Source organism: Poecilia formosa, unplaced genomic scaffold (genome assembly GCF_000485575.1).
Source record: "Poecilia formosa unplaced genomic scaffold, Poecilia_formosa-5.1.2 Scaffold11, whole genome shotgun sequence".
Taxonomy (NCBI): domain Eukaryota; kingdom Metazoa; phylum Chordata; class Actinopteri; order Cyprinodontiformes; family Poeciliidae; genus Poecilia; species Poecilia formosa.
In genome coordinates this window covers 820,355-883,502 of record NW_006799950.1, presented here as the reverse complement: position 1 = coordinate 883,502, position 63,148 = coordinate 820,355, and the positions used below count along the sequence as shown (strand labels likewise).

Sequence of the window (63,148 nt, the reverse complement as noted above, 5' to 3'; positions counted from 1 at the left end):
AATAGGCATTAGATTAGTCAAACCTTTCAGACACTTGCAGATCAGCCTCTTGCATGTTTCCACACGTGTTTTGACTATTTATCTTCAGTGACGCGCTCCAGGCCATTAAGGCCTCCTCGTCGTCACTCTAACCTTCAGCTTCCTTCATAATTTGTCTTTCACATTCAAGTTGGGACACTGTCTGGAAACATGTTTGTAAAAGTAAAAGACAACTTTAAGCCTAAATTCGACGGGGTTATGGATAACTTGTGGTTCTCTACTAACCATTACAAAAAATATATCAATTGAAAATCATCTTCTATTATCGTCAGCAAAAATATGTTCACCTCTTGGAAAACAAAAATATGAAAACTGACAACATTTTTTTAAAGGGAATTAAGAATTAAGATGCTGACAGGCAGTCTCTCAAATCCACCTCTTATTCACATTTAGACTTAAACAGGCATTTTTCTTTGGACATTATCGTCGTTCACACAAAGCCATGTTGTCTTTTCTATGTGTAGTCAATGAACATTCCCTATTGGATAAGGCTCTCCCATTGTCAATGTACAAGGTATAAACAAAAGGGGAACCAGTGACTATTACAAACGTTTAAGTGTGAAATTAGGCCACAACAATAAATATCATGGTGTTTAATAGATCTTTACCAGGGGTAAAGATCTATTAAATCGGTATGTTTCAGACAGCACAGTTAGGTCATGGACTCTGCTACTTCAAGACGTAGTTTGTCTCTTTGAGTGACTCAGTAGTCGCTGCCACCAGCTGACAAGAGCCTTATGCCATATCAGCAGCACGCTGGAAGATAAACACCGCTTATGATGTCCATGTGGGTGGTCAAAGGTTGTCTCTTGGGTTTCTGGCAATAACAGGAAGTTAATCCGAGCTCTCTGGTTGACACAGTTGAAGTCGTTTCCCGCAGTTTGGTGTAATAAACGAGGACGCACTCACTGATCCTGTGAAAGAAAAGGAAACCAGATGAAGAAAGCGTCACACACACGTCACAGACACAGCAGAGGAACGCATCCGGTAATGATTTTGAAGCACTAAAAAGGGGAGGAAAAGTGCAGATTATAAATCAAGTGTTTTATTGGCTAAAGCGACAAAAATGAAGGTTAGGACTGACATAGATATTTCTTTTCTAGATTATATTTTTGCATTCACAAAGTTATTTGGGGGAGAAAAAAAACCCCTAAAGGGTTCACAGAAACTTTGCTTCCAGAAGAATCAGTGTTTGAAAAGGATTGTCTTTTGGCCTTAAAAATATTAACTTGACTTGTAAAATCTGCTTTGCACAGATTTGCTTTTGTTTCATAATCTTGGTTCCAAGCTTGTCTACAATATGTTTTATTAAGTTTTATTTACATGCAGTTAATTCAAAATAGTACCTATATTTTCCACATTAGTACTTTCTGCATTTAATAAATGACATAGTTGTCATTCAGTTATTAAATTCTTCAAATGAATTATATTGAATTCATTTAATATATTCATTCCGCTTTTAAATCTAAATAGCCATGTATATTTTTATTTGCTCACATTTGATTGCATTGTGGCACTTCAGACACTCTTTTGCATTCAGTTCAATGTGAAAACAAACGTATACTGTTGTGAAGTTACTTGCGTTTCAACGGTTTAACCTCTTGCCCTAAAAACAGAATCACACTATTAATAGCAACATCTGATCATTTAGATAAAAAGAGCAACATATTTCACACTGAAATCTTACATAAGATACAGATGCCAGAACCCAAAATAGATTTCTGCGGCTGTTGGATTTCAACTGATGCCTTAGATTTCTCCTTTTTTTTTTTTTCAGTTGATAAAGTGATGACACATTTCCTTGCAGCTTTGCCTAAGTCTGGAACTGAGAGAGAGAGAGAGAGAGGGAGAAAAAATAAAGATGGAAAGTGTAAAATTTCTAAATCTCTAACCACGCGAAGCCGTAGCTTTGACATGCATAAAGAAGGCCAAGCATGTAAATGCAGAGATTAAACAACGGTGCATTTATTTCCTCTTCATGAGATCACATCATATCCATGTGCAGTGGGGCCTCAAATCCCCTGCAGCGGCTCGGCTGCAAATTGAAAAGTGCACAAACTTATCCCGGGTTTTCTGCGTTGCGCATGAGTATCAATGCCAGGGGAGATTAATTGCTGTCACAGTGCGTCGCTTGATTTCCCCTTCGATACCTCAAAAGTGCCTCAGAGTGGGGCGCATCAAACTCTGGGCTCGTGAAAGACACAGACTTCATTTGTATTTTAGGGGCAACTTCTGCTCAAAGCTGATAAGAGTAGAATTTTCCTCTTAACACGTTGCCCCTTAGGATTAGTCTTTGTAATCTGCTATTCACTGATCCTCGAAATCATACTGTCTGCTCTAAAATCAGCTTACAGTGACAGTAGATGTTGACTGAGTGGTTTTATCATTGTGGTCGTGCGTCTTTACATCTGCGGTGATGAATGATGGGGTTGTACGGGGAAGGGGGGGGGGTTGTTTGGGGATAGCTGTTGCCTCCAATCTGCACAGAGGACATGTCACCTACTGTTGTGACAACACGCTATATGCATCTCTTTATTTTGCTCACGCAATCCTTCGCATTTCCACTAATACCCGACAGAGTAAAGCCGTTTCTCACACATATCCTGACAGATGCCTGGCATTTGATTATTTACGGCAGGAAAACATCAGCCGAGCTCCCCTGTCACTTGTGGGTTTTCTTTTTTTTGTTGTTTCTGTTGCATGCATGTTTGTAAAGTGGAGTCAGAGCTGAAATCAGATATTCACAGTATAAAAAGACATTATTTTCTCCCTCTATGAGATCAAATCAAACGAAACATTTCTTGTTTTAGGTTTGCCTCCCAAATCTGACAGGGCAGATTTGCTAATTTTTCGAAAAAAAAAAAAAAAATGCCCACATTTCACCAACCTAGTGGATAATCTGGTCATGACATTGAAAGATGTGAACATAGCTTTCAGTTTTTACCAATCAATTTGGCCAAATATCTCAATCTGTGTGTCCTCTGACCATGACTTTTCTCCACAAGGCATTTTAGTTTTTCTGGTGTCGATGTATATTTGGGATCATTCTGTCCAAGCTGTGACCCAAACTGTGACCTCGGATGAAAGGAAAATGGTTCAGGATATAAGGGGACAATCCAGAAACTCTCACCAATATAACGTGCAGGATGCAAAGTTTCAGCAGACAAATTTAACATTGGAAGGAGTGAAGGCAAGCTTTCAAATCTAAGGATTTGAGGAAAAGCAGCAAAAACAATTGTATATATTTTTTCTAAACTCTTTGGAATAGTTGTATTTTCAGTCCAGTTTGTGGGGGAGGGGGATGGTTTGAATGCATCAATAAATGCTCAAATTTTATTGTCGAGTTGAACGTAAACGTCTGATCAGCACTGTAGCTTTCTAGTGCTGTGAGGGAAAAACGCAAAAATTGTGAAGGACTGTGAAGAATCCTGAAAGGATTTCAGTCAGCCAGCTCTCAGTCTTTATAGTTTCATTACAAAGGCGCCTTGGGCGGTCACTGGGTGCAAAATACCAGATGGTCAGCGGGTCGGGATGAAACTATGGAAACGTCTTACACAATCAGTCAAAATCAGATGCATGGTCGTCATTGGAAACAGTCAGCTGGGCTCCTGGGATTGACTTCCATTACTGGGAACACGGATCCTCATCACGCAGGGATGGAAATTCCTTGGAAACAGTCAGAGGTATAATCCCCGAAGAGCCTCCCACATCTGACAGGACAGATTCTGAACAAACCCTGGGTGTCAACTCATCAGGCAAACAAACGGGTTTTTTCGGCGAGCATTGGATATTCTGCTATAATTTATTTTTCTGAAAAAAATTCTACACATTTAATCTCAAGCTATGGACAAAGCAGATGCATACATGTACAGGCATAATTTTAACAGCAGCTTTAACCCCCGTCTGATGCAGCAAATACACAGAGAACAAATTAGTCTAATCACTCTACATGTCAAAGGTAAGAACAGGTATAATACAGATGTGGAATTAGCAAAAATGTTTCACAGAGTCTCGTTTCCGTACAGAGAAGAACCATTCCTCATAAATAAGTTGAAAATAACTCGACACGTAATATTCGCAGGAATTCGCAGTCAGCGACCCTTTTCTGTTGCTCCTCTTATTAAAAGTAACAAGTCTAGACAGAGACACACAGACATTAAAAGGGTTGGCTTCTTTGAAAAAAAAAATAATAATAATAAAGAAACATAGGAAATGTTAATGGATCCTGGTAGCTGATGGTCATATTCCTTTTTTTTTTTATTTTGTGCCTTAACAAGATGTCTATGCAGAGCTGGAAACAGCCAGTTTCTTTAAATGGTCCATGAAGACCTGCAGGCTGACATCATCAGTCAGGATTGGCGCTCCCGTCTCCTACAGATACAGAAAAACAAAACATAATTAACATTCACTGTTTATTTACAAATAGATTTTTTCATAACATAACTGATCCAATGATATGCTTGCAGCACTCAGAGCTCAATCTGTCGATAATCCTACACTGTGCGTTTTCGGCAGTTTCAGCAACTTACTTCCTCTTCATGCAGGAAGTAAGGAGTTTAATGCCGATTATAGATTTTAATCTTCCAAGTCTCAAATAAAAGGTTAGATAATCCAAGACCTGTGTTGGAGACTTCTGAAGTAGTAGGCCTGCATTTTAGACAGGAAATCTGGGGGATTTTTGGTTGATTTGTTTCATTTAAGTCTTGCAGAAGATTTCATCTGCGACTGCAGCGGCTCTGCAGGACGGTGGAATAATCTCAATCCGGACTACGGCACCGCACAATGGTGTCCGTGATTTAAATGCATTTTAATGAGGATTTTATATGGGAAAAGAAACCCCATGCAGATGAAGAAGCTGTCAACAGGGCAACTACAAATCTGCCCTCTATGGAAAAGTGGCAGAAAAAGAAAACCTACAGTTTAAGTACTATGAATGAGAAAGCGTGTACCTGTCCCCAGGCATAGAGGTTGTTGTGCGTTTGCGACGGGTTGACTTTGGACAGCAGGAATCGCGCCTGTGAGCCTCCGTGTTCAGTGTCGATGTAGCGAGGCATGGGGAAGCGTGTCTGCAGGATCTCCTGAGCGTCATCCAGAGGAGCCTGAAGCAGCTGCTTGAAGTTCTCATACTCTGGCATTTCCTGGTAGCCTGCCTTTCTCCACTGAGCAATAGTCTGAAATCACATTGGAAAAGAAAATGAATCACATATGCTTTTATTTATCCAGATTAAAAAATAAATAAATAAATAAATAAAATAAAAAATTCTGAATGAAGCACTCTGATGCAGACAAACTAGATTTCTGCTGCGTGCTGCCTCACCTCTCCGTGGTAGATAACCAGCTGGAAGAAGGTGTCCATCAGCAGGATTCGATCCGGCAGGATGCTGCTGCTGTCCAGGAGCACAGGCTGAGAAAAAAAACAAACCAAACTGAGCTTTACAACGCTTGGCCGTGAAGACACTTTGACGCCAGCTGAACAGACGGTATGAAACGATGACAGCATGAAGGGAGTGAGGCTGACCTCTGGTGGCCCGTGGAAGGAGTAGGAGTAGAGGATGGGCTGGATCATAATCAGGGACTGGGTCAGGTCCTGCCTGACAAAGTGGTGCCTGTAGTAGGACGACTCATCGGGGCTGTTGTTGAACACCTGGAGGAACGGTGACCTCCGGAGGTGGAACATGAACTGTAAGAGCAACAAGGGAGGAAAAAAACGTAAGTGAGTGAAATATTACCGTAAAATAACCTTTAATAAAAGAATGCATTTTATTTAAAAATTCATAAATACTAATTGAAGGCCTTTTACATTGTTTTCTAAATATAGGGATAGTCAACAGGGTTTCTGCAGGCTTCACATTTAAGACGTGAAAAAGCTAGGATATATAAAATATTAAAAAAAAGAATCTATGAGATTAAATAGTTCTTCCAAGTCCTGGAAACAGCATTAAAAGCCAAAGTTACTTTAGTGAATTTAAGAATGAAGGACTCTCTGGTCTTATCTGAAGAATCTGTTTTTGTGTTATATGAAGTTCAGTAAATAGTTCTTAGTATCTTAATTTAACGTTCGCACTGATTAGTTGGCCATATTAGTTTTGAGACGAGGCTCAAGCAAAGTTCTGTAGCCGTTAACAGAAATGCTTTTTATTAACCTTGAACCTGTTGTCATGTTTATTTTGATTAGTTGTTTACAGACAGGTCAAGGGTTTTTTGTTTTTTTTTGCCAAAGAAATGCGAGGAAACTGGAGGCATTTCGAATCAGAGTCAAAGAAAGAAAAAAAAGAAAATCAATCTTTTATATCACGTAGTAACTCTGGCCACAATAATCTTCCTTTTGCAATACATGTTTCACACAGAAAGATCGTGACTAGTGCACCTTATCCTCCCTCTGTCTAAACAGACGCCCAAAGCAAACCTGACGCTGGTCTAAAGGTTCATAAAATGGTGCTTGCGTAAACCTCTATAAGGCTTTGGTGAGTTCAGTTGTTTAAAAGTAGCTAACAGACTGTTTAATGTCTTGATCCCTCTCAGACTAGCTGCTAGCTAAATGAGTGACACCAAGGACGTCATCAGAGTATGACCTTTTTTGTGAAAATGATGAACAGTGGCTTCATCATTTTCACAGTGATGAAGCTGCAGTTTTGTGTTGCATTTCCACTGTGTGGCAGGTTTACCTGTGGGTAGAGGGACAGGGACTCGGACAGTCTGAAGGACGTTGGATCATCCTTGTTGAACTGGCCAAACTTCTGACACTGAAAACAAGGCAGGAAGCAAAGCGTTTAATTATGAATCGCATCATGTGATTTGTAATAAATTATTTCTAACATCACTTCCACTCCTCTAAAGTCAAAAAGACTTGTCTGGTAAAATCCACATTTTCAGAGGTGTTTTTTTGTTTTCCCTACTTAATTGAAATATTTCACATAAACAATATTCCAAAAACAAAAAGAAAATCAAAGTGTTCCTGAATTTGTTTCCAACTCACCAGGCGGATAAGCTGCCTGTCGAGCCACCTGAGAACGTCTGGGCCCTCCTCTGACTCGGCCCTGAAGACGCCCAGGCGAGCCATGAGCACGGCGGCCGCCTCTTGGTCGAACGAGGACTCGATGTGCTGAATCTGAGACTGGGCGTCCGCCCAACTGCAACAGTTCACGAAGAAAGAAAAAGAGGGAGGATCCATGGTAGAGGAAGAATGCAGGACAAAAAGAAAAGGACAGGTGAGTGTGGGCGCGACGTGATGACGCACATAGTTTACATGTTTTCACGGACGAACTAAACAGCAAGCATGCAAAACATCTCTAGTGAGGACTACCTTCATTCTAGTGTGCATTCCTTTATTTAATTAATTCCTTGTTAACATTTTTTCCAGTGAGAGAAACTGGTTTGTCAGGAACATATCAAACTGAGAATAAAGTCCAGATTTAGGACAGAACTTGAACAGCAAAATAAGAGTCTTACTTCCTGGCGATGGTGGTGACCCGTATCCTCCTCTGCGTGTTGGAGTGCTGGTACTGGGTTACGAACTGGATCGCCCCTCGACCGCCCTGTGGCACCGGTGCATTGTGCTACACAAACACAGAACACAATCAGTCCTCTTGTGCACGAGTCGTTTCACAGCAAGGAAAACAACAAGCCACTGTCTGCAAACTTAAACAAGAAAAGCCATTATCCTGGATCACAGATGCTCTCTTATTTTCAAGTGATTGCTATGCATTCCAATCCAGGAAAGCTAAAAAGCTAAAACAAACAAAATATATATATATTTTTTTTACCTGATTCACAACTTCAAAGTAAACACCCAAAGTGGTGGAGGGGTCGAGACTGCACAGCTTCCACTGGTTTGTGCCTCCAATGCCCATCTCCTGGTAAACAGAAAACACGCTGTGGTGAATTCCAGCACACGGAGAGTCTCAGATTACCTACGCCGAGGCTAAGGAATCCGAGTCCCACAGTTCAATCTGGGGCGGCGACTCACATTCTCCGAAACAGAAGGACCCTTTGAGTGCAGTGAAACACACGGCCCGATGGCCCCGCAGACCTTCAGCTCTCTGGATGTCTACAGAGACGAACAACAGGACAGATTTCAACGTCTGGAACATGAAATTGTACGAGTAATATTTGTCGGATTTTAAGTGAACCGATTTACCTTGACCTCCAGGTTTCCTCCGAACGCCATCCGGAAATCTCCGTTGTAGTCTTTGCTGAAGACTCTCTGGAAGGTTTGCTTAAACAGGGACGTATTGAAGGAGTCCCCCATCACAATGTGACCCCTGAAATACATAAAAACTGGTTACAAAAAATTCTACTAAATCATTGATGGAAAATTATTTACTTGTTGCAGATTTCTTTTTGCTGTTTAGTCATTTTGGCTTTAAATTTGTCATTTTTGTGATGCCCATCTTTCCCTCTTACTATATCTCTGATTAATGTCAGGTAGCGTGGATGTGTGCTATTTTAACAGCAACACATCAACAAAGGAAACTGAACTATAATGGGAAAAAAAAGGACTGACCAAACTAATCCTGGACCCTCAAACGAAACCACACAGTCAGTTCAGACGTACCCCGTGAGATTAGATAAGCACTTCATCTCCAGAAGGCCCGTCTGGTCCAGAGCGCACGCGTAGATGTCGACACTGTGTCCGTTCACAGCCGAGCGGTTGGCCAAAGCTTCATAGTACTGTGGGAACAAAGTGACATAAGATAAGTAAATAAATAATCATTTTAATTCACTTTTCCTGAACATATCAGAGGTTTCCTAAATGCATCACCTTGGTTGCTTTCTTCAGATGCCGTGCGTTGTCTTTCTGGATGTCGTGCCAGGAGCGGATGGGGGTTTTCAGTTCGTCTCCCACCACCATGCCGGGTCCCTGGGTGGGCGGCCCCCCGATGAAAAGCATCACACGAGCCCCTGTGTTTGGGAAAGCCCCCTGAGAGAAAGACAAAGAAGCAGTTGGGCTTCACTTGAGTTGCATTTCATCTCAGGTTTTACAAACACAAAATTAAACAATTTTTCTTTTTCAGCCTTGTTTCTTTTTTTTTTACTTATGTATTTGCTATTTAGCAAAAAAAAAAAAAAAACATGTTAAAAACTCAAAACTTTCCACTGAAAGAGCCGTGTCTAATGGAGAGAGTTGTCAGGAATAAGATATGCACGCCACATAAAAACTCCACATAAAATCTTAGGGTGTGAATCTACATTAGCAAAGACCGAACTTGACAACCATCAGACAAATCCAAAGTGCAAAGTCCGGGGACGTCCACAGCATTATGAAACGTTTGGAAAAGAGCCATGTAGACACAAATATAGCAACAAAAACCTACTTTGATAAAACCTAAATTACATGGTGATTCAATTACAGAAAGACATTCAGTCCTTAGCTACACAAAACATTTACATGGTGTTCTGTGGCTCTGCTTTGTACAGACAGCTTAGTTCTCTAGTCTGATCAGAGCATCTAAAATGATTAAAAGCACCAAAATTCTCCCACTGGGTGGGGAAAGGTGCAGTGGGGTGAACGATCTCTTGTACTAGTAGTTACATAACAGCACAGATTATTAGAAGGAGAAAAGAGAGGATAATATCGGTGGAGGGAAAGGGCAAAACGCTGAGAGGGAGCAGCCAACGAGCTGCAATGCAAACATGCTGCTGCTGCTGTAGAGAGTAAATATGCAGGAAGACGTGATGTGGCTTTCTCAGAGAGGCTCACTGCGCACCATGCCTAAAGCATCGACATTCGTGGAACCCGTTATTGTACTATAGTGGTTTGGGTTTTTTTTTTACCTCAAGGAGGCCGACAGCAACAGACAGCGCGACGCCGGTGGAACGCAGCGGCCGTTTCCCCTGAGGGACGGGCCAGGGGTCCCTCTGGAGTTCTCCCAGCAAGTCGGTCAGGTTCATGTCGACTCGGTGGACTGGCTGCAGGAACCTAGACGAGAAAAAGAAAAGGCTCTTAGAACCAAATCAAAACAACAAACAGCCAGGTGTGGTAGAAGGCAGCTGACAGTGATTAATAACAGAGAACCGGTGTTGTCCTTCGTACCTGCATGAGGCAGCAGCCTCCTGAGGAGCCACGGGGCGACCTTGCTGTCCCGGTGCTGCTGGCTTCGTCAGCCCAAGCATCTCCTGAAATTAAAACCGCACATTACCAAACCAATCTGAGAGATCATGTCAGGATGAATGGCCGCTATTTTAGAGAAAAATAGATACATCCTTTGTTCGTTAAAGTATTCTGAACCTACCTGGATCTGTTTAGAGGAGAGGTCTTTGGTGCCCCTAAAGACGTAGCTCTTGGCAATTCCCTCGCATGTCAGCTCATGCACCTGGACCATGCGGCCGAAAGTGATGAGGCCCACCAGGGCATTTGGGGGCAGCAGACTAAGGGACATCTGGAGGGACTCCTTCAGGGCCTGGAGGTCCTCTTCTTCCAAGCATGTGTCCACGACATACAGAAAGATGAGCGGGGCCGTGGGTCCGCGCTGTGAGGGAGACGGAAAGTAGAAAGGTTAAACACCAGTCTGACTAAAGAGGACGGAAACAGAACAAGAAGTAACACCACTTACATTCTACTGTATACCATAACACAGTAAATGTGATGAAACCTCTGTCAATAATTCATGATTACAGTTTAATTTATGATGTTGCAGCCAGCTATTAAAGTATTGGATTCTCATTCCACCTAGCGATGTGTCAGAACAAAGATGTCCTGGAGTGAAAGACCAAACCCAGGAACTTTTATGCATCGCCATTATCTCTCTTTTGCACGGCAGGCCTGCAGAACTGGGCGAGGTCAGAGTGCATACACGTATTAAGAATTTACCTGAACTATGTACTCGATGGTGGAGAACTGTGGCATGAGCTCGGCTGGCTGGTTCACCTCTGATATGCCTGCGTAGGAGGGAGGGAACTGCAAACACACAAAGAGGCAGAAATAGTCAGCTTGACCAGCCTAATGCAGGAATGTGGAAAAGCGACATTAAGCTACAGAGCTCATGCATGCCGTGACACAAGGTCGGCGTATCAAATAAAAAGCATCAGAGTTGAAATATGTTGCACATGTTTGGTACTCACAGGGTTCCTCTGGAAACAGAAGTTGCATGCCCAGATTTTGGCTTTGAAGTCGACTTGACTGCAAGAGAAAAATAAATTGTTTCTGTAGTCTTGTGACAAAATGTGGCTGTCCATGAAAGAAACAAGACGAGAGTTGAGATTTTTACACGTCACACCTGGTATTTATACAATGTGAGCTGAGAATTTGGAAATTAAAATACTTTCCCCCTTTTAAATTCACTACATGAATAAAAGTGGAGAACAAGCAGATCTGCCACCGGGCTTAAACAATTTCAAACAACCAACTTGCCAAATTAAAAGACAACATTCCTCTAGATTAATGTGATTAATAACATTTTGTACCAAATATTATGAAAAAAAACTCTAATTTTATCTTATTTATCCATTTACTTTTGTCTTCCTTACATATTTCTTCTTGTTAGTTTCTTTGTTGCCAAACATTTTCAGCTTTTGTAAAGTGCTATCCTCATTGTGCATGCAAACAGCTCTATAAATAAAGCCCAGCTGACAACATATACATAAAGCATGCCTGTAGTAGGAATAAACAGACTACAAAACTGCACTGATTTGAAACTGATTTGCGTGAAACTTACCACAGCGGGTTGAGGACAGCTTTGCAGTTGGCCCGGCTGCACATGACCGGCTCGTACTGGACGGGCGGCAGGTTGGGCCGCTCTTTGAGAGGCGTGAAGAGGCAGGAGACAGGGACCACCAGCCTGGTGGCCTCCAGACGACTGGAGGGCCAGAGGTTCCAGCTGAATCGCACCCCATCTCTATCCTCGTTTTGTTGAATGAACTCCTGGTAGGTCGACATCTCCGAGCTACAGCAGAAAAAAAAGATGTCGAATTACGCCAAGCCGAACAGATCAGTCCAGCAAAAAGGGCCTAGTACGCTCCAAGTATCTCAGGTCGGTCAAAAACTCCGTTGCTGCAAACGTGGTTCTGTGTGACCAACTCCAGGGAAGGTCTGCTTTAAATACAGGTGAGCCGTCCCCGTCTGGGGCTAAAATAAGACACGGAACCTCGAAAGCGTGACGCACAAAGCGCCTTTGGCGAACCTGCTTGACTGGTTTTGATGACGGGGAGAGAGAAGAGAGCAGAAGAATCCTAGCGTAAATGAACAGGCGTGTCCAAACTTTTGATTACCATTTGTATACGCTTTGCTTTTGTTGGTACGCGGTAGCGAAATATGAGTGACGCCTTTAGCAAAGCATCCCTTGGTTACAGATGGATATCCTCCCTCAGAGTTACTAGAGGTCAAATTCTTCCTTTGCAGCGAAAGATTAGAAACGTAATCAGGAAGGACTAAAAACAGATTAAGAGCAAAAGATATTTTCTTTGATATGCTAAAAATATTGTGACTGTACAAACAAAAAAAAGCAATGAACAACAGAATACAAACGTGTTTTCATGTAGCATTTGCCCGAGTGTTTAAATGTCTAATAATACAAACAACATCTAATAACATTAAATTAGTGTTCATGAAAACGTGAGCTTGGTAATGTCTCACACCAGACATTTTTCAAACAAATAAGACAATTTACTCATGTGACTCAGATTTGAATTCAATTGAAGGTATTATACTTGTAACAGTTGCATATTTTACACTACATTAAACATAGTAGATACAAAACCGTTAGTCAAAGTTTCTAAAGAGGGCGAATACAAAAAAGAAACATTTTAAGATTTTTTTTTCCAAAAACATTTATTACATCATGGTAATAAATGTTTTGCTCAGATAAATATACTGAACCACCTTCACGTAGTGAGCCCAATATTAGTCACTCGCTTTGTATTGCAGGTCTGCCTTCTGCCTGGGTTTTTATTTTGGTGATCCCCAACGGCCCCTCAGTTGGCCCTCTTTAAAAACTTCCTGGATACAGCCCTGCTCAGCAGCCATTTAATACCCAACATTAATACCTTTGGATGTTTTGGATATGACAAAGCACGTCTAAGGATTAAACAAAGTGGGTCCGACGCACATTAATAAATATCGCTCTTAATTACTTTTGTTTGTTCTGCCACAGAAAACTTTCTCCATAGGAGAGGTCCATAAACCTGCTCTGTGAGTCACCGTGGTGCGCAGGGCTCTGAGAGACTTACTGTGATCAGAACCAGTTTGGTTTTTCCGCTAGAGCTCTGAAATATGTTAACCCGTATTTTATTATGTGGTGGTTTGTTCTGCCTCACGTCCACCTCTTGTGCCACAATCTGCTCAGCTTGGATGCGACGTGATGCCAGTTCACTCAGCTGATAGAAATACAGAGAGCTGCTGAGGAGAGCTCCACCATGGAAGTGCGTTTAAATGCTAAATGATTCAGTTCTCATCTGTCACCTAATGCCTCTGCTCCGAGACGTACACCACTACTGAAGACTTTGGTCACAAGGTTGTCGGACATGTGCAACATCAGCACAATGTGACAGTTTCTTTCACAGTAAATGCAACATATTTGACAGACTGAACAGAAACATATCTGCAAGATTAGAGGAGAAGCACCTCGGTCAAAATGCCCAACCATTTTTGTCAGACTAAATAAATTTACGTCAGTAATGTCTGACATGCTTTCACCAACATAAATTAAATTAACTTTTAATTTGTGTTACCTCTTGGTTTTATTTTTTTGTTTTTGACTTTAATGAACTTTTTTTCCACCCCATCATGTTATTTTTGCAGTTATTCATCCATTTCCTTCTATTTTAATTCAGAATGTTAATCAAACTACAACTACAGGTGCATGACGTTACTCTTTCCTTCGAAATAAGTTTTTCTCCATTCTTCAGTAATTTCCCCATGGACTAATAATAGTTTCCTTCTCACCATCTGATATTTGATCAGGTGGTTTACATTGGACTTGTTTCGATAAAGTAGGACTTTGTCAGACTCCCTAACTCATCTGTCATATTTGAGCATGTCTATGTTTGTTGGATCTTTTGTCTTTTAATTGCCTGACTATTACTAAAAAGAAAAAGCACGGGAGTGTATGGATAAATCAAAATCACATTGTTTTAAAAGATTTAAAGTAAGATTGTAAAACTTAATACTGTTATGATTGTTTTATTTGGAATATGTTAAAGAAATTGAAACAAAACACCACCAATAATAATTTATTTTCTTTACGTAGCGAAATGATTGTGGCACTGTGATAACATCAGAAACTTTGTTCTGTGAAATCCTAGATTACACGTCAGCTGGGCAAAAGCCGTAGATGACATCTTTTTGCAATTTGTTCCATCCGTTCAAAAGTTCAGAGTCCACACATAACTATTCAAATACAAAGAAAACCCCCCCCCCAGAAAAAGACAATTTGATTTTGGTAACATTAAGAAACATGAGATGTGTCTGGCATATGCATTGATTAAAACTATTGAACTCTCCATAAACACCCTATTTTAATTTTTTGTAGGAACTTTTCTCTAGTGTTCAATGGACTAAGGAACTAGACATTAAAATTATTCTCGATTTGTCAGTAAACATAAATGTTTGTCAAAACAATCAAAACTGAAAGCAACATTAAAGTCGTGGATTAAAGATTTTGTTTCTTAAATGATGATTTTCACTAACAGGTGAAAGAGGTGTCCCTGGTGTAACTATTCATACATGGTGTAAATATTGAAATAACACCAAATCAGTAAACCAAACTAGTAGCCACGTATCATTATTAATGAAGACACGAGTTACATAGTCAGATATGCCAAAACTACCATGTATCTACCAACACGAAATACATTGAATAAAACTACTAATATTCGGAATGTACTGTCCACATTTAGCTAAACAGTGTATTTTTAATCACGGTTTTACATTCAAACCTCGTCCTCGCTGCTGTAAAACTCAAACATCTTACACAGCAGCACGAATATGCTAACTGAATGTAGCATTTTCCCCACTTCCTGTCACTTAAATGGAAGCTAAAAAATGGACGACTTACTCCATATCGAAATTAAGCGGAGCTCCTACCTTTATATATCAAGTTAACTTCAGGGCAAGACAGCGAAGACACAGAATGCTGTATTGAAGTCAACTTAGAGCGTCTGGAGGTGGAAACAGACGGAAGAAGTGGACAGAAAGACGTCGGCGGTGGGATCACTCCCTGTCAACCCGGCTTCTGCACTTTACTAGAATGACGTGTTACTCCGAATTCGACATTCTTCTATTGGTTCTTTTTCTGTGACGTCGAGTCAGCGTAGCATGCGGAAGTGGGGTACTCTGGGAAATGAAGTCTATTGTGTTTTTGAACGTTTGCATCTTCTCTTGAAGACAGCGGCAAACAGGAAGCAAAGTCACATTCTGTTCTGTGACATTTGAAGAATATACTGTTGCGTATCCATATAGCCGTAAAACTATTATGTATAAAGCCTTCAGTGTTTTTGTCATTAAAGGCATTAATGTTCATATTAATGCCTTTATGTATATATAGTAGCGAAATTTTGACCTATTAAACATGATACATAATTGTCATGCACTCAACTTGACTGGAGCGTCAGAGTGATTACAACATCAGTATTGGTGAAAAGGTGAAAAGAGTTGAGTCTTTCTCACTAATAGGTTAATATCTAAACATGACAGACCATAAACTCTGTTTTTCTTCTTACATAGTACAGCTGCTTTGAAACCGTTGCCTCTGCATTTTTTTTCATTAAGACTTTTTCTACCAAACTTTAGAGATCAAACTTCTTTCCTTCTTTTGTAAAACATAAATACAGTTTTAGGTATGCTAATCAAAAATAAACTTAATCTCTGTAAAGCCATTGATTTCAGGGAGAGAGTAATGTTTAGTCAGTTTGATAATTCCCTGATGTTGGATTGAGACTGTTCTGTTATGAATGGTGAACAGATACAGTGACTTATAAAAATATCCACAACCCCTTTTCATTTTTTATCGTAATCCAGCCTGAAACATCAATGATATTTATTGTTTTTATGTTATGGACTAACACATATAGAAACTGTGAAGTGGAAGGAAAATGATACATGACTTTCAAGTGTTTTGTGGATAAATATAACTGTATAAGACTAAAAGTGGTCAATGGTGCCACCAAGAGGCGTATAGTAACACTGAATATATTTCCAAATTTTACTGATTTTGGTACGTTACATTGTTGTGCTGTATTCTATATGTTTAAATTGAGGAATAGCACTGAAAGATAGAACCTTTTTCTTCCAAGCAAAACATTTTCAAGGAAACTTTTTTTTTTTTTTGTGGTCTGATGCGCATGTGTCAATCTCGAGGTATGGGAACCAAGTCCATAGTGCGGGGTAATATAAGCCACCCTTCTAGGCTGAAGACTGAACAATACTGGAAAGGTATTTGGAAGAAAGAGGCATCACATAGCAATGATGCACAGTGGCTAATGCAAACCACACTAATCTCCCTGAACAAAGTCAGATGAACATCACAATGGCAGATATCCTCTCAAGTATGAAGAACTGGGCAGCTCTAAAGCCAGATATGATCCATACTCATTGGCTAATGACAGTCCAGAGCCTGTCATTAGGCTCTGGACTTCTCTCCAGAGCATAATGACACAAATGAACAAACTGCTGCAAAATGGTACCCACTCTGAATGGCTGACCAAGGGCCCAATAGCCCTGATAATGAAAGTCATCCAGAAGGGAATAATCCCATCCAACTATTGGCCAAAAACCTGTAAGGTATAGTGGCTAAGATAAGGCACATGGCTCAATACATGACAGAGGCACAGAAAGGCATTGGTAAAAATACTAAACACCAACTGTCGGTTCACAGAACAGTAGCCAGACAAACAAACCTGCCTGGATCGATTACAAGAAAGTCAACAACTCAATGCCACACACGCCAATCCTGGAATGCCGTAAGCTGCATAAGATCAACAAAACTCAGCCTTGGTTGCAAACTCCATGAATTGTGGAAACTGGCCCTTCATGGGGCCAATTTCAAGTCAATTGTGCAAATCTCTATCAAATGGCTAATACAAACCACAGGAAATGCTCTGTTCTCACTAATGATGGGTTTAAAATCGAAAGGTTACATGGAAAAGTCATATTCAAATTTGCACAATAAACTCGACAGATATTATTTGGTTAAATATTTATTTTGCCTGATTTTGTTATGTTGTTATGATGGTATATATGGATTATTTTAATTCTATTCTTTAAAGAACTAACATTTTCACATTTCTTTGTACTTTTCTCCATCTGATGTAATTTTTTTAAACTTTAAATGGTTGAAGTTTGGATCAGTTAGTGAGTATTCAAACAAAATACTTCTTTACTCTTACTTGAGTAATTTCTTGCATGGCTACTTTTTATTTTTTCTTGAATAAAATTATGTTGAAGTATCACCACTCTTACTTGAGTGCAGTTTTTGGGTACTCCACTCACCTTCGAGCTTTATGTTTTATAAAGTAGCTTCTCAAGTAAAAAAATAAAAAATAAATAAAGTAGCACACCCTTTAATTTAAGACAACTGACATTTTTATTTTTAAATGATTTAATATAACACCTAACAGGTATATTGTTCATATTTGAATAGGACTGCTCCATGTAGCCTTTTGATACGAAACCCATCACTAGGTGGCGCCGTAGGAAAGCTGTGTTTTCACAGAGTCGCAAACCTCTGGGGGGGATGAGAGAGCTTCAGGAGGGAAAGGCAGAGAGGAGGAGAGAAGGAGAGAGCTTTTTCCTCTCCCTTTCTCTGCTTTGCACAGATGACTCCCTCCTCTGCCTCTGACCGCTTTCACATCCAGGTAAACCTTCTTCCACTTTCATCCCCTTCCGGACCGGGATCACGCCGTGCATCCGCTGCATAGAGTCGGATGATGCAGCGATAAGGAGTCCACAGCATCCTCTCCGCCGTGCTGCACTCAGCCCGGCATCGTCAGCTGTTGCTCTATGAGAGAGTGGGAGAGTGGAGGGCAGCACAGAGGCCGAACTATGCCGCTGATTACCAAACGGTAACCCGCTTCCTCAACCTCTGCAGGTCGGATTGGAAGCGAGCGGAGCTGCTTGACGAACCCGCGAGTGTTTTCTGCCCTTTGTCGGTGCCGGAGGAGCTGTGCCAATGGAGAAGGCAACTCCGCCGCTCCAGCCCCAGCCCCAGCCCCAGCTCCAGCTGTCCATAGCGAAGAGTGAAAGTCCGGCCGAAGACATCTCAGGTCTGACGGACGAGGAGCTGCTCAGGTGGACCAAAGAGGAGCTGGTGCGCCGGCTGAGGCGGTCTGAGGCCGATAAGATGAGCGTGATTTTGGACCACGGGAATCTCATCCGAGAGGTCAACCGCAGCCTCCAGCTGCACCTAAACGAGATTAGGGGGCTGAAGGTGAGGAAGAGGAGGAGGAGGAGGAAAAGAAGGAGGTTGGAGGGCCGCGCATTTGCAAAGGATGAGATCATAGGTTTGAGGCGCACCTGAGAGCGCGCATAACGTGAGGAATATTCAGCTCTTTATCAAGCAATCAGCAACCATGATGCCAGATAAGATAACACTGAAAGTTCGCTGTCTCTTTCCGTGGGCCTGCGTTGTGGATGTGCATGCCCACGCTAAACTTGCAGGCTTAGGAAGTCCAATCAGATTCGGTTTCATAGCCTATAGGTTGAGTTACTGTGCTTTTGAGCAGAATCAGTGACATTATGGGCTTGGCACCCAGAGCTGTCTCTCTCCTGAAATTCCTGCACATCCAGTGCATTTGAAAAAGTATTCACCATGAACTGGACTTTTCCGTTTTTTGTCACGTCACAACGGGAGACTTCAATGTGCTTGACTGGGATTTTATGTGACATATGAACTAAAAAGTTCTCATTTTTAGGTTGAAATTACACGGTGGAGTCAAATTTCAAAAGATCTGAAAAGTGTGGTGTGCAATTAAATTAAATTCTCCTGACATAATTAGATGGCGCTCAGATTAGATGAACTGTGTCTTGCCACTTAAATGGATTTGGACTTTTACTGGGACATTTAAGACTTGAATAGGTTTTGATCTAAACCATTGGATCGTAGCTTTGGTGGATGTTTATGGTTGTTTTGCTGGAAATCTACCACATTCTCAAAACTTTGGCAGCCTCTAACAGGATTTCTTCTAGCAATGTTCTGTAATTAGCTCCCTCCATCTTCTGACTTGCTGGAGATGGTGTGGTCTGGGGGATGTAAAGTATTAGTTTTCTGCCACACATAGTATTTTGCTTATAAGCAAAAGGGTAACTTTAGCTTCATATGACGAGATTACTTTCTTACATATGTTTGCTGTGTGTGTGTAGGCGTGGCTTGTGGCAAAATGCAATTGCTTTTTGTTTGTAACTGTACCTCAAAGGCCAAATTTGTAGAGTGCACAGATGGTTCCGCTCGAGCTGTAGATCATTACAACTCCTCCAGAGGTACCACAGGCCTCTTTTCTCCTTCTCTGAATACTTTCCTTCTCTGTCAGTTTAGGTGTGTGACTACATATCGGTATTGTTTCTAGTCGTGTTTCAATCTTCAGGTGATGAATTAACCTGTACTTTTGATTTTATTTGGGATATCAGCGTAAACGGAATAGCGGGTGTCACACCCTTCAGCTTTTTACTTGGGGGCCGGGGGGATGTTTTTACACAAGATGTTTTTTTTTTTTTAATTATTTTATTTGGTTATTTTTTGTTAGCATAAACCACAACAACCACGCTCTGAAATGAGTGATTGTTGTAGCCTATAACCAGAAGACGTGAATACCTTCGCAAAAACGCTGCAGATTTACACAAGATGTAATGAACCTGAAGATTCACCAAGCCTTTCTCACCAACACTAATCTTAGTCACTACCTCTTCTAATAAGGGTAATGTGGCACTATGTCCACAGTGTTTACAATTAAAGTTGAGACTTGCCTGAGGTAGCCTCAGCAGCACACAGGGATCGTTTGCCTCTCCCAGGGACCTTGTCACCTCTGCCCATCCAAGCGGCCTAATTACACTGGAAAGAGCTGGAGGCTCTGACAGGAGGAGAGGGAGAGGGAGGATCTAGGTGAGAGTTAAATTGTCACAGGCGAAGGGGAGGGAGGTCTTTTGGAGGTGACAAAGGAGTGCTCTAATGTTGCTTTTAATGCAAAATGTTCTGTGCGGTGTCGTTTCTGCTCCTGAACCCGGCCTTCCTCGTTATATGTATCTCACTGACTGCATGCAGTTACTGTTTATTCAAGGGGAAATCAGAGAGGATTAAGGTTTCATTTCATTACGATTGCACGCGGTGACGGGGTGATATCTAAAAGAGTGGGGAATATAAATCAAATCATGTAATGGATGCAGCTTTTTTAGCGTGATGAATAGGAGATTCACCACTTGAAATTGGACGATTTTTCTCTCGATCGTTTCTGAGCGGTGATTGGCAGGTCAAGCACTAATTAATGAAAAACAGACTCGACTTTTGTTTTTTTTCTAAATCATTAAATGCATAAAGGCTATGAACTTCCATTTTTTGTTCTCTGAAGGCATCGGCCAACAGCTTTGTATTCTGGTGCACATCCTTTGGGTCTGAGGATAATCCTGTAATTCCTTTATTTGCTGCTGGATTCAAAATTAACTCAACCAATGAAGCCTGCTGCACATTGTTCCACCCACCCCCCGCTTTCATGCTATGGTGCTTAAAATAATAATAATAAAAAAAAACATCAGTCAGGAAAAGTCTGCTCAGAGTATCTCTACTGTTAGCCAATTTTTAAGCTTTTTTTTAGGTTATGAAATTAAAAATAAGCATTTTCATAATTAATGGAGATATTGGATTTAAATAATTAAGGTTCAAAAACAATTTAAAAGTAACTTGGTGCAACTTTGTGATTTATTCTAAAGCATGTGGGTTATTGACGTGCTTTGGTTCCTGATGATTTACAAATCATTAACAAGAAATCAGGCTGCTCAAGTTTTTACTCCACTGAGACGCATGCATGAAATATGATGCATTTGATCTATGTTAAATCAATAATTCTATCTTGATTGGCTCTGATCAGAGATCAGATTTGATTTTTTTTTGTATAGCCTTTTGATGCAATCCATCAAATTTCCCTCTAATTTTACTCTGCAAATGCATCAACAAGCACCATGCTGTTTCTTTGAACGTAAAAATCCCCCTGAGGAATATATGTCAGAGAAAGGTTAGAGAAAAATGCTTTGAAGCATAGATAGTAATGAATAAAAAGCACAGATCTTGTATTTTCCTGTGGATTCAAAGTCACTACCACTATCAACAAACTTGCAGCACAATGTTTTTTCTATACATTATGACCCACAGAAGAAAATGGAATCAGTAAAATACTAAATCAGAAAGTCATATCTTGAAGAAAACCAGACTTTGTTTAGAATACTGCTTTTACTTGATCTATAAGCTAACTTGATAATATTATCAAGTTACAGCTCATGCAACTTAAAAAAAAATAGTAATGGAAAGGTTTTAAAGTCTTAAATAAAACTTAAGCTGCGATTCATTCAAGAATAGGATTTACTGATTGATTTACTGACTGTTTACCGTAAAGAGACTTCTCTGAAACTTGAAATACTGACTGAGCTGCATGGAGGAAATATTGTATAATCAGTATATACTGCTGATCTCTGATGCACCAATCAAACAGCTAGCAATCCGACTCGTCTGATTTTCTTTAAATAAAATCTGATCGTTATCGGCAGATTAATTACTGGAAAACGTAACCTTTGTTTTTTATTATTAAATGCTCCCATCATTTTTTTTTTTTTTGTCTTGTAAGTGGATCAACAAACTGCACGTACTTTGAAAAATCAGATGGGACATACTGTATCTTTGATATTCATATTCTATTGTATTCAAAACTATCAGAGACTCTGCTGCATTTTCTTCTCTAGTTGTATTTCTCAAAGTCAAAGAGAATCAGAAATCGATATAAAACCTGACTAGAATAAAAATAATAGCAAGAATGCACTGGTAGCCATTTAAAATGTTAATTATATTCCGACTGCAGTCAAGTTTCCCATATTTCTTTTTTTCTGCATGTTTTTCTTCTCCTTTCACCAGGACATCAACCAGAAGCTGCAAGAGGACAATCGTGAGCTGCGGGACTTGTGCTGTTTCTTAGATGATGACCGTCAGAAAGGGAAGCGCGTGTCCAGGGAGTGGCAGCGTCTCGGACGGTACAGCGCCAGCATCATGCGCAAGGAAGTGACCCTGTACCTGCAGAAGCTCAAGGAGCTGGAGGTCAGACAGGAGGAGGTGATCCGGGAGAATCTGGAGCTGAAGGAGCTCTGCCTGTTGCTGGATGACGAGAAGGGAGTTTCGGGTGGAGGAGGGGGTGTGGTAGGGGGAGGCGGAGGCGGAGGGGGCGTGGGGATGGGAGGATGCCGCAACTCAATAGACAGCCAGAACAGCCTGCTGCTGGTGCCAGGCCAGGGGCTTCTCATGAGGGACGTGGGAGATGGGAGCAGCACCTCGAGTGCAGGCAGCGCCGACAGCTCGGACCACCCTCACCACAAGCAGACTCACCTCTCTGCAGGTGTGGGCAGCATTGGGAGCAGCGGGGAGAAAGGCAGCCCTGAACTTTTGCACAAACCCAGGTGTAGCAGCATCAGCGGGATAGGTGGAGCGGACAGGGAGGTGTCCAGCCCAGAGCTCCCGGCTGGGCGGCACCGGAGCACGAGCCTGGAGTATCCGTACACCCTGCCCCAGCTCTGCCGGCCCCGCTGTGGCTCCATATCCGTGCCCGACCACAGCCGGGTCATGCGGGGCCTGAGCCCGGAGAAGTACGGGCGCAACATAGGCCACCGGAGCCCGGAGCAGCACCCCAAGCACCACAGCTCGGATCTCCTACTGGGCCAAAGGCAGCACTTCCTGGGCCAGGGAGGCAGCGGGGAGCTCTATCAGAAGTACAAGCGGAGCAGTATTAGCACCACAGGCTGCGGGAGTCCCGAGCCCCGGCATGCACATTTGGGGGTCGGCGAGCACCACGAAAAGGGCTGCATGATCCACGGCGGCAGCCCTGAAACTCACAGGCACCAGTACAGTGTGAGCCCGGACCACGCAAAGTTTGGCAGTCCCGTGAGGGAGGGGCAGAGGAGGCCAGCTGGTGACGAGCTGTCACCGCACCACCGGAGCATCTACAACGGCATGAACGGTAGGTGTGTGTCTGCATCCACCGCTCCAGTTCTCTGTTGGTGTTCTACAGGTACATCTCTCCAAATTGGGATATCATACACACATATTTGAGCATTTTCATTATATAATTAGGGATGGGCATTTATCATATCGCTCATCATTTATCGTGATACATTTCTTATCATTTATCGTCATGATAAATTTCAAATTTTGACATTTAAAGATCCCCCAGACTGTCCATGTTGTTGGAATGTTATTTTTTTACTCTTTTGTCCACTTTTTGTTCAATCAAACCACCAATAAATACATGTATATTTGAAAATATGATTCAATGCAGTTACTGTGTGCAGTTTACTTTACAAATCACACTTCTTTAAGTGACTGATGCCCAAAAGAAGCATATTATACATGTTTTTTTTCTTCAAGACGAGCATTTGTGGGTTCTGTGCCATTCAGTCAGAGCCATACAGTTCCCTAAAAAAGAATACATAAACAGTTCTTATTGTCACTTTTACTTTTATCACTATAGTACCACAAAATGTTGTGATAAAACTTCAAGTCCCAAGGTTTCCCCCGGAAAACTTGCCAAGCCCAGTGATTGGGGCGCTTGACAGTTATTGGAAGATTAATATCTGAACACCAACTATAATGTCTTAAAAAATGCAAACATTAAAAGAAAAAAAAAACTTAAATAAATAAGCAATGCTAAGCCTGGTGGGGGCACAAGCACAGCCTGGAGAGCCGGCAAGTTTATAATACACTGGAGGAAACCCTGAGTCCATACTGTCCACCCTTACAAGAAAGTAAAAGTTATGAGTCATTACACTCAGAGATATTTTTTAAAGCTTTGGTTTCTGATGACTTTTGATGATTGTGGCTTACAGCTAACCTCAGATTCAGTTTCTCATGTTACTAGAATATTATTGATCAATAAAAAAGGTATGTCCATGCAATGTACAGTATCTGCACTCAATACTGCCTTTAGCTACTTTTGCAGTGTGGTAGGATGTGATGAGCCTGTGGTTCTGCTGAGGTGTTAAGGTTGATAGTGGCTTTCAACTCATCAAGATTAGTGTCTCTTATCTTCCTCTTGACAATACTCTTGATGGGGTGTAGGTCTGGCCAATTTGCTGTCCAGCAAACAGGGTAAAACTATTGTGATTAAGTGGGATTAATATATTTGACAGGATTGGCAGAGGACTGGTGCTGTTGGAAAATTAACATCCTGGTGGAATATGAAATCACACATCTCCATTAAGCCTGTCAGGTTTGACTGAAAACCCTAACCCTAAAACAGACATTCAGCACAAAAGTTGGCAGTTTGCTACCAGAAAAAAAAAACAAAAACAAAAAAATGCTCATCTCTTAACACCAAATTAATTATTGATGAAACATAAGCTCTTTTAAAATACTGCGTTTCTGCTTAGATACAAGAAATTTACATTTGGTAAATTTTGCAAAATAAAAATCAGATGTTTACTTCGTGGCACTTTTTTACCAATAAACACACTCGTCTCTTAGCAACTGATTAACAACAAATATTGTCATTGTTCAAAAAACATAAGATTTCTTCTGCTCTTCTCAAGTACTACTTATTTTATAACTCTTAAGAAATGTGCAGTTGGTGAATTTTTCAGAAAAGTTAAAATTTCTTGTGTTTTGTAAACAATAATTAATTTGGTGTTAAGAGATGAGCTTTTTTTTCTGGCAATGAACTGCCACGAAGTATAAATCATATTTGTTGTTAATCAGTTGCTAAGAGAAGAGCTTGTTTTCTGGTTACCAAGTGCCATGTAGTAAACATCTGATTTTTATTTTTGCAAAATTTACCATCTGTAAATTTCTTGTGTCTAAGGAGATGAGCAATATTTCAAATGAGCTTACCTTTTATAAAAAATAATTAATTTGGTGTTAAGAGAGAGGCGAGTGTTTTTTATTTTTTTTTTTTTCTGGTAACGAAGTGCCACGAAGTATACATCTGATTTCTACTTTTGTAAAAGTAAAAATCAGAAGGCAGTGCATTAACATTTGCACAAACATTAGCAGTAGCTACTCCCCACATTAACAGTAGTCTTTTTCCTAAAATAAGCATTTTAGCTATTTTGTTTATTTATTAACCATGTTTAGCACACATAACGGAGGAAGTCAATGTAAGACAATATGCTAGTTATACCCCACATGCCACTGGCAACATTTAGGCTAACAGTAGCATTTTGGCTAATTTTAGCTTGTACACTAATTTTAACATACTGAATGGAGTAAGTCCATGTTACTAAACATGCTTGTGACTCTCCACCTGCTGTTGAGAACACTGTAGCTTACTTTAGCTTTGATGCTAATTTTTAGCATTAGAATGCTAAATGCGGGTGGCGGGTTCCAACTGACAGGCACACTTTGGCAGGCCCTTTTTAAATTTCTCCAGAAATTTAAACAGGGCCGTATCTCTTTCTACCACAATTTTTTCTTTCCATTAAACTTTTGATTAATGGTTGGATACAACACTGTGTAACAGCCACCATCTTTAGTGAAGATCTTGTCTGACCTTCCCTACCAGCAGTGAGTGTCTGCTGGAGAAGTGAGAAGTCCTTCATTAACATCACATTTCTATATTTAAAAAAAAATAAAAAATTTCATTATGGAATATTGTATTTTCAGAGAAGCAGACTTTTGGATTTGCAATAGCTGTAAGCCATAATCAAAACAAACAGAAATAAAGACTTAAACTATGCCATGCTGAGTGTAATAAGTCAATATAATTGGAGTTCCACTGTTTAGATTCAATAATTAAGATACATTTTCATAATTTTTCTAATTTATTCAGATAAACGAATACTAAATTGATCCATCAGTTACACACAAATCCCCAGAGGCATTTGGTGTATGGAAAACTTGTATGAAAAAGATTTTTTCCTACAATGTTGCTGGACTTCTTTGATTTCTCAGAGTTAATACTCCTCCTTTTTTCTGTCGACTTCAAAATTTATAGTGTTATTGATTTTTCAAGCATCTCAAGAGGAAAGCAAGCTGTCTCAAAAATGAGAGTAAAATGATCTGATTTTATGGCATTTATATGTTGAAAACATTCAGCTAAAATGGTCAATGTTCAGAACTGCACTCTTTTCGATGCAAGAGTGTCCGCCCTTCTCAGGCAACGATTTCCCTCAAAGCTTCACTTTACTGTTGTCCATCTTAGGCAGATCAGTGGGAGTTATGGATGTCAGAGTGGTGGCGGAAAAATCAAAGAACAGACTTGGCTTCTGCTTAAATACCCAACAGTGGCTGATAATGATTCCAGAGTCCGGGAGGTAAAAAAAAGTGCTGAGTGGCACAGAGCTCTCAGATGCTAAAGGACAAATTCCTCAAGGTGAAATATCAACCTGCAATTTGAGGGGAAGAGAAACACAAATAATCTCCACAGAACAGTCAGACTATAACAGATATAATGTAGAGTATAGTCAGAATTTTTATATAAGATTTATATTCAGAAGCTCTTTTATTCGGTAACTATTTCCATTAAGTGAAACACACACACACATTAATCAGGCTAGTGTTCGCAAGTTTTAACTATGATGATTTCACACTAACCGCTAATAAAACATGGCATTTAAGATTACAATAGTACATCAAATCAATGGATAACATTTTTAATATTATCCATTTAATATATATCATATTTTCTTTTTTACAACATCTTAGTGTATCACTGTAAAGCGAAAGAAAACGAGGCATGACTTAACATTTTTTACAACAAAGGATCTGAAAAGTGTGGCCTGAATTGCATTCAGCTCTCCTATAATATGTAGAACCAGCTTTGCTGCAGTATTCTGGTGTGTGTCTCGACCAGCTTTGCATATCTAAAGACTGAGTGTTCCCCTATTCATCTTCAGGATAGTTCCAGCTAAGTCAGCTTAGGTGGCAGTAAGTCTTCCCACTAATTCTAAATTTGATTTTGGGCCTGGACTTTGACTGGGCTGTTGTAATATATGAAGATGCTGAATAAAAGCCATTTCGTGTTAGCGACTGGTGTTGCATAAATCATTTTTCTTACTCTGGTCTCAAGTCTTTTGCGAGTTTTAACAAGATTTCTTGTTCATCCAACTTCAAGATATTTATATGTAGCTTCACTCTTCTTGCTAAAAAATCATCCCAAAGCATGATGCTGCCATTGCCATGTTTGATTTGCATGTAGGACTAAAAGCACAGTTTTGGCCTCATCTTGCCAAAACTTTCACATGTTTGCTGTAGACCAAACATGGCTGTTATCAAACATTAATTAGAATGTTTGTGAGGTTTTCTTTTAACATGTTTATTGCTAGTCTTCCAGAAAGGCTAGATTTGACCAGTAGTTGTCCTGACGACAGATTCAATCTGAGATGTGGATGTCAGCATTTTCTCCAGATATTTTAGTTTTGCACAAACCTTTGAAAAGCGCATAACATTTTCCTCCCGTTCCACAGCTCTGCTCTACTTTGTGTTGGTTTGTCACATAAAACCAATATAAAAATAATTCAAGTTTATGGTTGTAATGTGACTGGAGTCTTTATGGCACTCTTCCTCTGTAAGGCGAATACTGTAGGGTAAAAAAAAAAGACCCTTAATAATGTAAATGTGGAATGGTGACGCAATATTTTAAGAACTGTCAGCATGTTGCAGGCTGAAAAATTGCAAGTCTGGTAGCAAACATGCTCTTTGCCATTTTGTAATCTCTATGGATTGCAGCAGATTATTATAAAGACAACCCCAACTTTGATTTAAGTCGTCAGTCTGTTTCTATTTTAGCTCTCAGGGAGCTCAGTCTTGATGTAAACTGAAACGCATGTGAAGTCTGCAAAAGCCACAACGCATTAATGCCTCACAAATCCTTACACTGGAGGACGTTGTGAGAGCATCGGCCACTCACTGGCCTCCGGGCACGGCTGTTTGCCAACTGTATGCATAACCGTTTTGAACTTGGCCCAGAGTGAAATGCAAGCACCGAATAGCCTCAAACCAGGCCCATAAAAACTTCATTAGGCCGCCTGTGTGTGTTGCCACAGAGTCATATTGTGATATTCCAGCTTGTTAGCTGTCAGAATGGCTGCCTTTCCTGATTATGAGCGTGTCCCCTCTGGGGTCTCGACTACCCTGACCTGACAAGCTCCCTAACATAAAGTGTCACTGCGTACGATCCCAAACAAACAATCAGGATGAACCTTAGAGATTTTGACTTTGTTTCTTAACCTGTTAAATATGATTTAAGCTAATCTGTTGATGATTAAATTGTAACAAGAACGTGATAAATAACACATTTGGAAGGAGGAGCTCCTGAAATGCAGCTTTTTTTTTTGTCCATTTCCACCAGCGCCATCCATTGAGCCAACCTTCCAGTCGTGTCCTTTTTTTTTTGGAAGAAGAGGGAATTAAATGCCTGTCAGGATGTAGTACACTCCACTTGCTTGGATTATCCTCTAAGCCCTTTGGACTGTATTATTTCATTTTTTATGTTCTTGCGTGTGGATATGTGTAGGAATTGGGCATGGTGTGTTGAAGTGTCCCACTGGAGCAAAGAGGCTTTATATGTGTGTGTGCGTGTTGTTGTTTTTTTGTTTTTAAACAAATTAAGGTTTCATGTTAGGCTGACATTCAGCAGCTCTCATGTTCAGGCCATTTAAATCCCTGACAAAAATGCAGAAAGAAAGCAAAACAACACTCTGACCTCTTGCCGCCTTTTCATACAATCTGCTGCTGCTTTCTCTGCCAAGCTTATCGCACATATTTCTAGAGGCAGAGGAAGGGATAGCTGTAAAATTAGAGAAAGCATTCGACTTCTTTTATTTTTATATTAAAAGACAAGACATATATTGCAAGGTATTAATAGAGCTCCACTGGAAAAACCCAAAAGCTCCAATTTTGGCACATCAGATATGGGTGCAAATTTCTTTTATTGTGAGTGTGGATAAGTGAGAAAAACTTTTTTAGATATTTGGTTATAAATCTGCCAGTGCCCCCATTATTCAAAAGGCTTATAAATTGTGTTTAGTAGTTCAACTATGCATATTAAAGAAATTATTTCATTCTGATATATTTGAAAATGTGAATGAAGGATTCATTGATGAGCCCAAGGGACCAACAGTTGCTGAAGTAGTTCAAACAGCAGAAGTAACAATCACACTTTGGGGTTTTCAAAAATCATCAAGTATGAGTAGTTCTTATCATAATGTTTTTTTTTTTCTTCTGATTAAGGAAAAAAACTAATATTATCCCTACCGCAAAGTCACATCTTACAGGGTACAAGATGTTAAAATTACTCAAACTTTATTAGTAAAGCACATTTAAAACAACAAATGTCCGAAGTTCTAAACGGCTAAGGTGAGTGTTAGTGGTTCGTCAATAAGAGATGAGAATCATTAACGCTTTTAAAAATAAAAGAGTTTCAAGGCCAAAACCATAGCTGGCAAAACGAAACACAAAGATCTCTCTCACGTTACCTTTAAAAAAACATCTTGATGGAAGAGTTCGCTTGACTGACGAGACAAAAAGGGGAAATTATTGGAAAGTGTGTCCCATCATGAAAGATATGCATGTTAAACTTACAAAAAAAAAAATCAACATAGCATCAGTACAAGTATAACTAAGCGATTAATTTGACTCAGAATACACAAAATTAAAGTTCTGAAGGGGTCTGATAAATGTCTCGACATGAGTTCAACTGCGTTAAACAGGAAGTTCAGTTTTAAAAACACAGCAAGTGCATGTGATTGGCAGCGCTAAGACCCTCCTTCTGGTTTTGATTGGTTGTTTCTGACCCAGCGGTGCATTTCTGTAGAACCACAGGAAAGAGCTCGTTTTTTTTTTTTTTTTCACAGATTCTCCATCTCATTTTATTCTATGATAGGTTTAGCAAATATGTAAAAAAAAAAACCCATATATTTCTATGAAAGTTACAAACTGCAGCTTTACGTGTGGCAGCATAGCGAAATCAGAATAAATATATAAGGGTATAAAAACTTTTTCTGCATTTATTAGCTTTAAACGATTTCTTTTAATGTTCTCGGGTGCTTCCACTTGCCCTGGAATTGCCACAAACTACACACCGTCAACTTAACCAGATGGTGAATAACACGTTTTTAGAGGCGACTGGCAGCACAGAGCAATGTAATTTACAGCTGAAGTGTTTGCTTTGAACTTAAAGCTCCTGAACCGTTCAGCAGTACTGCGACTTCAAATAGAGACGATTCTAAAGCCTCTTACTGGTTTGTGTTTGACATTTTGGTTCTGTAATTTTTTTAATATTAAATCTATGTCTAGTCTACCCATGCAATGAGTCTCCTCCCAAAGAGAATAATGAGTTCTCTTCGCCGCAATTCTCGCGACCCAGACAGGAAGGGTGAATGATCGCTAAGCCTATAGGATCTGTTCACTGAAGAAGATCCCTTTTCAAGAGCAGAGCCTTAATCGTGTTTTCTGGTTTAACAATCACAAGTTCTGCATATTAGCTTAAGCAGCTCAGCTGATCAAAGAGGAGAAAATAGGCCGCATGGGAAAAGGCTGACATAACAGTGTGTATGTGTGTGTGTGTGTGTGGGGGGGACTTTCGCCCTTGTGATGCCAATAAAAAGACACAAACACACACAAACAGACAGGTTGTACTATAAACTGGAGATTCAGTCCGCAGAAATGAAGGCAGCAGCAATATATGCGTGTGATTTTGCAGATTTTGAAACATTTTGTTCTTCTAGTTATTGCGCTTACATCTTTAGAAATTAGAAATGCTCTGCTAAGTCCATTACGTTACAGCTTTGCTTTATTTGAATTTAATGGAAATGAGTGAGATGCAGGTGTAAAATATAAGAAAAAGTGGAAATTATGTCCCTAATTCAAAGGTAAGGCACGTGATGAAAAGAAATGCCAAAAGCTAAAAGTGAGCTTCTGAACCCGATGCGGTGCCCTGCTCAGACCCTTTCACGTCGCCGCTTGGTGATTGGACTCAAAGGAGGCTCTGTGTGTGAACGCAAAAGCTCACAAACTCACAAACAGTTTCCCAATGACTGTTTGTGTGCTCTGCTAATTAACAACATTAGCTCACATAGAAAATTGAATCTCCTGCGAAATCCTTTTAACTAATAACTAAACGAGTTATAAGCCTTTCTGTTGAATCTGTTCATCACACCGCTATGATCTGTGAAGCCTGAAAGATTTTTTTGGGGGGGTGAAAGGGAGTTGCTGCAGTCTCAAAACATGTAAACACTTTTTTATTTCATTTTCCTGAACTGCTGTGTATAATTGGTTGAGCATGAATGTATGAAAGGTTACATAAAAACATGACTGCGAGGATGAGTGCACAGAGGACTGCCGTACAAAAGTCAGTGGGATGCTTAATGAAGAGTTCCTGCAGTTCACATCCAAACATGTTTAGAAACTCAAAATTGAAATGATACTCCACTCACAAGTAGTCAGATACGTTAAAGCCAGAGTCAGCTAAAGTATTAAGTCTGATGAAAGCAACAGTACACAGTAGCCTTAGAATGAAGGAAATCGGGCAATAAAAACCCGCTGAGTTTACTGGAACATCGCCTGTCATTAAACCGTAGAAGAGAAAACCTTGATGTAGCTTCAGATCTCTAACAACCGAAAACCTTCTCCAGACTTTATTCCTCGCCCTGTGACTTAATATCCAGCCAACCAACCAACCAACCAGCCAGCAATGTAAGGTTTGTCAGGCCTAGGCGCAGACAGCAACGAGTAATTGGTATATTGATGATTTAAGAAGAAAAAAGGAAACATTTCAACGCCTTGAATCAGAAAAACAGAACGTGGAGCATGGAGGGACAACTAGACAGCAGTGGAACAAAACAGATCCCAATGGATGAATCCAGCCCTGAAAATAATGGAAAATCTGGAGCTTAAACTCTGAGGCAGGAGAGAAAAGTTATAGGGGAACCAGATAAACTAATTAGGGGAAAAGTGGTAAAATTGAGGGAGGAGGCTAATTAGCACAGAGGAGCTGAACTGAGGTTCAAAGGACCAAGTTGCGAGGTGTTGTTGGAAGGTGCTATATACATAAAATTTGACTTATTGGCTGAAAGAAGTTGTTACAATAACCACCAGTTTATACATTTATGGTGTTTTCTGTATCTGAATGGATTACACAACAGAGCCTTTACATGTTCAGGCTCCCCCCACCCCCTTTGACTCAAAACAGACTCAGAAACCATGTGAGCATCGTTGCTTGAGCTCAGATGAGCTGATTGAATTAGTGAAGACCAACCCACTGTCTCACTGCGACTGTTGACTCTTATAATAGCAGCATCGTTGTAGCCGCTGCAGCAGCTCTTCTGGCTGTTGTTTAGAAGTGTTGCGGCTTGTCAGCGCAACAGGAAATCATCAGCGAAGCTGTGGCCTCGGATAATGCTCTCCCTCCGCAGTGTCACTGAGAAAACCCGGCTATCACTTTCTCCTCCTCCTCCTCCTCTTCTCGTCTGTGCCTTCCTCTCTGCGCTCACTCTAATTGGCTGCCACTCTGTGCAACCAGCTGTCGGACAGGGAGAGGAATCTGATTACAGAGCCCTCTTTCTGGAGGATGTGCTGTTTGCCAAGATGAGCTGGAGGAAAAAGAGGCTGAGGAAGTATTTGAGTGGATTGCTGGTTGTTTTCTTCCCCTCCGTCTCTCGCCTCTTCTGTCTTCCTCTCGGTTACGCATCTCCTTCTCTTCTTCTGACTTCGCTACATCTACTTCCTTCATACATGTCTGCCAAGGCGATGGATGGTGAGCGTCCCTTGATGAATCGTGAAGCCTCGCAGCCTGCACATCGTGGGGGAAACTCAAATCTTTGTCACAGCTGCTTGGTGTTAAAGGATTTAGTTAAGCATTAGGCTGGTGCTCAGTATTATTACCAGCTTTCTTCCTCACTACATCACAAAACTGATTTAAAATTATTCGTTTTTCAGTCTTTGTTTCCTCAGAACATGAGTTGTACTTCCCTTCTTAAGTCAAATGTACTCAAATATATTAAGCTGACACTTAAGGCTGAAACCAAACATCCATTCATCCATCAAACCCACAACCGTCTTCCTGCAAGACAACAGTGCTGCAGACTGCGGTCAAACACCTTTGAAATCAAACAAAGGTATTCGAAAAACAAAGTAGACATCTCATTTGCTACTTTGGAAAGGAAAACCTTAAATCAGCATTTGAATTTCAAATCAAAGCTGGGACAAACTGAGGAGTCATTAACTAAGCAGTGCATGATTAGGCATTTTGTTTGTCTACCCCTGGAGCATATCATTGTCATTCTTAATCAAGGCGCCGCTAGCTTCTTCTGTGGAAGCTGGCTCCACCTGGGTGGAGCAATCAGCCTAAAAATGTTTATTTTTGGAGCATTGCTCAGACACTACTGTATGTTTTTTAGATCACATATTGTGCGGCGGCAGTGTGAAGTATAGGAGAACTGTATGTATCCTTTCCAGGCGAAATTATGTGATGCATACATGCAATCCAGCTAATATTTGCTTAAATGCTCTTAGAGGAGTTGTTTACAAAGTAGTCCTTACTGAGGGTTGGGGAAAAAAAAACAGATGTTTGGTGTTGAGGTCCTTCAGAAATGAACTAAATAATAAAAATGACTGTGGCTAAAGCATATTTATGATTAAAATAACCCTTACAAATACATAGAATTAACGAATTTGGGGTTTGTGTGTACTCAACCAGCACTCAAGCTCAAGCGTCTCTTCCTCTACACAGTTTTTTTTGCCATCAATAAGCTTCTGCCACATTTTAACTAGAGGAGTGTGTGAACACAGCATTTCACATTATGTAATTTTGATGTTTTGTAAATCAGACAAAATCCACAACAAATTTAAGCTTCTGTATTCAAACTACAAAAAGAAACAAAAGAAAATATTGACGCTGTATAATCATTTCATACTGGAAAATCATTAAAAACCCTCATGAGATTAATTTCCAAACATTTCCGCTGCACTTATTCTAAAGATAATTAGCAAAGATAATTAAAGTTTTGCAATCTTTAATTATGATGTCATGAAGAAAGGTGACTCAACCATGACTGGTTCATCAGTTTTGTATTTTCTTAAACATCTTCAGTATAAATCTCTCTCTGAGCCGGAAAATAAGATTCCCGTTGTGCTCCAGCATCGCTCCATTTCAAACCTCAGAGGTGTGTGGCAGATCTTCTACAGTATCCTCAATCATCCCTTAAGTGCGCCAACCTAGTGGATTAGAGAATCGACTTTGTCCCTCTATGAGCAGTAGGGAACAGCCCACTGAGCTGAAAGGAAATGAGTTTGCCATGCAGGTAATTAACTGGAAGCTGAATGGCTGCCATGTACAAGGCTAGGACTGAGCCTGAGGGAATCTCCGTCGCTCCCAACGTCACCAGCAAGAACCACATACATCTATGTCAGATTTTCTCCAGCCGTAACGTCGCTCCCAACGTCACCAGCAGGAACCACATACATCTATGTCAGATTTTCTCCAGCCGTAACGGGCGCTGGGCCGTCAGGCGACAGATTTAGGGTTTCAGGTGATTGGCTGTGAGTGAGGGACGAGCGCCGGCCGTCGATCCAGTGAGCAACGTTTAAACCTGGCATTTGACGAATGCTGGGTTGAACTGTGCAACTAGATAAAAATGATGCTCATTCACTTTGTCCTTCGGATAATCTGTCGTATGTTGTTCGGGGATGTAACGTATACAGCGGTGCTTAAACATGTATGTTACAGACTGTCAGTGAACGCAACAGGAGAAAAGACTGAGATCCAAGTGCGCACGTGTGTGGTAGAGAACAGATAACACCCAGAGACGGATTTCAACCATGTATTGCTGTATGAGAAGCATTTCGTATGACTTGACTAGTAAAGCAACATCAACTCCAATCCAGTGTATTTCTTTATAAGCGTGTAAACATCACATTGGCGATGAGGATTGAAAACGGAGACAAAGAAAAAAAGGCAGACGTATATCCAGACGGCAGCTCCACACCGACAGGCTAAGTACCAGCTAGCAGCTAGCCTGTAATGTATAAGCACCGCTGTATACATTACAGGGGAGTGGACCAAAAAGCAGGGGTGTAAAAGTAACGCCAACTTCCTATAATAATGGGTTAAGTCATTTTTTGCCAAAGGAGGTGGTGATTTTTTTCACTTTGGGCCAAAAATGACCTACTCCATTATTTTAGGAAGGTGACGGTAAGATTCTTCATTGAACTGAAGAGCCAAAATTCATCAGCGATGCGAATTTAGAAACACTGGGGACAAAACAGGTGGACGAACAGGGGAGTGAAAGCCGGGTTAGAAATGGTGCTTTGATGGAACCCTGTAGCTCAAATGAACTGAAAATATAAGTATTCGCGATTGGGGAGATCAAAGCGCTCCGTGCTCACGGGTTGAGGATCTGTTGCATCTAGCAAATTAATGAAATAAAAGTAAGGGGACTACTGTTCAAACAAAACATCTCGAAAAAGGGAACGCAGAATCTATGAAAGGTACACTCTAATCAAACTAATCAAAAGTTATTACACTAAAATAAAATATTTGCAGAAAGGTTCCTTAGAAACAAATTACAAAAAGCTAAAAGTGCTTTACATTATAAATATTCACCATCAGCCCCATTTATCGATTCCCACACACTATTCTATTTTATTGCACTCAAATTAATCAATAAGTAGCATTTTAAATTGTGTGTCCACTCCAGAATAATTGCTTCATTTCTGACTTTATTCTAAACTACTAACTCTTTCAAAAAGACAATTGCATTTTTCTTTTATCTGCAATCCTTAGAAAACTAAAAGGGAATCAATCAAACCTTGAAGAAAACCTGGAATCTGCGCAGGATCAGGCGTATCGCTGAGCTCCAGACTATTTTCTCAAAGTTTTAATTACGGAGTGCGCTTGCTTACGTATCTACAGTACTTATCAATGGATTGTCTTATCAACGGTCAAGCAATAGACAGGCTGCTTTGCTGCACCTGTCACCGTGATGGCTTTCTACAGCTCAACCATCTGCCGAAAGAAGAGAAAGTGAGATAACGCATCAGGAATACGGATGTCAAAGGGATGCAGTTACCTAATTCCTGGTTTATCTCCTGCCCTTATTGTGCATTTGATGTAATGGTTTTTCTGACGAGAACGACAGCAAGGCTCACGTGCAACGGCCCCCACCCCCATTACCGCAGATGGATTGTCTGATTCGACCGACACAAGATGATTGGCATTATATTTATATCATTATCTCTTACTCGGTCTCTTTCAGCTTTTGCACTGAAAGATTTCCTCTCAGAGATACTGGAATCTATTTCATTACCCCCTACTGCTCCAGACTGGCTGGCTCATTTCCTTTTCTGTAACCAAAAAAAAAAAAAGGAAAACACATTTAATTGCCACTTTCCTGTAATACAGGCGAAGCTCTAGCTGCAGGTAAAACACATTAGGAGGATTCTGGAGTTGCCTCAAAACCCAGTATGTTGCCACTATCTACACTCCAAGTGTTTCTAATTACTCCTCTGTGATAGTAATTGTAGTAGTAAAAAATGAGTCTCGCATGACGTTTCCCCACCCATCTGTTCTCCATGGTGGTTTAATTGAAAAGGAGACAGAAAACAATGCATGTCTTTTACTATAAATAAGAATACGAAAAGCTTGTTGTGCATTTGTATTTTCCTGCAGATGTAAAAAAAAAAAAGTGCCAATAATATGCCTATTGTGGTGCAAATACAGCTGCAAGACTTTTTTGCGAAAATTATTGTTAGACAGGAAGCAGTCTACATGCAGAAATTGTCAAACCTTGCAATTATTGAATTTAGATCTGGACTTTGACTAGGCTTTTCCATTAAATGTATTTTCTTTATACCATTACATCATAGCTCTCACTGCAAGATTAGAGTTGTTGCTCAAGAATAAGTAGGCTACATTGAAGGTTGTGGTGTTGAGAAATTGCGAGCAGTCTCAAGCACTACGTTATGAAGTTTGGAAAAAAACCCTGCTTTGCTTTGTTTTATGTGAGGAGAACGAGCGGCGATATTTTGCCACCAGGATAAGTTCCTATATATACACCTTGTTATTAGGTTAGGAAATGTATGAGCACTTGACACTGTGTGATAGCTTTCCTCGCTGCTGCATTCTTTTGCGTTGTTCTGTTGGCTGCACACACATTTTTCATATCTGATTCAATGTGTTGCAGTGTTTCTATATCTAAAAGGGGCTTTTATTTATGGCATAGCTGAAATGAAAAAAAAGAAATATCTACAAACATGTTTAAAACCCCCCAAAAAAAACCCTTTTCAGCTCCAGAACCGTGGACATCAAAGTTTAACAACCCCTGGGAGAATACATTAATCTTGGAAGCCGGTGTCAGACGGTACAGCAATGGATTGTGGGATGCTTAAACCTAAAGCGTCTACCAGCGTGTTTATCAATGAAATCTTCCCTTTCATCTTCTTCGCACATCTGAGATGCGATCGCACGCATGCTTCAGTGTTTTCCGCCCAGTCTGTTATATTATTCATCAGCCTTGAGGATGGATGGGTAGTGACACGTTAAAATAGGACAACAGCAGTTTATCTTGCAAGTGTCTACCTAAATATTTAATTTTCCCTCAGAGAAGCATAGCAAAATACAAGCTGCTGTTATGTGGAGCCGCAGCGCAGGACACACAGGCATCAGAGGAAGAGTTTAGAGACGCATCGCGTGTATCTGTAATTGGTTCAGTCATTTTTATTTATTTTCTCTTACTCTATGGCTTACGTGTAAATATGCATTTCTCCGAGGATCTCTTGAAAAATAATCGAGCTGTCCGTGCGTGTTTGATGCGACTGCCTGAACTCTGTCTTTGATGACCCTGCGATCGCAAGGGCAAAAAACAAACACACAATCCTCACAGGCTCAATCAAACTGCAGGGTATCAATTATTCCTCTCTGTTTCATTGAGTTTAGCGCTCTCCTTCGTCTACAGTCTGCTGCAGTCACTCTCTGAGTTTCGCTGCAGACACAGAGACTTCAGGTCGCTGTGTCTTCCTAGCATTGTCATTATGTTCATTGCAGCCTTTTCACCTCATTTACAGTACCGTAAAAAAAAATCAGTTGTTGCTTTGTTCGCGCACATAAATGTTTCGGATCAGTGTCCAAACTTTAAGATTTACAGATAATGAATCAGTAAATGTAAAAATGAAGTTTTCAGATAACAAGTTCAACAATTGGGGTGGAAAAAGAAGCTAGTTGTATTGTTAGCTCCTTGTAAGATCATAAATGAACACTTATTAATCGCATTTCTTTGGGGAGCTGGGTCCAGTTTTGCTAGCCAAATTATTATTTTGCTTTCCTGTTTATTGCCAGACCTTTCCAATCTAGAAATGACTTAAATGGAACCTGACTGACAATGTAAAGTAGGCCAAAATACGTGAAAAAGCAACGCATGACACACAAGCAAATGCTAATAGGAGTTTTAAAATTAGGATTTAATTTACTGAGGGGAAAAAAATCTATCCAAACTCACCTCTATAAAAAGTAATTGCCCCTCAAAGCTGATAAATGTCTGTCACATCCGCTGTGGGAACCAATGGTTTGTGATAAAGTCTTTTACATCATGTGGAGGAATTACTCCCCACTCTTCTTCATATAGGCAGTTTAACTTCACACCAAATCAACTCAGTTTAACTGAAGCGTTTTGCTGGAGGAGCGCTCCACTTCGTTTTGAGAGCCATTTACAACAGGAGTTACTCGTGAGCTGAGGATCGTTGCCCTGCTGCATAACCCAAGTGCTCACAAACTAATGACACGTTCTCCTTCAGCATTGGTTGAATTCATTCATCAATTACAGCAAGCCAGGTAGGTCATGAAAGAGCAGGACCATCACACCAGTACCATCGTGCCTACAATGAGTCTTTTCTGACATGTTGTCATAGTTTTATGACTTACTTTCTTATCGAGTATCGAGTTTATTTACTTTTGATCAACATTATTAGATTCTTTTATCTTCTTTTGTTCTTTCCTTTGCTTTATTTTGTTTGTATTTCCTTTTAATTCCTGTAAAGTACTTTGTATTTCCTTGTTGCTGAGAGTGTGTTATATAAATAAAATGACCTTCGCCTTTTACCTTTACATTTTATCCCAGATGTAATGGAGCACACCCCTTCCTAAAAGGTCCACTTTTGTCTCTCTTTCACAGTTTATTTTTGACAAAATTTGTTGGAATCACTGAGATGTTTTTTTTTTTTTCAAAATGAAAGACACACCTTTGCAATATTTTTGATCTGCAGTGGTTTTCACCCTGAACACTCTCCCATGGATGTTACTTTTGCCCAGTCTTTCTTGTTGTTGAGTCTTAAATTCTGACCTTAACTAAGACAAGTGAGACCTACAACCTCAGATCTTGTTCTGGTCTCTTTCCTTGCCTCCTGGATAAGTTGTCAATGCTTCCTGGGAGTGACTTTGGTCCACATCTAAATGTTCACCTTTGTTTCTCTCAGGTGGGTTGTTGGAGTCCCAAAGCCTTAGAAATAGCTTTACCCAAACCAGTATGTCTCAATTAACTTGATCTCCCTCTTTTATTCTCGTATGTCTTCAAATTAGGACATGATGTCCCACTTTTTATTATCTTTTAGCACACTCTGTATGCTTATGCTGGATACTATCCTGCAGTATCCTGATAAACGATCGACAACCATTCGAAATGGTTGCAAAATTGCAAATACATGCAATTTGGAGGAGTGTGCTCTTTTTCTCTGCTTGGATCTCTAATCTACCAGGCCCACATCATGAAACAAACCCTTTGGTTGGCAGAGGGCTGAGGGTGATCAGGTTTCCTTGAAGTTGGGTTTGTTTGCACTGATTGTTTATTTCAGCTTGTTGGTCCTTTTTTGTTGCCTGAACAATTGCAGGGCAGGATACGGACAGCAGATCTGACACCAGAGCTCTTAAATAAATTAATTGCCAATCCGGTGTAAGAATGCAACCTTGACCACAGGTCACTTCTCTAATGACAAAGTCTTACATATAAATTAGACCCATATATCATGGATATGTTGTCACTGCTGCTTTTCCACGGAGCATCCAGGACTCAGATATGCTAAAACACTATGACCTCACCACGGATGGTCTTGTGCACCATCAAAACAGTTTGAAAACTTTAAGAGCAAGCAGAGACAATACATATTCTGGCTGATTTTTAGTTTTGTGGTGTGAATGGGGCCGCAGTTCTGATTTGATGTTTTGCAAGTCCGCAATTTTTGTGTTTTCTTCATCGAGGAGGTTATGTGATGGTTTAAGTCTGGTTAAGCAGACTTTTTTTCTGTCATTCTATTTTTTAGCGATTATTGGAGAAACCACCAAAACTGTAATAATTGCAAAAGGTGAAGCCTGGAGAAAGTAGGAATGGTCCCATTTTGGTATGCATGTGACTTTGTAGTTGATGTGCCTTCCATTGGGATAGCATGTTTGTTTATCTTAAGGACTCTTTAAAAATTAATGGGAAAATTTGCATTAAGATTTTAACAGCAGAGTGGCACGCTCCCTTAGAAGTGATTAACTTTTGATGTTGTTTCAGATGTGGATCCAGGATTTTATTTTTTTTTTTACTATTCTACCCTGTCAGAGTTTTTGACTGCTGAGTTGCATCTGTACATACTTTGTGTTTTCGTAGCCTGATGCAGAACTTTAGGACACACAATATGAACTGCAAAGTTATGAATTTTGAATGATTTTGTAATTTGCTGGTTGTTTCATTTTGTCTTTTCGGTTGCAGGATTATTTTCAAAACAGAAAACAGCAAAAGCTTGCTTGAAATATTGTATAAGCTGAGAATTCTGTCACACCTGGAGAAATATATGATATACAGACGAGTCTTGCTCCTAGATCTCCTGGCTTATTTGCTTGCATCCCAGATTGGAGGTACTGTACATCTGACTGCTGCGACCTGCAAAACATTAAACAAAGTAGCCTGACCGACTTTTAGCATCACCCTGACAAACTGACTTTCTGATTGTCTGAATGAATGCCAGCTTACCGGTAGGTCACTGAACTGCTGTGCATCTCCATGGGCTCGCCTGCACAGGCAACCTGAATAATTTATGTGGCTGATTTTTAGACGATCTTAGTGAATGGCCATGTGAAATTACCTCGTATCGATTCTGTAAATTGAGAGAAGAGGGAGAGGCAAGGAGAAAGAGGCACATCAAAGAGTACAGGGAGACGAGGATCGCCGTGGGTGAGCTGGATCGTGTGTTTGTGTTCAGACTTTATTCTGACGTTTATCCCAACTTAATCACTGGTTCAGTTGACTTTTCAAATAATTTTTGTTTGTTTTTAACTACAAACATGAAGGGATTTAGTTGACAGAATGCATAAAGATACTATCCAGCAGGATTATTAAGTATATATTTGAAATGCAAGAGAAGAGTCAAACTAATCTGAGTTAACATTTTTGGTGGATCAGTGGCTTTTGTCAGGTTTCTGTGTAGATTCTGAAGCATTTGGGCTGTAGATGACTTTCCGAGCACGAATGCATTACAGTACCGGTTAAGTAGTGACGTCAGGACGTCCTGCATTGTTACAGAATGGAGGCTGGGAGCCGATTTTTTCTAATTTGATTCTGAATCGCAGTAAATGAGACTCAATTTATTTTGGAACAACCCTAATGGATGCTGTTGTAGATGACAAAGCTTTTGCAAAGCTGAACAGGTGTATTGCATTATTTTTGCATCCTCCTAAACAGATATCATTGAAATAATTGCTGAAGATCTCCAATATTGAAACCTGGTCATTCAAATTCCCGCTGTTGCTCTTTATAAGTTGTTTCAATATTTGTATTATTGGCTGAAATCCATTTTGCTCACATGCTGTAGTGCAGCCATACAGAGCACAAATAAACCCCTTTGGAGAAGAAAGTTTGTTAATAATAATAAAAAAAAGAAAAGCAAGAAAATCCCAATTTGAACTGCTCAAAAGAAATCTTGTTTGTAAAGACTCGCTTAGGGACAATAGATTTCTATCTTGAGAAAGAAAATAAAAGTTTTTTACTATAAAAAAGGAAATCAGCAATGCTGACCCTCACATGTTCTGTTGGTGGAAAACTTTAAAGTGTATTAGAATCATTTATTAAAGAAAGGTCTGGGTAGTAGTTTTAAAATGGCAGTGAACTTTCTTCATAAACTTTGAGATTATAAGATGCAAAGCGTTAATAACCGTTGTGGCACTAAAGATAGCGAGAGGATTCCTACCGGTGATTTATTCAGTATGGGAGCAGCATGTCCCCAGCCAATCTATCAGATCTCTTTGTGGGAAAATTTAGAGCCTTTCTCCAGAGCTCTGTTGTACAGAGGTGGAATATAAGGAGCTTAGCACCCACATTATTCTGGAATAATCACATTATCTGTTGACTTCTCGCTCTGACCTGCACCAAACTCCTCTTTCCTCTACACAGCTCTCATATACCAATAAATCCAATTTTGGTTTTAACACTCTGGCCATAACTAAATCAACAAATGCCATCCGAGGGGGCTGCATGTTTATGCATCTTATGACTCTCCTTTGAAGAAGTCACAGACGATGCTTGAAACAAAGTTTCTCACTGAACATCCGTCAAAGAATAACAGTGATGAAGAGCTTGTCTATCCTTTAGGTCTCTCCGCAGATTTTCTATAAGATTCAGGCTGGACCCCCCCCCACCCCCCTCCAAAACATGAGAGTTACTCCTAGTCAGAAGAAATATGGTGGAATTAAAAGGTTAATTTACTGTTAAATTCAGGTGCATCAATACATTTGGGCTACAATGTATGGTGGTGTATTGGAAATCACATGGCATATTTGACTAAATGTGAAGGTAAAAAGAAATATGCCCTCTACAAGCGCCCCCTGGTGGTCGGGTAATCGTTGGCATATGAGCCTCACAGTACGAACCATTTCTGTTACTACAGCTAAATGCGTCATTCAGGGTCTTTATGTTCTCACTGTTCCCTTTTACAGTGTACTGCAGATGTATATTGTTAAATGTCAAAGCAGAGAATTAGATCCTGGCTCCGCTGACTCACACACTGATGCAGTGAGGCAAAAATACACAGACTATCTAAAACTGCTCTGGACATCCGTACCAGAAGGTGATGACAGGCCCTGCCGACGTGTCTCCAAAGACTATGTGGAGCGAATCATACCGCGTTGCAGGCACTGGCCTATTTTTTGCTCCGACGTGACCACAGGGTCACCCAACGCTCAGAGATCCAGCACGCATCCGAAGGAGTTCACCCCTGTGCAATAACACTTAAATGTCAAATGATTCGATACTGAATCGCCTTAAAGCTGCTGCAGCAATTGCGCTCTTCAGAGTCAGGTGACAGAAATGGCGTATGGATTTACAAGGCTGACATTTCTGCTGTTCAGAAATCTTTTATTTTGTTCGATATTTGTTCACATGTTTCTGTGGCGACTCCTTCCTTCCTTTCTTTGTTTCTTTCTTCCTTCTCTCTCCATGGCCTGTCCAGCGGAATAGCAATCAGAATTGCTGTCTGAGTACCGGAAAGAAATCTCACATATTTATTTTTCTCAAGATTTGATAATTGTATATATATATATATATATATATATATATATACACATAAAAGAAAATAGCTAAATTAGAAGTTGCTTTAGAGACGAAATGGAAAAGAAAGTGAAAGGAAGAGAGGTGGTGGGGAAAGTTAAAAGGGAAAGAGAGATAATACAAGAAATACAATACGCCAAAGCCTTTTCTACACGGAGCGGTGAGAGAAGAAGGGTGAAAGGCATAATAATAAAACATAAATACCTATATAGTATCCACAAAGCTCAGCAGAGGTTGTGTACTTTTATTAAATAAAGATGCTTGCCTCTTTTTTTCCCCCTCACTCGAAAAAAAAAACCTGCATAATGCGCTTGCTCCCTCTATGGACTCCAGATCATGTTGTCATGTAACCCAATTTGTTTCACAAAGTTTATACAAACCGGATCCAGAGTTCCCCGAAAGTCCAGGTCAGCTCAGCAAAACTTTGTGGGAAAAGCAGTGACATTGCCATTTATGCACCAGCTGGAATCGATATATTGCTTGTTTTGTTTTTTTTTGTTTTTTTAACAAAAACTAATAGTCACTTTGCAGTCCGTTGGAGAGCACTGTAAGATAATAGCTCACAAAAGCGATGGTTGGCGAGTCAGCAGAAAACATGCAGCAAATATAGATTAGAGGCAGGTGTTACCATAGCTCAGCTACATTTACACCTTGTAGCTGTTGGGATTATAATGTTTGAATTAGAGTAAATGAATGCTGCCAGTGCTACAGCTGTAACGGTGCTGAAAGGAAGCTACTGCCTCCTGTGCTACCACTTAATGATTATTTGGACTGCGAGTTTGAGTTAAGAGTGCATGTTAAGCCAAGACACAGTCATCACTTTACACAGACTCGCACAGTTGGTTTGTCTTTTTGGTGATATGCAGTCACTTAGCCACTCCAAGTGTGAAATTTACTGCAGACAAGAACTAATGGGCAACAGAAATATGGGTTTTAGGTGAACATGAGTCTGTTTGTGTTGAAATAAATGTTGGACTAGTGTCACTAAGACCAGTTGTGAGTAAAAAGGGTGTACTATTATTATTATTATTATTATTATTATTATTATTATTATTAAAAATACTAATGCTAGTATACCAACATGTTTCTTTAGGCTGGAAGTATATTAACATTTTGGAAGGACCCACACAAAGTCCCGACTGGAACTTGGTGAAAAATCTGTAGAGGGAACTAAAGATTAGGGGGATGGTAAGGAGCCTTTCCAACCTCAAAGACTTACAGCTCACTACCAGAAAGTTTTTAATTTTTTCCTTCTAAGATAGGAGAACGTTTTATCACGAAAAAACATCTTGATGCATGAATATCTGCAAGGGGTATAAACCGTTTGGTTTTTAGAATTATAGACTGTAGAGCCCATTTACATTTTAACTTGGAAGCAAAACTGATATACAGTCAATACACCGGTTTCATGCATAAAACAACGCTGTTACTTGCTAGATGCCAGTGAAGTAAAGAAAACGAGACCATAAAAAAACAGAATTAAAGTTATTTCCATATAGAGTGACAGAAGTCTTTTGCAATGCGCCTACAAAGCCAATCAGTTTGGGCTGGACACATGGGAGACGACGTCGCTCCCTGTCCATTCAGTTCATAACTTGTGCCAATCGACCATCAGAATTTGTGCGTGTGGGCTAGCAACGTGACACAAGACAGTGGACATTTTCTCGAGTTATTGACAACTATCTTTGCTGGGCCACTGCATGTCTGTAACGGTGTGAAGACGTTTGTTCCCATTTCCTGACTGATAACTTTTGGATTCTTTCTAACCTTTCTGAAAAATACAGCTTCAACTTTAATGAAAACCAGCAAATTTCAGAAAAAAAGTCTTCCAGAACTTTATGCCAGATTAATTAGTTTTAGCTCAGCTGATGGCAGATGGAAACTCCAGATAACTGAAAGCCATCACTGTATGTTTGGGGCATTAGTATAAGGATGCATATGCAGCACACATCCACGATTTATGTTTTCATTTATTTATTTTTTCTTTTTACCAGAGTGATTTTCTTTCAGTAAAATTGTTTAGAGTAAAGGTGTAAAAAGATCTAAATTTATTATTACATGACAAAAACTAACGATTTATCAGTCGTGAATTGTTTTACAGCCACTGCACCATTAAAAAAGCAATTCTTTCCTAGAAAAGAAAACAGTAGCGTGAGTTTCTTTTCCATCACAGCTTAAAAGATCAAATCAGCCTCATTCCACTCACCCTGACCTCCATATGAAAATACCCTTCAGCTTAATGCAAGTAAGCGTGTTTTTCAGTATTTGTACCATACCCTCATTCCCTTCTTTATTTTTTATTTATTTTTTTGCGAAAATAAATAATGTGAAGGGAAAAGAGGCAGAAAATAAACAATGGAAGTGGTTTTTGGGTCTCTGGCACGATGTGGCTGCCACAAAAGTGTTATGAATCTTTAATGTAAGATGTTGCCCTGGCCGAGGACAGGAAATGTGCTGAAAACATGATTATGGACTCCTGGGGAGACAGAGATTGTTGGCTGAAAGGGGGGGAAAAAATATTAAGCAAGGCGGTGAGGATAAAAGAATTTTGAAGGACGAAGGAGACAAATAGGGGCGACATCTTTTTAAAAGTTATAGTGCTTGAGGCAATGCCATTTGTTCTGCAGATTAGTGAGGAGGGGGCTACTAAAGTATGGAAATGCAATGGAGGCTGCATCCTGTGCTGTAAAAGTTTCGGTTCACAGAACTTGGTGTGACAGCACCATTTTTCTGAGGGACAGAAATAAAGCAGGGCAGCAGTCTTGGGTCAAAGATGTCAGACAGAGTCAAGGCACTGCCTTCTGTTTAGAGAAGCTGGAGTTGATAGGAGTAGCATTTACATCTATCACTGCGTGACAGCGTGACTTAACTTTTACCGCATAAGGCTGCAGACCATCACTCATTCTGCAAAGTGATTGCTTTATCTCACTGTCTGTCCCCTTTGTCAGCCGTGATTAAGGTTCATATGAATCAATCTGCGTGGGTGTGTGCCTGAAGAGATTCCCATTTAGCTCAGGTGCGCCAGTTATGTATGCGCTGCTGCTACACACAGACTGAAATTAGCAGGGTTAGGGGCAAAGGAACGTCGGGGAACATCGATTCGCTTTCTAACAAATTAGCCTGAACGTATAAATGGGGAAAAAATAAAAAATAAAATTAGAGAGAATTTGAACAATATTAGATAAATTATTGAAAGATTGTTGAGAGAGCTGCAATTTTTTTAAAACCAAAATTCTTCCACTCATCATTTATCTTTTGTATTTTTCCCCTGTTGTCTTCAGTAATTCAATTTGCAGGGAAGGAACCGGAGGACGGGAATTAATGTCCGCCAAGACCAGCATGTTTCTTATTGTCTTGTTGCAGCTTTTCTGCGGAGGACGTCCTCGTGTCCCACATTTCTATTAGATTCCAGTGGTCTCTCATGGTTGACGCAAGTCAGTCTCGGCTGACAACAAACGCACTGTTCTGAATTTATATTTACTCGTTTCTGTAGTCATGTTAAATTAAGAGTTGCTATGAGATCTTAATGACACAATAACCTTACACGGCTATGTCAGAATCCCAGCCTTTTGAGTCTTAAAGAAATAAAGAGGAAAATAAAATGTTTTCCAGCTTTGCAGTAATGTAAGTCATGGCAATTTCAATTGAAAAAGTGATAATAAAGCAGCTGTAATAGCATCTCTTGATTCGGTTTTTGCATTAATTCTTTTTCGTCAAGAGTCTATCAGCATCACACATCTTGACACGATTAAACTCCATCTTGCAAAAACTCTCAAAAACTGTCAGATTGGGAGGACATTTTTTTCCATCCACGGCCCTTTTTGCAGAACTTTGCAGATTTACGTCAGATGCTTTATTACGTTACATCATATCAAGATTTTCCTTTTTTTTTTCTTGTAAAAGTCAGACACCTAAAGGTTTTGTGTCATAAATGACTGGTGTTCACAACAAACCTCAGATTATGATGCTGCCACCACTTCACTGTGGTGGCAGTGAAGTGGCAGTGAAGTGAAGCCATGTCGGCATGGTGTTATGAGGTTTTATGAGATTATAGCCAAGCTTAGATGTTTTGGACTTTTTTGTCTTCTTACAATGCTAAATCTTGTTCTATAGCAGTGTTTCTCAACCCTGCTCCTCACCGCCCCCCTGCTCTGCATGTTTTAGATGTGCCTCTATTCCAGAACAGCTGATTCAAATGATTGCATGACCATCAAGTGCTGCAGAAGCCTGTTAATCACCCAGAGATACAATTCAGGTGTGAGGCAGAAGGGAAATACCTAAAACATGCAGGACAGGGGGGGCGCTGAGGACCAGGGTTGAGAAACACTGGTCTAGACAGACAGTATGGACCACGTCCGTCCGTCCATCCATCCATCCCACTTTCCTATACTAACTTGTCTCTCTGTGCAGAGTTGTGGGAGGCTGTTCACCATGGATGGCTTGGCAGTCCGTCACAGTGTTCTTCAAAGTGTTGCAATACAGAAACCTCCTTATTGTCTAAGCCTTGTCAGAAAAACGAGTTTAAAGCACAGGAACAGTTATCACAAAAGATACGGACTTTAACCTTAAAACCAGGAACATCCCTTTGCACAAGTCATCTCTCAATGATCAAAGGGGGCTTGGGCGATTTCCAAAGTACCCTACTGTGTTGTTCGGGTTCTTTCTCTTCGTGTTTGGTTTGCCTTTTGTCTGTGTGTGTCTGTGTGGATTAAAAACACAGACCGCAGTTTTCCCAGTTCTATTTTTGACATACATTTTAAATGACAGCGAGAACGACTTGTCAATCAAAGTGTTTTATTCATGAGTCATTTTCCCATGCTTTGGCAGACATCAGTTCTAAATTAATGAGCCCCTCTTTGCTTGTCAGAAGAACACGTTTAAGACTTGTCTCCTCCTCTGTGTCTCCTTTTTTTCTACCACAGCTTTGATATCAGCAGGCTGCTGCACCAACAACTGCAGAAATGTCAAGCTATGGGACAGGTAAACCACTCTGCACATTGTTATGCTTTTTTTCCCCCTATGAACCGCCTTTGTGTTAATTAGGGACTCAGCGAGAAGATGAAAAGCCAGTGAAGGGCATTGTCAGTTTTTACCAGAAGGGTCCATAATCCTGTAATTAGCTCCCATTATTCTGCTTCACCATTCAGTGTCGCTCTCTGATTTTAACTCCTGTGTTGACGTCTATTCAGACAAGGCTGGAGGGGTTTACATTAGCAGGATTTACGTGAAGCAATAAAAACAATCTCTTGGTGAGAGAGGCCTAACATATGGCAGTATTTACCATATGATTCTCACAGGAATCATTGAGAAATAAACAAACATATAGTCTGGTCCTGATTAAATGCGATGCCAGTCTAAGTGTTTCTCGACTGCATCAGTTCCTACGCTTTCTCAGGTGGAATCAGGGAGTTTACTGGGACGATGGCGTTAGAGGTGACCCTATTCTGCCTCTGTGTGTCGTTGTACGTCTTCAATCAGGCCTCTGTGTGAGGCTGATATGCCTCTGTTAATATTTGATGACTGAGAAACACGGCGCACCTGCCTGGCCGCTTCTGTCGGGAAATGCTTAAACATAACAATATGCCGCCACAGCGCAGTTCCCTTCCCTCTTGTGTCATACAAAAAAAACATCAGATGATGTACTTTGTGTCTGTGGCTAGCTAGGAGACAAGTAAGAAGGATGCGTTAACACTGCAGGCTGAAGTCTGGCCCCGGTCACCCCTCAGCTCTGTGATGCAGCGTTGAACAGATGCGAGCAGCCACAAAACATTCTGTCAGGAACTCAAAAGACGACGAAGCTGAGAATGTTAGTTTTTATTCTGTATACCGCATTTTCCAGACTATAAGTCGGACTTTTTTTTTTTTTTTTTTTTTTTCATAGTTTGACTTGTCTTGCCACTTATAGTCAGGTGCAAATTATGTACATTTGGTTTTTCTCTTAGATGTCAATTCATACTTTTTGACGTGAGCCAAGGATTAAACATTACTGTCTGCAGCCGCGAGGAAAGCTAATCAGAGACAAGAAGCAGGAGGGCCACAGCTTGAGAAATAACTTCCACAGATGGATGCTATAAGAACACACTGCAGATTCCCTGATGGTCCATGATACCTTATCAGATTTTCCTACCGTAAACATAGATGGCCGAGTCTATCGGTCGGTGTTATCTTTCGAAACTGCTACAGCACCTGTTGAGGCTTACATCTCCACGCCTTGGTAGTTACCAAAATGAATTGCTTTGCAGGTGTTGCCGCCTCATGCAATGCAAGCACCTCACCTCAGATTGACCCTGCATGCGCCTCTGGTGTTCTACGCGCTTTGCTGTTGGAGCGGAGCCGTTCCTAAACACCCTGATTTAGAGCACGATATCAGCGCATCAGAAACTGCCAGCTGACTTACAAGCCAAAGTCGACAGTTTCCGTCCGTGTCTTGAAAAGCAAATGAACACGTGTCACCGGATCATATCAGTCCTGTGGATGAGGTCCCCCTGATTCTCAGGTGGAATCTATATATATGTCACTCCGGTGTGACATATATATAGTTTTTTTCTTCACGCTGCATTTGCAACTTGTAGTCCGGAGTGACTTATAGTCTGGGTAATATGGTAGTACTATTACTATACCAGTTTTGAAATCAATAAAGCCTGTGCATGCAGGACTGCAAGTAGTTGGGATTCCAATTATTACATTTTGTTGAACTTTCGAGTGCAGTGCACCTGAATATCATTTGTATGGACCTTTCTGGGATGGACAAGCAGAGGCCTGATTCTCCTGCTGACCTTTCAGTGCGATCTGTTGATTTCTAAAAGAGGCATTGACCTCAAAAAATGCACGTACACAATTGTGCAGATTCTTTCAGCTTTTATTTGTAAGTTCACTAGATGTCTAGTGCACAACTTTGCTGAACAAGCTGGGATCAGGTGGCATAGATACTAAAGAGAAAGATTGTGATGTATTATTGGGTTAAATAGAGGAGTCAGAGGCAGCTGAGTTGGGTTTTGATGAGCAAACTACCCAGCAAGTAAGGCAGTAGTTATGGCCTTTTTGTCCTTTTTTTTGTCTCTAGCAGCATTAATGATAGCTTAATTACAATTAACTAGCTCAGTCTCATGAAAGCTTCTCATGCCGTAACAAGTCAGACCTCACTAGTGATTACAGTCTGCTAGTGAATTAGGGTGGAAGAACATGTGATTAACACTTCATTTAAATGCTCCCATTGAGCATTAATGAGAAAATACACAATCAACCAATAAATGTCTTGCAAGCATCAGTCAAATTAAAACCACATTCTTCAGCAGTTCTATTCATGTGTAGAGAAACCGTTTTCTTCCATTATCCATCTCTCCTGACTTTTTGCAGTAAAATAAAAATATTCTGGGAATCTGTTACTACTCTTATTATTTTGCGCCCGAGTATGAAAAGTGAAACATAAGCAGAACAACACAACCAAACTAGGATTTCACATGGTTTTCTTCTTGTCACAGATTCTTCCACCTAAACTGTGGAAGTCTGCACTTGTTCGATGTGTCATATTTCCATTTTGGATCTGTTTTAAATGGGAAATTGGCACACGCAAATCTCACAATGTAATGTGTGCAAATTGTCCAAGACTGTGTGCCAGTTGTCCCAAATTGTGTCAATTGTCCCAATTTAAGTGTGTGACTGATGTCTGAAAGTATGTCCCAATATCCCAAAATGCAGGGACCAAGTGTCTGAAAGTGGGCACCAATTGTCCCAAATTGAGGTTGTGCCAATTGTCTGAAGTTGTGTACCAAATATCTGCAAATTTTTATTCGTATTTGTTTTAGGTACTTTGGACAATTGGGACACATTTGTCATTCCCAATTCTAAAAATCCGAGACTTTACTGATTTTGTCACCGCAGGTCAACAAAACATGGGACTATGCAAGGTCACAGCCTATGCAAGGATTCTTGCATAGGCTGTGCAAGAATCCTTGCACAGCCTATGCAACCAGCCTATGCAAGGATTCTTGCATAGGCTGGTTGACTTATAAAAACATTGTAAGTATTCCAGGGTACTTACAACTTTTTGCTAGTATCACCACAAAACGTTCACCCAACGAATATCCTGAACTTCTGCAACCTATAGTTAAGCCACAGCTGATTTTTAAAGTTGGCAGAAATTTGTGTGCAGGAAGTCCGGTAAATAGAGTTAGACAACTAAATCTGTAATGTTGAAGAGAGAGCTGATTCAAAAGGCGAAGGTCTTGAGTTACCGGCCTAACCTACCCTCAACAATGGAGACAAACTTTGGGTAGTGACCAAAAGAACAATATTGCAGATACAAGCGGATAAAATGAGTTCCTGGGCGCTCTATTAGAGATAGGTTAAAGCTTTTTGTCATCTGGATGTGAGTCAGAGTAGAGCTGCTGCTTGTCTACATTGAGAGGAGCCAATAGAGGTTAGCTTGGGCATCTGGTTAGGAACGCCTCCCTGGTGAGGTGCTCAGGAGACCCAGAGGAAGACACAGGACACACTGGAGGGACAGTATTCTCCGACTGGCAGGGAACGCCTTGGGATTCCCCCAGAGGAGGTGGGCCTCTCTGCTTAGGCTGCTGCCCCCATGACTCCAAGATGGGCAAATGATACATGGATGGAAATATGTAGATATGTCTACCCCTAACCTTTAAACTTTTTCTCAGCTCATCACTGACCTGTCTGCTGTGCTCCTTGGTCCAAATGTTGCTGGTTGTTCACTAATATTCTCTAACAAAGCCCTTGAGCCTTCTCGAAGCAGCTAGATTTACTTACTAAAATGCACATTTTCACTCATTTTCACAATTATTTGATTTATGTTGTTGGTCTATCACATAAAACACCAATACAGTACACTGAAATACAATTTGTGGTTTTAAAAACGTGAAATAGAGTGCTGCTGTCATATGTTATTGCTTGCTTTTGGATTTATTAGATCAACTCAGAAACGGTTTCAGTTAAAAAAAAACAAAACATTTTTTTCCTCTGTCTTTTTTTCTTGTACAGCTTTGATGCCTCCTCTTGACAACTTGACCACCCACGCCTCACCAAAGAAAGAGGGGTGGTAGTGGGGCAGCCCTCCCGTGACTCTGGGCTTGACAGACTTCAGGGCCTCTGGAAGCCGCCCTCCATGGCTCCGGACCGTCTGTAGTCCCAGACCTCTTCCATGTGCACAGCCCTTAAAACAGCCTGCCTCCATGTTTTCATTTCTACATATCAGGAGTTTGAATAGGATGTGGGAGTGAGAAGGTTTTTTTTTTTTTTCCTTTTTCTGTTTTTGATGAGAATGCTAATGATGATTCGGAAGACTCATGAGGACTGCCATGGTTAAATGGATCAGAGCGGATATCTCTCGGTTCCAGCCGCGGTTTTGCTAACTCCTGGAGAGAGCACAGGGAGGTTGGACGGGGATTGGAGAGGAGATTGAGGACATTGCACTTTTTGTGCTGCTATCCTCCGTTTACAAAAGTAGATCATGATTGGGGAAGCACAGAAAACTTTCAATTCTTTGTTCTTTAAGTCAATTATTTTTCCCACACTCTTTGCTCTTTCCCGTCTCCCCCTGCTTTCTCTGTCCTCTACCTAATCTTTGGCGATTTATTACCTTCGACATGTGTAATGAGACTGCTATAATCTAATGTTCTAAAATCTCAGTCTCCGAATCCAGACGATCACATGGCCACCATCATTCCTCGTAAAAACATCACCACTCTGGCCATTTCAAGTAAATGTAAAAACACTTCTTTTTTCCTTAAAGACAACCTTGCAAAAAAACAACAAAAAAAAACAACTCTTCCTGTGTCTTAAACCAAGATGGTCAACGTTACTAGCTGCTGACAGATGTTCTAGTTCTACAAAATGCAATGATCAGGTGTAATTTTTTCTTTTTTGTATTATCTTATGTTCCCTTAAAGCGCCTATATTGAAGCTGGGTGGAAGGTGATATGTTGTCCATATTGTTTCTTTTGTTTGTTTTTTTTTTACAAGGAAGTGACGTCCAAGTAAAAAGTAGATTATTGGATTAGTTTTCTATATATCTCTATATAAAAATATATTATGATTATTATTTTTGACTTACTTGTATTAGAACTATAATATGAAAATGCGTATGGTATAATAAATAATAAACAGAAGTGTTTATCTAAAAGTGCATCGTGTGCTTGTGTTCTTCTATCTCAGCAATGCTGCTTTTTTAACAGATGAACGTGAAGTAAGCATGACCAGCTTCGGTGACGGTATATTTGGGTCTCCAGATTAGATTATTCGATACAGTATTAGGACATCCAATATTGTTTATACCTGTGACAGATTTAGATGCAATTTTTAGTTTACCAAGATGTTTTTTTTAGAAGTTATATTAATGTTTTAAATTGGCCCAGCCAGAGTCCTGACTCAAATTTGACAGAAAATCTATGAAAGAAGCTAAAGTTTATTGTGATGGCTAGTAGGCCTTCCAACCTCAAATACTTGGAGCACATCACCCAAAATAAATCAACAAAATAACTGAAGCAACTCGCAAAAACTTAGCCAGCAGTTATAAATTGCTCTCATGAAAAGAATCAGTTTTTCATCAGTAATTTGGAAGGATATAAATATGTGTTGGGGGTTCAGAGAAAAAGAATGAAACAATATCTCATTGTTTATTACATTAAAGAAGCCAAAGAGATGCTTGCAGCTCTGGAGCCGCAGGTTGCAGAGCCCCAATCTAGCAGATGAAAACTGTGAAGCTAAAAGTGTAAAAGTTTAATTTTTAAAGTAGAAATGGGGAATACAATTTGTCCAAGAGACCAATAACCTACAGTTTCTGTGCCAGTGCACGTCATCATAAGAAACTGAGTTACTATTATCTCTTCAGTTCAGGGGCCATAACAGAAGACCCTGTCCACACCCACCCATACCCATCAGAAACAAACCTCCTGACTGAATGAAAATAGCATAAAGTCTAACATTGCACACGATGTAGTGTATTTTCCCGACTACAGAGCGTAACTCACTGTAAGCCGCACCCACAAAGTTTTTTTTTTTTTTTTAAAAACTGGAAACATACATATATAAGCCACACCGGGCTATAAGCCGCTGATATCTCCGCCGCTCTCGGCTTTCCTGAATAAATATGCTATTAAGGATGCAGCCCTCCGTCTCCAACGCCGAACCATGAATTCAGTTCACGCCGAGTTTACGTGCAGCGGATATCAATCTGTACTGCCAGATCGATAGCCTTCAAAAGCTGCATCATATGAACTTCTTCCTGTTGTTTCCATGATGAGGGGGTGTATGAGTTTGAAAACATTTCTCCATCGTGCCTGCTACTAGCATGTGTTTATTCTAAATGAAAATCAGCACTTTCTTCTTCTTTTGTATTTTATTGGCGGATAGCAACCAACTTAAGGTGTATTTACCGCCACCTACCGGACTGGAGTGTGGTCATCAATGATCTCAATCAGCACTTTCTTCTTTGATTTCCAATTTGGACTTCCAATGATTCACTTCCTGCTAAAGAGCCCCTAGTGGTTAAAGAAAAATCCACAGAAAAGCCCCACCGGGAGCCGCATGGTTCAAACCGTGGGAAAAAAGTAGCGGCTTATAGTCTGAAAAATACTGAACACAGTATAGTGATTTTGGGCCTATAGCTGTATATCTGAATTATGACGAGGGCTTCGTTGCAGGATACATTATCTGACTGAAAGGGGTCTTGATGCCAACACGACTTAGGTTGAATTTAAATGTCAATGTAACATCCACATGAGTGCTAGAACCCAAAGTTTTCCCAGCAGAAAAGAAGACCTGTAGTCGGTCATCTTTTTTTTTTTTTTTCATTTTTACTGGATTTATTGCCAGTGATCCACAGAATAACCCTCAAACTGTTCCCCAAGAGGTAAAAATATAGCGCCTCACTGCTCTGGGCAGCTGTTCACTTCCCTCAGACTTCGTCTAAATATCCCCGTGCTCGAAGTTTGTTTGACACATCAAGGTGATAAAACTGTGTGTAGGGATTTTTTTATTGGTCCCGGAAAAACAAAACAAAAAAAAAACAGTTTAATGAGGTGCTGAGCTGTGCTGGTGCTTAAGTTACAGATCTCCACTCTGCTGTGACATGTTGGACCCCTGTGGATGCCCTGCTGAGCTGACTTGGAGGCTTGTAGTGGTTGTCTTGGCGTAGAGCCATTTGCTTATGTGTAATACAGTAATACTGAAAACTGGCTGGTGTGTTCATGGCTGTGTAGTTGCAGCCTGAATGCTGCACAGATGAACCTTAACACACATGTTTAGAATCTGTCAAATTTTCTACCAGCTTATGTATTTTTATTGTTGTTTGCTGAATGCGTCTGTTTTTCAAATTGCGTATTATTACCTTTCTGCGATTATTTGTGAACAAATGAGGGAAGCAGAACGGGAAATGCTTGGAAGTAAGTGATCACGACATACACAGTCACTGAGGTGGTGTGGTCATTTCACCCAGTGATACAGCAGTAGGAGATGCAGGACACGCCTCTCCCTGTTTGCCCAGGAAGACAGAGTGTGAGTGGTTATATTGATTTGTGTACATCTGAGCATGCTGTGCTGCTCCAGGAAGTAGCGATGCATCTTTGCGTGTTTGTTTAATGTGTGTAAGGGTGAAAGCATGCAGCACCCGGAGCTGCTCTGCTGCAATGCAGCACAATTTTCGCCCATCCCGAGGTCGCCACCGTCCTCCGCCAGGGCACTCGTCCAAGGTCGCAGGAGGTCAATCCTCCCCATCTGCATACCCAGAAGCTGCGAGGCTAAATCTGCAAACACCAAATCTGTCAGCTGGTAAAGCGAAGAGACGACGGCGAGGGCCACGGCGGAGCATAGCCGTACTGCAGCTGCATGATAACAGTAATCCACCAGCCAGCAGACATGACATTCAGCTGGTCTGCCGGGAAAACCAGCTGATCAACGCAAGATCGAGCACAATGTTCCCAATAAATAAGTGCCATGATTATTTCGAGTGGAACTTTGAAATTTTGTTTGCTCTGTATCTTAGTGGATTCGTGTCCTGGAGTTATTCACTCCATGTGTATTTTGTTGTTTTAGTTCCCCCTCCCTCCCCCTGGATCCCAAGATTTCCTGATTGTGTTTATTCTTCCAACCCTCCAATCACCTTCTCCACTACTGATCTGCCTTCTTTCTCCTCAGTTGGTGCTGGAACCCCTTGTGATCACTCCCGTTTCCCAGAGGGTTCGTCTCCTCTCGTGGTTCTGCTCTTTGCTTGAATAACACGCCTCACACGCACGCCATCCTTCCTGCTTGCGACCGTGACACCAAAGAACAGAACCAAAGTCTGGTACGGTGTCATTTTTGTAGAAAAGCTGTTGAGCTTTTTACAATCCATATGTTGATAAGCCGTGCATGGCTGGAGGCATTTTGAGCAAGACATCATGACCAATAATATCCTGATCCTATTACAGCCATGACGTGCAACGAGAGTGGAAGTGAAAATGATTATTTTTATTTATATCTTTAAAAATGCTACATAAACAAAAACAGCAATTCGCTGACTGAAAAAGCACGTATGGGTTGACATGTCCACACAGCCGACACCTCAAACAAATTGCACTGTTTGGTTGCCCACGAACAACTCATGACTTAAACCCTTACATTTTCTCGCAGTCAGAGAACTTTGTAAGTTTCTATTTTTCCTGCTGCCACAGGTAAACTGCAACAGTAATCCTTTTATTCTGCGGAGGAGAAGCTGCAGTTGGAGTACTCAAAGAGCTTTGAGCAGTCATAAAGAGCAACACTAATTTGAATAAGTGCACGCATGTGTAAGATCCCGAGGCAATTTGTTAATTTTGTTTTACATCACTGTTGACTCATGAAGCTACTAAGCTCCTATGGAAAGAACAAAGGCAAAAAAAAAAAGAGAGAGAGAAAAGAAATAAAAATGTCTGTGAAAACGGCACCAGGAACGTTTGTTTCCTCGCAAAGTCTAAGGTCCTGCTGGATGGAGGTCAGCCACATAATATGTAACAATCAGTGCATATATAGCTTACACTCTGACGACTAACACAAAACAACTGGAGTTAATTGCATCCTCTAATTAGTTCACACTAAAGCTAATGGCCAAGACAGATAACAGATCTGTGATTAGCACTGTGCGCATTTCTTATCTGGGACAGAAGATATATGAAACTCATCTGAAACTGACTTGAAGTGTTAAATCTTCTGAAGCAGACGAGACCTACAGAGGAAATGTTCAGTTCTTGCAATGTAACAAGAACAGGAGTGCCTTTAAAACTGCAGTATGTAACTTTTATAATAAATAATAATAATAATAATAATAATAATAATAATAATAATAAGAGCTTAGGAGTTTAGGTTAAATGATGTTAGATGATGGATGGACAGACGGATAGATGGATGGAGGGAGGGAGTCATATGGTCAATAACGAATATTATTCTAACACATTCTCACCACTTTAGAGCAGATGAATTATAATCCATGATAGCACTGAGAGAACATATTCTTGGAAAAAAAAGAAAAGTTATATAAGACTTGTGTTTTTATCATCATATCAAAACTTCCCACTTCACTAGTAATACCTTTTATTTATTTACCAGCATATTCTAACAATCATATTTGCTGTCACACAGCGTGCCTGCAGCCTCCTTTTCGCAGACGGCTTCGGCTATTTTTAAAGAAAGAATAATGTGAGTCTTCAAAAGAGCAGGAGGGACAAAGTCATCATAAATGTCCCCAAGGAGTCATCTTCATCCTTTATTTCAAGCCCCGTAGCTAAACTAATATAGTGAAACGGCCTAAGGTGGCCTTTTGTTTCTCGCTTTATCTTCTAGGTGTGTGTTAGTCTGTGGATCCAGGCCCACGAGCGTAGCATTGTGTTCGATTGTTACAGGAAAAAACAGTAAAATATGTTGCACACCAAACTATCGGTGCAGTGCTTCAACATTACCAATATATGCATCATTAAAGGTCTCCGCCGTCTTATGTCATAATTAATAAAGACAAGAAGGATACGTGAATTAAGCAGGATCTTGATGCTTGCAAACATCTGAGAACACCCAGCTTCAGCTGGAAAGCCACTGTTCTCGTTGTTTTGGGTCAAATGACGACGGCTGTGCGTCGGTTCTGAAGCTCGTTTCTGGCATCATCACAGTTGAGACTTTGTTGTATTGATTTGATCTCTGACAGAGATAAGTAGAATGACAGAATGGTGTTTCGTTAAAAACATCCCATCCGCCCCGCTCGCGTGTTTTCAGCTTACGCTGTCTGATGGATGAAAAGCAACAAGCCGTCAACCAAAAGCCACGCGAGCTTCCTTCACCATAACATCCGTCGCTGCATCAGGTGCTGTTTTGGGCGCCGCACGCATGGCGTGCCCTCCGGCCGGGCAGCGATTTCACATCGTCTTCCTTCAGTTGCCGAGTCCAGCTGAGGCTCGCTCCTCCAGCTTCATGAAGATTTTCTATATATACAAAACGAGCATGATGTCTGTTCTCCCTCGGCTGTTTCCACGGACGGACGACGTGACAGGTAGAGTGGACGTCAAATAGGTACAGAGTGTTTCTGCGTTGGTCTTTGAAGGAGCATTTGAGGCCAGATCCTGCATTCTGTGAAATGTGTTGATGCATGAAAAAAAACTAAAAATAATAAAAAAAAATTGTCTAACTGGTTTTAGCAGATGGATCATTGTACCACTAAACTAAATGAAGTAGTACACAAGAACTTCACTATTTTTCCCTGAAATTGCTTGATGTTTCATTCTGTGTTTTATGTCCATAAAACCTGAAACCAAATCTCCCTATAAAACAAAAATAATAGCCATTATGCTACTACTTTTACTATTAAGCAGTTGCCAGTTGAGATGTTGAAATGGTGGGAGAAAAACAAACTGAAAAAAGGATTATGTGACAGAAGGCTGCAACTAGAAAGTTTAATGTTCCCTTTAGATTCATTAATTTAACTTGAATCCATATCAGGTCATTAAAATAGAACCGATACACAACAAAAGTCTTCCAGGTCTTATTCCATCTGATTCATTCAAATTAAAATGAAAGCAAGTACAATTTACTGATATACACTGTGCCAGCAGTCTATCTATAATCTATGCTGCATTGCCAAAACTATTCGACTAAATGTGTTTACATAAAGATAGATCTTTATGTAAACACATGAAGAATATGTAAACACATATTCTTCCAGCTCATGAGGTAATAGAAGAACGAGTAAAAGTTTATGTAATTTGAATGCTGGATGTATTAAATATTCTAAAGGTAAAATAGAAGAATTAATTGTTATATTCTGTCATGTTTTTATTGCTTACTGTGATATGGAGAGACCTCTGTCTCTTTTTGTTTGTTACTAATAAAAAATGCAAACCATGTAAACAATTATGCCGTCACGATTACTTTTCATTGGTCTATCACAAAAAAATCCCAATAAAATACAAAAAGTCATCGTTTTTAATGCACAGGACTGTATGTGTACATTAATTTTCATAACATACTTGCAACGTGCAGGAACCAGTAAAACCCAGTTGCTCCATTTGATGATCACCATGACAACTGTGTGCCACCCTCAAACCTTCTTACTATGAAATAGACGCTGAAGTGGCAAAACTCCCTCTCAGATGGTTTTACTCATGTGATTAAGGGGCGATCACATGACAATAATACTGAAACATTTAAAGAAAATGTCTAAAAAAAAAAAATCCACTATAGAGGTTGCACTGGGTAACAGCCTATTATGAGAAAGTTTGCAGTCCAGACTCGAATTTCTCTCTCCTGTCTCTACGAGTTACTCTTGGGTCTCTCTGTGACTTCAGATCTTTCTACTTCTGCCTCCTTCTACCGCTGTCACTGTGGATCAGCTCTGAGTTTATGCAACTACCTCACTTCGCAGCCAAGAACTGGAGGACGGACAATGCAGAAACAACGTCAGCACTTCAAAACTGTGGCACAACTCACAGTTTAAAACACGTCAAGACTAGATAACGTGAGATAAAAGAATAGGACCTGCAGTGAAATGGTGTCCCAAAGCGACACACATTTCGACTGCTTTAACCTCTTTTGTGAAAAATAAATAAATAAATAAACTTCCCAATATCTGAACGTCAGGTGCAGATTAGGCTGAGAGACAAAAAGCAATTAACCTCTTTTGTGCATAAAAATTCTCACTGGCACGAGTTAATGTGATTACATCACAAAAAGTCATTGAAAATTTAGCAGTTTTCACACAAATCATGCTGCTGAGCTGCACCTTTTCAAGCTTCCCTTCGCTTGCACTAAGGTTGCAAGCAGGGTAGGCCCCTGATGGCATAATTACCCACTTCCTTCAGCAAATCACATGCTAATTAGCCACAGATTGCATCTGTAAATAAGCTGAAAAAATAAAGCAGCTTGCCATAATGAGTCCTCACGCATCCGTCAGTCAGCACACCTGTCTGTTAGCATGAAAGACCAAGGTGCATTATGTTTTAGAATTCTCAGTTGGGTTGAACATTTTATCGAAAAAGACAAAGTCCATTACTTTCTTGTTGTTTATCCCAGTTGGATCCTATTGGTCATGCATTCAAGAGGATGACACTTGTTCATTTGACAAATACACAAAATAAATCAAAGGCAAAGATTTAGCAGGCAGAGGAACCTTTGATCGCGAGACAATTTGCCAAATCAGTGAGCAATTCCTCAGTTAGATTGTATTTTACAAATACTTCTTTTGATGTACTTATTTGGTGCAGCCTAAGACGCCCAGCCAATCAGAGCAATGAAATCTTCAACATGACTATTCTGCTCATCAGATGTGAAAATTTCTGATCGTGACTTGTTTGCTCGGACATAACTGGGTAAAAACTGTTTGAATGGAAGAAGAGATATTGCTCATGCAAAAAAAAAAAAGTGAACTCTTTTTAACTGTGAATGACTAAACTGGCAAAGACTTGCTGCCATTTTAGTCAATGTCCAAAACATGATAAAATGTAAATTTTTCTAAGGGTTGGTGGATTCTAACTGCAAACAGCAGGAAACTGGAGATGAATCCAAAGTAATAACATGAACAAATTTAGCCCTTTGTCACACAACTCACACTTCTCTTTTTAAAGCATTATGATTGTTACTTAATTATGATCACATAAGAGGGATCCATCCTTGACTATGAATCTTGTAGAATACAAATGCTAAGACATTCCTATCCTGCACCCTCACGCTGTAGCATGCACAGTTTTATCGTCATCCCCTAAATCAGAATGCTGCAAAGTTTTTGAAAGTGGAAACATTTCCTGGCTTGAAGAGTTTGGCAGCTTTGAAGAGGGAATCTATATCTGGAGCACCACAGTGAGTCTTGTCATTCAACATGTCCTTAACACACATTGGACCCCCTTCTCGCTGAGGCAAGACACGAAACTGGACTCTAGTCTTGGATAGAAGAAAACGACGTTTGAAAGTCTGTGCTTTGCAGCGTCGGCTGCTGATGCGGATCGTTTGACACAAAATAACAGGGCTGTGTCATGATGTGTGGATGAGGAGAGACGCAGAGACCCAGGTTGTGATGAAGATGATGATTAATTTAATGTTAAATGTCAACGGGACAGAACAACAGGGAACACAAGACGCACGACGGCACAGGTAAATAGGCTGGTTACACACAACGCATGACGAGGATCCGACAAGAGACAAAGACAACAGGTGGGACTAAATACACTGGGAGGGTAATCAAAGAAATGAGACACAGCTGGGATCAATCAACAGGGAAGACAGAGACTCACAGGGGAACGGGCTAATAAACACAGAAAAGCCTCAAAATAAATACACAGAAAACACAGATCACAACAGGCTGTGTTTTTTGAAAACATGCCTAATGCTGCTGAAGTCAAGATGCCTTCACATATGCGCTGCTGCTACAGAGTCAATACAAATGTCGCTGAAATGTCACAGCATTGATTCAATTTGAGCTTTTCTCAAGCTCATGCTTCAGTCTGTACAGATGAACATATACTTGAGCTTGGAGTCACGCAAACTGTCGCATTATCAATTCGGCTAATCGCTATTTGACTATTGGGGTAATTTTACAGCCTTGACGTGCAAATACTTAACAAATGTTTCATGTTGTGACATAAAACTCTTTAAAAAAAATACCAACGTGCACGGCAAAATGTGAAATGGTCTAACTGCAGGTTTTCGACTCTTCTGCACAACTTTTTCATGTTGTTTAACTTTCTTGTTTTCTACATTCATTCATCAGAAGTTTGGACCAAAGTGGTGCACAACTGATCTGCATTGTTTTCCATTCGAATTTGCTGCAAGACTGAGTTTTAAACTGCCACCACTAGGCAGTGGGATTTGCCTCCAGACCCCCGAGTCCCCACTAGCCATGACACGTGTTTAATAAAATATCGTCTTTTATTCTTGCTTGCAGTTCATTCGTTTCATTAGATTCTTATTGCTCCGAATGCTAAGCTTTTACAC

At 40.4% G+C, this 63,148-nt stretch overlaps 2 protein-coding genes across 4 annotated transcripts; one reads left to right on the top strand and one right to left on the bottom strand.

The window, feature by feature from the left end:
* Positions 1-3,808: 3,808 nt before the first annotated feature.
* LOC103131642 (protein transport protein Sec23B) lies at positions 3,809-15,231 on the bottom strand. The gene is made up of 19 exons (XM_007543340.2): positions 15,059-15,231; positions 11,694-11,921; positions 11,101-11,158; positions 10,850-10,936; positions 10,272-10,508; positions 10,073-10,155; positions 9,814-9,958; positions 8,801-8,959; positions 8,594-8,709; positions 8,177-8,300; positions 8,006-8,086; positions 7,803-7,892; positions 7,489-7,595; positions 7,016-7,169; positions 6,705-6,782; positions 5,558-5,719; positions 5,357-5,443; positions 4,989-5,210; positions 3,809-4,410 (listed from the first exon to the last, which is right to left on the bottom strand). The coding sequence occupies exons 2-19, from the start codon at positions 11,912-11,914 to the stop codon at positions 4,321-4,323; spliced, it is 2,301 nt and encodes a 766-aa protein (XP_007543402.1). The 5' UTR covers positions 11,915-11,921; positions 15,059-15,231; the 3' UTR covers positions 3,809-4,320.
* A 2,456-nt stretch (positions 15,232-17,687) lies between these two features.
* LOC103131650 (coiled-coil domain-containing protein 85A-like) lies at positions 17,688-53,564 on the top strand. Of its 3 annotated transcripts, none has more exons than XM_016666356.1 (4): positions 17,688-18,398; positions 22,080-23,176; positions 48,634-48,691; positions 52,712-53,564. In XM_016666356.1, exons 1-4 carry the CDS (start codon positions 18,141-18,143, stop codon positions 52,715-52,717), a joined length of 1,419 nt encoding a protein of 472 aa, XP_016521842.1. In that variant the 5' UTR covers positions 17,688-18,140; the 3' UTR covers positions 52,718-53,564. The 3 variants fall into 3 exon arrangements, with proteins under 3 accessions (XP_016521842.1, XP_007543414.1, XP_016521845.1); XM_007543352.2 differs by having other exon boundaries at positions 17,689-18,398; positions 22,080-23,172; XM_016666359.1 differs by lacking the exon at positions 48,634-48,691 and having other exon boundaries at positions 17,689-18,398; positions 22,080-23,172.
* The last annotated feature ends 9,584 nt before the right edge of the window (positions 53,565-63,148 follow it).

Coding starts and splice junctions, on each gene's coding strand:
- LOC103131650 (XM_007543352.2), top strand. CDS start 18,141: ATGGAGAAGGCAACTCCGCCGCTCCAGCCCCAGCCCCAGCCCCAGCTC. Junction 18,399..22,079: donor ACGAGATTAGGGGGCTGAAG/GTGAGGAAGAGG, acceptor TCCTTTCACCAG/GACATCAACCAGAAGCTGCA. Junction 23,173..48,633: donor CATCTACAACGGCATGAACG/GTAGGTGTGTGT, acceptor TTTCTACCACAG/CTTTGATATCAGCAGGCTGC.
- LOC103131642 (XM_007543340.2), bottom strand. CDS start 11,914: ATGTCGACCTACCAGGAGTTCATTCAACAAAACGAGGATAGAGATGGG. Junction 10,156..10,271: donor TCTCCTCTAAACAGATCCAG/GTAGGTTCAGAA, acceptor TTTTAATTTCAG/GAGATGCTTGGGCTGACGAA. Junction 7,893..8,005: donor GTCCTTCTGTTTCGGAGAAT/GTGAGTCGCCGC, acceptor TCTGTTTACCAG/GAGATGGGCATTGGAGGCAC.